The 72,089-nt window shown below is 43.5% G+C and overlaps 1 protein-coding gene across 1 annotated transcript; it reads right to left on the reverse strand.

Moving 5' to 3' along the window:
* Positions 1-1,817: 1,817 nt before the first annotated feature.
* Cttnbp2nl (CTTNBP2 N-terminal like) lies at positions 1,818-49,251 on the reverse strand. The gene is made up of 6 exons (XM_051199406.1): positions 49,120-49,251; positions 35,032-35,152; positions 29,588-29,695; positions 10,867-11,097; positions 7,347-7,454; positions 1,818-6,068 (listed from the first exon to the last, which is right to left on the reverse strand). The coding sequence occupies exons 3-6, from the start codon at positions 29,684-29,686 to the stop codon at positions 4,593-4,595; spliced, it is 1,914 nt and encodes a 637-aa protein (XP_051055363.1). The 5' UTR covers positions 29,687-29,695; positions 35,032-35,152; positions 49,120-49,251; the 3' UTR covers positions 1,818-4,592.
* Between the last annotated feature and the right edge of the window lie 22,838 nt (positions 49,252-72,089).

The raw sequence follows: 72,089 nt of genomic DNA on the forward strand, positions 1-72,089 counted from the left end.
GCCTCCACAATCCCACCCGTAGCCCAACCCCCCTATTCTAAAGTCAGCATCTCAAGACGATGGAAGTTGTGTTAAGGCCCACCTAAATTCCACCCCCCTCACACACACACACACACACACACACACAACACACACACACACACACACACACACACACACACACACACACACACACGGCAGCAGTCATGGGAAACTGGATATAGCTAGTGTTTGTTGAATGGATCACTAATGAGCTTACTTAAGATATGTAAACATCCACACTGTTTAACATCTTTTGTACATCAAAGGATTCTCAAGTACTTTTGTCTGGCTACAACTTACAATTGCAAACACAGAGCAGCAGCAAAGGCATGGACTAGTAAACTTTAAGCATTAGTCATTTGTGAAATGAGAGAGTAGAACAAGATCAGGCATTAAAGCTGGAATACATGAGTCACTGGTGGCTTTTGGTCTGGTTCCAGTGAAGCCATCAACCAAATTTTGCACATAGGCATATCTATCTTTCTGGGAATACAACATATAGTTTTCTAAGCTTTCTGAAAGGTTCCGAGCCCTAAAATGGTTGAAAAGTTGTTAGTAACTAACTGGTCTGGCAAGATATGCCCATGGGTACAATAGTGGCAAAAATACCATAGCAGTTTTAACTATTGCTTTCTGATTGATTTAAGGCCTGCCTCATAGGAAGAAATGCATGCAAGGTACCGTAAATCTGGCCAAGAACCCATGGCCTGGGAGCTCACAGGCTGAAGGGGTGAAATTCCCATTGTTTTGCTAAGTGGACAGAAGAGCAACCTGCTGTCTAATCTCGTATCTTTATACACAGATTAGTGCAGCTCAGTCTGTATTGGGGAAGTTTCTTTCTGTAGGGCTCAGTGGTTATCACAGCAATTCACAAGTGGTTAAAGTGCAGAGAATAAATCCAAGCAGAGAATTACCCACTAACAGAGCAAGTGTAGCATACCGTCTCACAAGGCTCAGGGGACATCACACAAGAGGAAAGATTCTAAGAGCCAGAGGAGGGGAAGATGGGGGACAAGTGTCTTCCAGACATGGCATGCCCAATGCACTCATAAAGTCACAGTAGCCATGGCTGCCTGCACAACATCAAGCCAATCCACTATGGGCTCTCATGTTCCCACCTCAGCTGAGTAGTTACTGGGGCTGATGGCTACCAGAGGGGGAGTAACAGTTTTTCTTAGAGGTGTGGCCTCTGGCAGGTAGACCATGCTCCAGTGGATGGCCCTATACGCCTGCATATTTATGGATAGCATAAATTCAAACCTAAAAACAAGATAATGACAGGGGTGGGGTGGATCTGGGAGTAATTAGGGGAATGGCTGAGGGCAAAGATACCAAAATACATTGTATGTATGTATGTATGTACTTCTCAATGATTAAAAATGTTATAATAAAAATTATTAAAGATTAGATAACTGGAAAATTATTTTCCCCGGCTCTATGCTTCACAAGAGAACTAATGTCTAATCTTTTGAGTTCTGTTTTTTTTTTCCTTTCTTTCTTTTTTTGGAGACAGGGTTTCTCTGTTACAGCTCTGGCTATCCCAGAACTTACTTTGTAGACCAGGCTGGATTTGAACTCAGAGAGCTCCACCTGCCTCTGTGCTGGAATTAAGGGCATGTGCCACCACGTTGGGCAATTTTTCATGAGTTCTGACATGGATGCATCCATTGAGTCCTTTGGTTTTTCAAATACATGCTCATGTGTTTCTTACAACATCCACCCCCTTCCTAATAAAACAGGCCCGGACTGCACAACACTCTTCATTTTGTAGACAAGACTTTTCTCCCCAGATAGTAGATTTAATTTGTTTTAATGTAGTAGTCTGCTATAAAAAATGAAGACTTCTGCATGGTACATTTGGCTTTACAAATGTTAATAACTAGTTAATGCTTATGTTACACCTTGCACATCATTAGAATCTGTTGACCAGTAACAGTTTTTCTGACATGGGCTAATACCCAAATTGTGAATCCTAGAACTTTTACACACACACACACACACACACACACACACACACACACACACACACACCCTACTGCAAACTTAAATACTAATCTATAACATCTAACTGCATTACTGGATCCATTTCAGGATTGTGCTTATTATCTCAGAAGATAGGCAACTAGCAAAAATACACATTTCTTTTGCATATCCCCACCCCCATGTTACACTGTAAAAGAAATATTGTTCAGTGCACCTCCTAAGAAACAAACTTCCTTATAGCATTTCTCTCTATATATATCTCTATCTTCACACAGAGGAAGAGTACAATGCAATTTTTAAGATTACCGTTTAAAGCAAGAGAGGTAAAGACATTCTGGCATTGGAGTCTCATGTTTTGACCATCACTGCTCCGTTTTGGCTCCGCAATAGGAATAAATTCAACGCTGGATTGCTTGGGGAAGTTTCACGTGCCTCCATCGTTTTGGCAGACACCCTAGGGCTTCAGCAGCACTCTCGCTTGTCATGCATTTACCTTAATCATTCAAAAGATAAGCTGAAGTCAACAGTATACGCCACTGTTGACTTGTCCGCTGATTTTCACCACTTGCCTCTCGCCCATTAACTCAATGGGTTAATAAAAATAGAATTAAAAGCTATCAACAACTACATTTCTGGGAAGACTTTTCCCAGCTATGTGCTTTTCAAGAAAACCAATGTCTAATTCCTTGTGCAATATCTAACCTGGATGGGTCCACTGAATCCTTTGGCTTTTCAAACACATAGATCACGTGTTCCCTATATCACTCATTCCCCTTTCCAGTAAAAGGTTACAGCAGGTCAGGGGCTTCTGGATAGATGCTGGCTTGGAGAATGTATGTAAAGACACCAAGGCCTTCCTCTCTCCCACTCTGGATACAAAACTGTATAACTGGTGTCTAGAGTTCTGCTTGCCAAGAGGGAGTCTGTTCTGTTCTGTGGACTTGGTCAGATGTAGTGGACAGCAGAGAAGCCTGGAGGGAGGCTTCTGTCTATACAAAATCACTACGAAGGAAACAGCACAAGTTCTAGGATGAAAGAGGTTGCAGCTTGGTAGCTGACAAGCTAAAGTCAGCGACAGCCAAGTTTGTATAATCAGCAGTGTTGAAAAACATTTCAAATCAGTTTCTGGTATTTAAAAAATGGAAATATTTTGAGTGAAATCTTCTTGTGGAAATCTGAATTCCACTAAAGTTTGGAGAACTGGTAATTTTGATGTGAATTTTTGCATGCCAGCAGCTGGGGCTCAAAGCAGTGGCTTTATTACATGGGGCTGTGACACTGTGGTTTGCTACATCTCCCTCTACTCCAAGCAAGTGGTTTCACTCATTTACATGACCAGTTGAGGGCTAGTTAGTTTAGTTGTGCCTTTCTATGATGCTGACGATTTGGGCTTCAGTTGGGACTGTCCCACATGAAGGAATTCCTCTGTTGACTGACTGGCTCCAAGCCACATGTAGTTGCTTTGGTAGGTAATCTTAACATGCAATTCTACTTGTCCTTTACACTATACTGCAAACTCCAAAGATACAATCACACTAATATTTATGTGCTTAAGTGTGTGAGTACGGAACATGTGAAGGGGCATGTAACTATTCAGATATATGTATACTTCCATTTGGGCAGAAGTTAGTTTGCTTCCACAGTTACACGTGCTGGCAGCATGGAGAATAAATGTAACAATTTGGTAAAACCTATATAATTCTGACTTACAGTATTACAAAGAGTGACGTTTAAGTTATTGCTTTTTGATTACAGAATAAAGAGCTCATTATGTCATTTCCTATTCAAGTAAAAGCAACCAGAATCAGAAGTTCCCAACAGTCAATGCTTGAAGGTGGTTTGGAATGGAGATGTGATTTCACGCTATTCAAGAAATGATGCAGGAAACTGAGAATGACTTAAGTTTTCAAGAGTACAAGAAAATCAGCACCCTAACTGCTTAGTGCTCGGGAGGGTTTCTCAAAGGCTTAATGAAGCGCAAGGCTCAGCCGGGCAGAGATCATGCCCCGTTAGGAGGATTTCCACTCCACTTATGCAAACCTCGTTTCGGAACACAAAGCTGGTATTGAACGGTCGTAGAGGGTTAAAAGCAGTGTTGGCTTTTGACATTCAGATTCAGAGGATCTCATTTTCTGCAATAAATGCTCTGTCTTTCGGCTCTGCCGCAGAATCACATTCATGTGGCAGTCTTATTTCAGGCACTTTTAAAGCATGTTCATCTGGGATAAAAATCTGCACGAGTCGCTTCTGCATAATTTGAAATGAGTGCTGAGTAATTCTAGCTCCCAAATTGACAGCAGATCACCGCCAATTAGCTTTCTCCACCACAACATGCTGGTGACTGCTGAGCTTGAGATGTCTATGGGGTCCCCTTCTAGCTAGTACAAAGAGGTGAGTCATAAAATCCCAAAGGACTCAGTTTCTACTAAAAAAAAAAAAAAATACAAAAAGGTAAACACACTGAATGTATTATACAGATGGCTGTAGCTACTATCAAAATAAATAATATGATCTGACTCCAAGGTTTAACTCTGAGCTCTTGGATGACATCTGATGGAATGTCAAGTGTGGAGACTCAGTCCTAGGGACTAGCTGCTGGTAGGCAAAAGTATCTCAACGTCCTTGCCGTTGGCCACCACAGCACCAGGAGAGCAGTTGCTGGCAAGATCTTCTGTGCTGGTCAAGGATGATGCCTGGGAATGAGTTTTGGTCACTGGAGTGGTAGATTGGGATGGGGTGAGGCCAGGTTTTTTGGGTGGGATTGGTGGAGGGTTTCCTCTCTCAGCTCTGGGTATGGTTGGGGACTTGATTCCTGGAGATAGGGGGCTCAGAGGGCTGGACACTTTCCCAGGAGTAGGTGAATGACTGGTGTCACCTCTTGGGTTGGCAGTGCTGGCCAGATTTCGGTAGTCTGTACCGAAGGGAGAGCTGTTGGGAGAGACTGGCTTGATTGGCCCTTGGTTAGTGAATCTGGAGAGCACCTGTGTGACTGTATTACGGGCCAGCTGCTTGGCAGCGGAGTTGTCTAAAAGGGTAGGGGACAGGTCCCTGGACGGAGGGCTCTGGAGACCACTGGCTTGCTGGTCTTGATCAGCTTGGGACTGAAATTTGTGCCGAGCCGCGTGGAAGCGCTGGTTGATCCCTACTTGGTAGGAGGACTGGTAGCCGGGGCTGCTGACTGATGACCCCAAGAGACGCTTGGTTAGAACTGGTGAAGAGCAGGGAGATGACGTCAGAGAGGAGGAGGCAGTGCTGCTGGGAGACAGTGAACTGCCACTGGAAGGGAGGTGACTTGGCATTGTAACTGGAGTCTCAGTTCCTACAGGACACCCACCATTCTCCATTGCTTTCTCCTGGGCCGATGCCACAGGTTTCTCTCGTGGAGACCCTTGGTTTTCTGTGCCGCTGCCCGAGGCCAGCTCTCTGGCTGTCGGGATTTCTGGGTCACAGTGGCCATTGGCTTTTGCATATGAGGAAGCAGGAGTGGTAGGACAGGGAAGAGCAGTGTCTGTCAGCTTGGTTACGATGCTCCCGTGGCCTCTTTCCATCTGGACACTCTCTGTTTGGCAGAGCACGGACACTAGCTCGGGGGGCTCTGTGGCTGTGCCTCTGGATGTGGTCGCTGGCTCTCTGCGCTGCTCACCAGCGCCGCTGGGCCGCTGGGCAGCCTCCAGGTCTCTGACAAACTTCTTCAGGGTTTCCATCTCCTCCTTCAGGGCTCTAGTCCGGTTCTCCTCGCGGTTCAGTTTGGCTCTCAGCTGTTCCCTCTCGATATCAAACTCAGACAACTGCTTCTCCACCTGGGCCTCTGTCTGCAGGCCTCGCTTCCTCTCAGCGGCCAACTCCTCCTCCAGTTTACTCACCCGGCCCTTCTCCTTCTCCAGCTTCAGGCTCAGCTCTCCGGCCTTCTGGCCCTCCTCGGCTGCCTTGCTGGTGGCCTTCTTGCACTCAAGCACCAGCATGGACGAGAGCTGCTTGTGGCGGGAGCGCTCCTCTTCCAACTGACTGGACAGTTTCTTCTGTTCTTTCTCAAACTTTTTCACTTGGGACTTTTCAAATTCCAACTAGAAAAAAAAAAAAAAAAAAAAAAAAAAAAAATGCCACCACACATCTTGATTAGAGGAGGAAAACAAAAGGATGCACTGAAAATTTTATGGTCATGTGGAGTGTCTCTGGTGCACGGTATTAGCAGGAATGCCACGGTGCCCAGGTTAATTAGTATTTTTGAAGTATGAAAACATCCCACACAGAACCCCCACATACTATGATTTAATCTTTTCTTGATGACTTGGGAGGCATTTGAGTTCCTAACTGCCTCGGGGTGAACAGCAGGAATATGATGCACCACTGTGTTTTAGGTATGTGGAAAAAACATAGAATAAGCCAAAACAAATAACAGAACACTATGTAAGCTAGATCTGGGGATGGATGCCGCTGAAAATCAAACTTTAAGTTCCAGCAATCATTTTCTCTGATCTAAAAAAAAATAACAAAAAAAGAACAAACTTAAGTAGCTGCACTTAAATCTTCCATTTGTTGCTGTTTTCATTAGACGTGGTCTTACTCTGAGACATGCTTTGGATGCTAGGATTAGGGAAATGCACCACCATCCTTGGATCTACACAAACTTAGTTTATCTTACTGTTTAACATTATCACACAGACTCGGAATGAGAGGGAACAGGGTGAACTGAACCTTTCTAATCAGAGATTTCCAAAATGAGATATATTAATGGATGGGGAAATCAATTTGGTAAGCCATAATCATACTTAAAAAAAAAAAAAGTGTGAGTTCAAGGCTAGCCTGATCTACATAGTAAGTCCTTGTCTAAGAGACTGAAAACACCAGGAATATAGGAATAAAGGGTTGTTGTGTTTCCTGCTTCAGGCCAATTGGATTGTGACAGGCCACACTGTACTGTAGATTGTGAAAAAACAACAAAAAATCTTGAAAATCAGAGACCTCTAAAGTATGTGCTATAAATGATGGAGTGATCTACGTTTGTTTTATCTTTAAAATTTATGTATTTGTGGGTGTATGTAGGGAGCTAAGTGTATGTGAGTGCATGTGTCACTGAGACTAGAGGAGGCAATAGGGAGTGGTAAGTCATCTGATGTGGACGTGGGGAACCAAACTTGGGTCCTCTACAAAAGCATCGTGTATCCTTAACCACTAAGCCATCTCCCCGACCCCCAAGAAATTAAAAAGAAGGCTTTGGAAATAGACATGGAACATTCTATTTTTTTTTTTTTTAAGACTGATAATGTAACTTGGCACACTGACAATGAACCTAAGAATGTCACTCTAGGCAAGTGCCATCACGGTCTTTCTTCCTGAATTACCTGCTGCGTCAGTCTCTCCCTCTCCTTCTCCAACATGTAGGTGACATCATCTCCTTCAGCGGTGTCCTGTGCATGCCTCTGTCTTTCTTCTTCAAGGTCAAGGATTACCTGTAAAGGATTTTAAAACATTCACTTCAAATGCCAAGTAATCACAATTATACCACTCAACACTTGAGGGTTCCAGATTAAATAAACAAATGAAATCCAGCCAGGGCTGTCAAGGAGCATGCTGTCTAGCAGGGTGAAAGACATGTAAGCTATGTGCTAGCAAACAAGATATTTACTTTGCTAAAGTATGTGCAGAAGAATGCAAACAGAGACAAGAGAGCAACTAATTAGCTATGGTGGTTGACAAGGTTTTGAGAACTAGCAGAAGTCTGGGAAATCATATGCAGTTTGGTATGACTAGGGACCTACTGGTGTATGTGTGTGTGTGTGTGTTTCTGTACAAGGCTGAGGTGTTCCTCTCAATACTATCATTGAAATCTCAAGTGGGCTGTCCTGTTCCTTACTTAACTAATAATACCTATGTTTGTATATCTAGAAAAAACAGGGAAGACTCCTGCTTTATCCTATGTGCAGAAGACTCAATTATTGGGATCCTAACTGGTGATTTTTTTTCCACAAAACTTTTAATGGTTTGGCATTTATCCTGGTGCTAAAGGATCTAAACCAGTTTCAAGGAAAATACAAGCATAAAGGGACACTTCCCATGTAATTTTGCCCAAACTCACAATATTCTAGATGGGAATGTATTACTCAGTAGCTTCTTCAGAGGCGGCTCAGCTCTGTCAGCTACCTTAACAGCCATTTCTCATGATTTCCTCTCACCAAAATGTTTAGGAATGGGCCAGGTGCTTGTGGCACACTCCTTTAATCCCAGCACTTGGGAGGCAGAAGCAGGTGGATCTTCAAGTTCGAGGCTAGCCTAGTCTACCTAGTGAGTTCCAGGATAGCCAGAGTTAAGCTACACAGTGAAACCCTGTCTTGAAAAACAAACAACAACAAAACATTTTGTTTTTTGAATGAAGAAAAATTCCTATGACATAGATCCCATTTTAAAATGGAAAAAAAAAAAAAAAAAAAACCAAGCATAGTGGCACATGACCATAATCTCACTATTTATTCAGAAAGCAGAGGCAGGAGGATCTCTACGACTGTGAAGCCAGTCTGGTCTATACAGTGAGTCCCAAGCCAGCCAGAGCTATACAGTGAGATCTGGCTTCAAAAATAAATACTTTAAAATGAAAATGAAACACATTAGCTTCTGAACTTTAAAAAACAACAACTAGTTTTAAAATTTAATAGAAGGGCTTTTGGTTAAACCTTTTTAGGTAGCCATGTTTTACCTACCTTCTCTTTTGAGAGCCCTTTAAAATTACAAAAAGGAATGGAAGAAACTACAAAGTCTCAGAGACAGGAGAGGTTTTAGTAGGGGAGCGAGATATTTAGATTTACTTATTTATGTGGGAGTGTGCACCCCATGAGCGTGGCTGTCTGATGTGGGTGTGTTAGTGACTGAACCTGGGCCCTTTGGAAGAGCAGCAGCGTTCTTCACTCTCCAGGCTCGGACAAGTAGGTTTAATAACACTCTGAAGTGGGAAAGAGTTTGAGGAGAGGCTGTCTTCAGTAAGGTGGAGGGAGCCATTTTACCCTCAGGGGCCTACAGAGCAGGAACCTGGAAGCAGCAGGAAGGAGCTTGTGGCAGGCTGGCTCAGAGTGAGTTTTCAGAAGATCAGATAAAGACTCTTCCTTAAACTGGGGAATCTCAGTGCTTGGGAGGTACAGTTGAAAGGTCATCTTTACCTACACAGTGAGTTCAAGTCTAACAGGAGCTCCATGAATCCACAAATCCATGTTTCAAAACAAAGATAAAGCTATCTTTGCGTGCTGGGGGCTGGGCAAGGGGAAGATGTGACTAGGAAGTCTCTTTCCATCACAAGCAGTGTGACCCCATGCATCCATCACCTGTTGTTCAGATCCTAATCTTTCCCAGAGGTGAAGGGGTTAGTTAATAGCCACACCACAGTGAAAGGTAGACAGACACTGGGAATCTTCAGCAAATTCAGACTGGACTATAAGCTTACTCTAATTACAGACCTCTAAGTACTAACTGACTTCTGACAAATTTAGTGCCCTACTTAGGTAACACACCCAAGAGCGGACAGATAACTTTGTTGGGCATGGTGATATAACCTTCATTTTACATTTGAAACAGTATACCAAGGAATTTTCAATTGTTTTTAACTTTTTCTTTTCAGTCAGGCAAACCAGCGAACTATACTATACCTTTCACAACCCCTACACCATTCAGCACAGCTCAATTACTTCCTGTATGGAGTGGGAATAAGGCCTGCCTACCACTCAAGGATCCGGTAAAGATTTTTTTGGTTCACGTGAAAGCCCATACTTAGGCTACATTTCAACACACTTCCACGAATATTCTATATGATGCGTTCTTGGTTGGACTCTTTGAGGTCTTAGGCATCTTTTGGAATTTGACTAAAAGTAAAAAAAAAAAAAAAAAAACTTCCAAAAAATGCACATGCTTCTGACATTTTATGTATTTCAGGGACCTTGTCAGACATCTGTGGCCTACCCATGACTAAGGACCCATCCTTTGTACTCAATGAAGAGAAACAAAGGCTGACAGCCAAGAAGACCCAGCCTACAGACAACTCACCAGATGTGGCTTTAGCATAGAGCTCTCGTGGAGATAACCATGGGAACAAACTAATGTCTACTAAGTTTAGAGCTGCTGACCTCATTATTTTGGTTAAAATGTCTCCTACAAAAAGCTCTTGATGCCTATCTTATAGGTCCAAATCTAAACTGGAAGTTTTTTTTAAAATGCAGATTCTTGCCAAACGTCGTCTGCAGCCCAAAACTGAGCAGTAAATGACAAGCTGAGAAACGACTGTTCACACACAAGAATTCGCAGGGAGCACAGGCTTGCCCTTTTTCCTTAGGAGCTATCAGACAGAACCAGAAAGCCTGGCTCCCACCCCCACTCCACTATAGGAAAAACTTAAAAGCAAGCCATCCTAGGACTGTTTATGGCTTCATAAGCATGTAATAAAACACAAAATTTGCATGAATGGAGACAATCTACATGCAATCAGGTAGATTTATACTTTCTCTTCCCTAAATACCTGTTAATCTCTTTATTTATCACTTACGTAAGCAAACAGAGAACGCTCTGTTCAGCTACAGGCTTGGTTAAACACTCGCTTGTTGCCAACGTTAGGAAGATTGGGATCTGGAAAAATGAAATGCACCAAGTGTCCTGGAATGACATACCAAGAAGGAATGTTTGGCCTGATCCCTCAACTGAACCTGTGCAATAATCTGTACTGCCTTTGTGTTCTCTTGGCTCCTGTGTAACTAAAGGACTTTTGATACCCACGAGGTCCTCTGCCCCATCAGAGTCCCATGAACACTGGTGGCTGACAGAACAGGAAGCATTATTTACTGAGCTCTCTGAGGATTTCCGGAAGTACCTGCCTCTGGGTGAGCCTACCTTTCGGTGCCTGCTCTCGGCGGCAGCCAGCTGGGACAGCATTCGCTCCTGCATATCCCTGCATTGCTTCATCACCACCTTAAGGATGGAGAGGGGGTTCGTGCACACCGGCTGCTTCTCGCTATCATTTTTTTCCTTTAGTGTTTCGAAATCTCTCTGAAGAGCCATTAGAGGATCACTGATGTTATATTTTCCATAGCGTTCTTCAATGAACGTATCTCTGTGTTGGGCCTGAGAATAAGAAAACAAAACAAAACCATTAATGTGAGGAATATGCTACAAGCAGTACCTACATATCAAGTGTGGTAGCATTGGTGTAAATCTCACTACAAATCAGGTGGATCCACAAAAAGCAGGCAACTTCAGAAGATGGAACAGTGTGTGATGGTTACAGAGAGCTGGCCCAGTATTAGACATTATCCAGAGCAGGTACGGCCATATTAACTTGGGTACTTTTACAGCCCTATAAAGTAACACTAATCATCTCCATTTTGTCGATGAGAAAACCATTACAAAGAGGCTAGTTACTCAGCTAGCCAACTGTCAGGTCAGGATCGGGACTTAAACCCCGCCAGCCTGCCTCCCAAGTCCCTGTCTTGAAGTGGCAGGCTCACTGCCCCCGAATATGTCTGTCTGTGTTACCTTCAGGTTTATCTTATCTTTCTTCTGTTAAAGTATTAAGCATCATGACTTTATGGGTTTATATACTTAGAGGCAAACAAGGTACCAGCAGGTATGCAAAAGATGCAAGTATGAACACAGGAGAATCCAGGACCCCTTGTGACCTGTTCAGATAGAACTTGACTCCACTGTTGATGGGTCAAGAGAGGGAAGGCTTGCATAACAGCCGAAGACAGAAATCCCTTCTGCCTGCCATCAAATTCTACCCGCTTTTCAACTCTGATCAGTCTCTACCTTCCTTAGTCTTTTCTGTTCCCCTTGGCGAACAGACATCTAAGGATCAACAAATGTTGGAAAGATACTTTCCTTCTTGTGTTACCTCTGTTCAGGACAGCTTTAAGAATTACATGATATCAGCAACAAGTACTACATGTAGGTAAACAGGGTGGCATTAACAGTTTTTATGGAGGCTAGGCATGGTGGCACACACTTTTAAACCCAGCTCTCAGGAGGCCAAGACAGGCCAACTCTCTGTGAGTTTGAGGCCAGCATGAGCAACATTTTGCGACCCTGTCTCAAAAACAACAAAAAGCAAAAGCAACAACAAGCAAACTATTAAGAAAACCCAGAGGCTGGATGTGGTGTCACATCCTACAACCCTGATCTGAGGCTGAGATGGGGAGACCCTGAATTGGAGGTCAGTTTGGGCCATACCGCAAGATCCTGTCCAAAACAAACAAGCCATCTGTCACCACTGACTGGAGTTGTTCGATGATATTTTCACAGTAGAAACAGAAATTTACTTAAATTGAAAATGCCCTTTCTTTTCAAACATCCCCATGTGTACTGCTATATGGAAGTCCTTAGCTGGAGAGGAAGCTGGCTTGAATTCTGGCTGGGTTTACAGGCATGAGACATCACATGGCCTTCCCTTTTTCTTTCTTCTTTCTCTTTCCTCTCACCCTGAGGATTTAAACTTAACCTAGAGTCTCCTACAGCTCCTGCCCTGGTCACACTTCCTATAGTGACTATGGTTACATCATTAGTGTGGTAAATGGACGACTATAGTCACTGACTGGTTTCGTATGGCAAAAGAAATAGGATAAGCTGGAGGTTTTTTAAAAATTTATTTTAATGGTCTTTTCCAAACACCGTGGAGAAAATGGGCTGGGAGAAGCTCCAGTGTCTCCTCTGGCCAGGGAAACAACTGGTGACCTTGACATCAGTTCTGCTGAGAGGCTGTCTGTCAGGTTTGAGTATAGAGTTAACTAATCCTAAAAACACGACTTTTAAAAACCCACACAGTGATTATCCCATATAATTAATAAGCATCAGAGTCCTGAGTAATAAAAGCTTCTCTGCTAAGGCCTCAGACAGAAAGCAGCTGTTAGGCTGTCTGCTTTCTCCCCGAGTCCTTGGGAGTAATTCCATAGTCACCTGCACAGTAATTACAATCCACACAGATGGCTTCACCTGTAAATGACAAGGAGCCATGGCTGCACTTCTAAAAGGCTCTAGTCACACAGCAATTCCACCACAGGGCCAAACACAGAAAAGGTCAACATGAAGGCTGTATTTATGATCCCAAACACCTAGAAAATGGGCTACACATTTGCTGTAAATAGCAGTAAGAAGCAAACCAAACGCTAAAACTTAAATAATGAAAATAGCTTTTAGGGGGACATGTCCTGGTTATCTGTTGCTGCATAACAAACAGCCCCCCCCAGCCCTGCGCAAATCCGCAGGGTAGATAATACTCATTTTTATCTCACATGGCATCTGATGGTTAGGAATCTAGGGTGAGGGTTTAGCTGGGTGGCTCTAGATAGATCCGGATCTAATCGCCTGAAGCCGTGGCTTGAGTGCCAGCTTCCCACAGTGAACAGCATGCAGGTGATAAGACCAATGTCTCAGGTGTGCAGCCCAGCCTTGAACATTCCAGATGGGACCACACATGGTATGAGTATCAGCAGGCAGCACTCACTCCTTAGCAAGCTGTGACCCTTCAAGCTGGCCACAGACAGGGGACGAGATATGCTGTCATTAACATTACATATCAGGGTAAAATAGGAAGACCCACACCGCCAACACTTGAGTTTTAATGATACTTCAACTATTAAGAATGTACAGAGGGGGTGGGTGTGACCTTGGGTTTGAGCTTTGGAGAAATTTAGTAATTAAGTTGAAATAATCAATTTCCTGTTTCAACATTTTTGCTTTGCTTTAAGTGACAATATAAACTTTGGGTGAACAGAAATTCCTACACTGTCAGAAAATACACTGGCCTTTAATTTCAGAGAAAAGGAAAATAACTGGCTTGCTAGACAGACTCGACGACAGGCGCGTTATAACAGACAGAACACACTAGCCATCTATTAGTCATTTATTTTCACTTTACAGGCTGGAGGAAAACACATCACTAGAGAAAGCTTAAAATAACATCACAGAACAGCCCTGGAGACTGCCATACTTAGTCTCCAAAGTCCCAGCTGTGTTATCACTGACTTCAAAGAGAAAGAGCCAGGCACTCAGACGAAAGCAGGAGAGCTGAGAGTTTCAAGCCAGCCGGAGCCACAAAGGAAGGTTTTGTTTCAAGCACCCCCAGTCCCAAGAAAAACAGTAGTCTCCTTTTCTACCTTCCTAGTATAATGTGTGCAATGACACAGGAGTATGCACAGTCCAGCCTCAGGCAGGAAGTCAGCCCCTATACTCTTTGGACAAGGAGTGGCTCCAAATCTAAAGGTAAAGAATTAGTCTGGGACAGCTCAATTGGCAGAGTGCTTGCCTAGCAGGCATGAAGTCCTGGGTTCCATCCCCAGCACAGCACGAAACTGGGTGTGGTGGTGCATGTCTGCATTCTCAGTGCTTAGGAAGTGAAGGTGGGGGTCAGAAGTTCAAAGTCACTAAATATCAAATTTGGGGCCAGCCTGGGCTACCTGAGACCCTGCCTCCAAGCAAAACAAACTAACAACTTGGCAGGCAAGATGGCTGGCTTAGCTGGAAAAGGCACTCACTGCCAAGTTTAGTGACCTCAACTTGATCCTTAGGACCTACATGGAAAGAGAGCCAACTCCTCTAAGTCATCCTGTGGCCTCTACACTAGTACTGTGGCATGTGCCACCGCCCACGCTCCCCCCCCCACCAAAAAAAGTATACCAACTGCCTTTGAAGTAGGATGGACTTCAAACATCCCCTCAAAGTAATCTTCAGGCACAGATATTTACAAAAGTAATTATTTACATAAGGATAGACAGCGGTTTATTATTATTTGACTAAAGTGCTCTAAATTCTATTCAGGACTGAGGGTGGATTTAATCCAAGTAGCTGTAAGTGGGGTTGCAAGGAGGTGCCACCCAAATTCCAAAGTCTAAAACACTTTGATGAAACCAAAGGAAATGTAGAGAAAGTCTGTCTTTCTAGTGTCTGTCCTTCCCTGCAGGAACGAGGCTGACATGAGTTATATGGCCTGGGCCCATGTGCTCACCTTTTTGCTGCGGGAAAGGAAATGTGTATGGGAATTCAACAGAAAAGAACAGAGTAAGGGCAAATACTCCTGAACATAAATAAAGGATTTCAAGGTACGTTAAAAAAAACATTTTACCTTTCCCAAAAGTTTTATGTTCTCTAGCTAAGCAAGTTAGAGATGTCTCATTTATTCCTGCTGCCGCGTGCCCAAAGCCTCTCCCCTGGCCACCACCTCTCATTAGAATGGGACACAGGGCTGCTCCTGGAACCCAGGATCTCCTAGACTACAACTCCAGCTCTTCATCTTTTTGCCAAGTGATCACACATCCCTTAAAACACGACAAAATTCAATGGCTGCTTAATACCACATATTAAAAACACACTGGCCACAGACCCAAAGAAAAAATCCAAATGGCCAAGAAACTCGAGTTAGGGCTCAGTGCAGGGTTGGAGAGATGGCTTAATGGTTGATAGTATTTCCTGTGTAAGCATGAAGAGCAGCTGGGAGTGGCCTCCCATGGCCTGTAACCCCTGAGTGGGTGGAGACAGGGGCCTCTGAAGCTTGCTGACTGCCTGCAACTCTAGGTTCAGAGAGAGATCCTGTCCTGAGAAATGAGGTAGGGTGCCAGGCAAGACACCTGGTACACCCACTCCCCAGTCTCCACATGTGTGCAGACACCACAAAACATACACATCCTGTTACCACATCCCTGGTAAATCACAGAAGGTTCTTAATCTCAACAGAAAGTTCTTCTGGGCCCCTTTCAGCCAGAAGTCTCCTTCCGTCCAGGGACAACTCCTGTTCTGAATTCCTTTGCCTGTTCCAGTGTCATCTAGACAGTTGTACACCCTATAGTCTTTAACATCTGGCCTTTTCTGCTCTCAGCAGAATGAGGTTCACTCTCATCAGTGCATGTCAGTAATCTGTCCTTTTTTACTCACGTGTAGTATGCTGTGTGAATATACTGCATTTATTCTCTTGACTGACATTTGATTCTACCAATTTGGGTTTTGCTATGGGCAATCGAGTAAGAGCTATTTGTAGATGCAATGCTTTGTTCCTTTTGTAATTATTGCTAGTTACTTGTCTAAGTCTATGACAATTTCCTAACCAATTTCCAGAGTGGGTCTACCACATTATCACCCTCATCAGCACCAAGGAAGCATTCAGGTCTCACCCTTCCCAGCATCTGCTCTGCTATGGTCAGGCCATGTTTCAACAGCAGCTACAGTAGGATCTCACTGACCTGACTGGAATCTATTGTGTTTAGCAGCCCGGTTCCTTGTGTTATATGTATGAGAGAACATGCGTACATGCACATGTGTGTGCGGCCATTCATATGCCGCACAGCTTGCATTAAGGTCAGAGGACAACCTGAAGGCAGTTTTTTTTTTTTTTTCTATATTTCTACTACGTGGGTCTAAGGATTTTAACAGTGACAGCAGAAACAACAGGGATGCCAACATCCAAATGCTTATGACCTGAAAATGGTGTGCTGAGTTTTCGTATTTCCAGCCTAATCCTAACAACATTTCTCTTTTTTTGTGTGCTTGAGCCAGTCTAGCAATGTGGCTCAGGCTGGTCTAGAAATGAGATCCTCCTGCCTTGGCCTCCTGAGTGCTGGCTGGAACTACAGGCGTGCACCACCATGTCCAGCACAATATTCCTCTTCAATTAGACATCACTATTGCCTCCATTTCTTTTAGGAGGGGAAGTTAAATAGCATACAACAGTCTCAGAGTTAGGACACTAATTTGCAGTGAGTAAGAGGAGGAAGTGGTACTGACCATGTCTGGTGGGTAAGCTCATGTTCCCCAGAATCTAGCTTCAATTGATTAGGCCTTAACTGGTGAATTCCAGGGAGCACAGAATAAAGATTGGGGTCATCTCCACCCCTCCTCCCTTCCTAAAAACCAGAAGAGAAACCACTGCAGAGCACTGAAAGGAGTGAGGGTTATTTCAAGGACCTTTCCTCCCATGTTAGACGAGAAGTGTGTGTCCCCCATGCCACAATGCAAAATCTGTTTGTACTATGTCTCAGTCCTTAATGACACTGGAACAGAATGAAGACTCCAAAGTCTGACTCCCGACTCTGCTTTTTAACAATTTAAGGTAAAACAAATATACACATTCTAATAGAAAATTTATCAGCATTACTATTTTATTTTATTTTAATTTATTTTAGACTATGTTACAAAAGTCTACAAATTAAAAGAGATTTGATTGTAGATCAAATCTATAATATTCAAAAGATACACAAAAGAAAGAAACAAAAACCAGATAGCCAAAATATTCTGGAGTCTGGGGACAGTTTCCAGAACACATGCATTTAGTGAGTACTTCACCTTTGCTGGGCAGCGCACATGCAAATGGGTAGCGAGAGAGGAAGACAGATTTGGCCATGAGAGACCCAGCTCTCAGTGTTCAAGGAGATGAGATCTGCTAGATTTTAAGCACAGACTCAACATCAGCAGGGGACAGCAGCCTCCGCTTGTTTAATGTTTTCTAAACAGCACCACCCATGTTTAGAGGAACACCAACTACGGTTTATTTGATGAGAATTTTCTAAGACCCAGACTTTAAAAGCATAAGGAGTAGGAAGGAAAAGGCCAACCCTGGAAGTGGGTGGGTTCTGGAAGAGAAATGGGACAATCAGTGACTTCATGAATCACAGGAAATATGTAAGGTGGAGGTGCATGACCCCAAACTCCCTCTGGAGTGCTACACAGACTGTGACACCCTAAGTTAATCCTACAAACCTGAAAACCTTTCTACTAGAAATGTAGTAAGGCTCTTTTGCTCGCTGTGTATTGAAAGTACAGGGCTCAGTGAGTATAATAGGTACTTACAGCCAAGACCAACACTGACAACCTGAGTTTGAGACTTGGGGCCTACACAGTGGAAAAGAACCATTTCCCAGACCTCACACCTGTGCTTCGAGTACACGTGCATGAATAGGAGTCTTAGCTCATCCTCTGACCACCTCACACCCATGCTGGCCAGACCGTGTGAGTACACATATGGGATTAGGAGTATTAGTTCAGACTAATTACATTAAAGCCAGGTGTGGTGGCACACACCTTTAATCCCAGCACTCAGGGGCTGGTGGTTTTCTATGAGTTCCACACCAGTCAATGCTATACAGTGAGACCCTGATTCAAAATAAATAAATAAAAACCACACCCCACTCAAGACCCATCTTACATTGGACAGCTTCAGTCTCCCAACCAAGAGGAAGCCAGCTGAAGAAGATTCCTCCTCGTTCACATTGGTGAGCCTCTTTTCCAGTGCTGGTGGCTAAGTGTGCTGAGCTTACGCTACCACTGACAAGCCACTACGTGTGAGCTCCTTTTAAACATTTAACTCCGAGGCTAAGGCTTTTAAAAATGATTTATTTTATTTTTGATTATGGATTTGTGTCTTGCTATGCACACACACATGCATGCATGTTCCACGAGGCATATGATCCTTTGGAGCTGGAGTTAGAGAGGCGGCTGTGAGCTGCCTGCTGTGGGTGTTGGGCACTGAACTTGAGTCCTCTGGAGAAGCATGTGAGCGCTCTTAGCTGCTGAGCTATCCCTCCAGCCTAAAGTTAGTTTGTACTCATTTTTGTTTTAGATTTGTGTGTGTATGTGTACATAAACTAAAAATATGTTTAGTAAAAAAATTAAAGGAGCATTAATTTGGAAAACAGAGAAAAGGAAGATGAACATTTTTCTAAAAGCCACAAAGACAAAACAACAAAAAACCCCAAACTCAAAAACCTTGAGAAACAAATCTACAGTTGGTCATGGTAGTGCACATTTCTAATCCCAACACTGGGGAGGCAGACACAGGCAGATCTCTGGGAGTTTGAGGCTAGCCTGGTCTACAAACTGAGTTCCAGGACAGCCAGAGCTACAAAGTGAGACCCTGTCTCAAATCACTCCTACCCCACCAAAAAATAAAATAAAACAAATCCCCAATGAAAATAGAACCTGCAGAAGAAGTAGGGTAAAGAAATGCATTCCAAAAGAGAGTATCTGTAATTCAGATAGATGCTCATAAAAGCCCTTATGGGGACAGTCTGAGAGAGACTTTTTATTAAGTATCTAGAGGGAGAGGACCAGCCTAGCATTTGTGAGATCTTGGGTTCGAGCTCACTGTGGGGTGAGGGTGGAGGGGAAGAACCTGCAGGCTTTTATTTTTCTTCTGATAAAAAGCTCTCACTATTATCCAGCTGTGGAATGCAGATGATTACACCTTGAATTGACTAGAAAGGATACCAAGGCAAAATATTCATTGAAAATTAAAACAGGGCAGGGGCTCAGCCATGAGGTCACTGGCTACTCTTCAGGAGTGCCTGAGTTCTAACTTTAGCACCTGAATGGTGGCTGTTTGTAACCCCAGGTCCAGGGGAGTTACACCTTCTTCTGGCCTCTCTGCCCTTGCATATATGTGGTGTACAGACATACATGGAGGCAAAACACCCATACACATAAAATAAAAATAAATTTTTATTTTAAAAATTAAAACATAAAACTGTGTTTTATTATATTATTACAACCAGTGGACAGAGGTACACAGCCCGTCCTCTGGTATCCTTTACACAAATATGAAAGCAAATACAAAGCATAGCTTCCTGTCTGAAGAACAAGCTGTTCTCATAGATGTAAATAATGTGACTGGATGGGAATTGTTAACAGCGAGTTATAAAACTACTTTATTAGCGTTAAACGTCTCCTAAAAACACATTATTAAATGGCATCTATTTTTGAGAACTGACAATATTCAAGTAAGACTTAACGGATCTGAAGTCATTCTTCATGTGACAAATATTTGTGAGTACTTTAGAAGTTCTGGAACTGGTCTGCAAGGCTGGAAGAGATTAAATCCCAGTTCTCCATGGAAATGACACTTCATGGGGGAGAGGGGGGTCCAACATAAAACAGAAGTGCTTATCAGAATTAACAAATATTTCCATTACCATAATACTCAGTGAGGACAACCAGAAAAATCACATTAAGTGATTTTTATTTATTTATTTTAAAGACAGGGTTTCTCTGTAGTTTTGGAGCCTGTCCTGGAATTAGCTCTTGTAGACCAGGCTGGTCTCCAACTCACAGAGATCTGCCTGCTTCTGCCTCCCGAGTGCTGGGATTAAAGGTGTGTGCCACCACCACCACCAAGCTATTAAGTGATTTTTTTTTTTTTTAAATCAGCTTTTTAAAAAATGTACTGGCGTGCTGAGGGTTAAGAGTGTGTGCTGTCGGTTCCCAGCACACACAACCATGCAACTTACTTTCAACTCCAGTTCCAAGACAAAGACATACACAGACACTATAAATAAATGTAATTTTATAAAATAAACAAACACCCACCCTCAGACACAGCCAACCAACAGAACAAACCGAAACCACTCCCATAAAGTCTAAGGGGCAAAAGCAATACTATTACAACATAGTCACGAAATGCCCTACAACAGATTCAGAACATATACCACAAGAATCACAGAAAATGATATCTAAACAGCCATGGAGGGCATTTAATTTAAGAGGCATGTGGAGGGAAAAAAAAAAAAATGATGTTGTGCTGAGCAGGATTAAGACAAGATTGTCAATGAGGGGCTGGAGAGATGGTTTAGTGGTTAAGAGTCCTGGCTGCTCTTCCAGTGGCCCAACATGGCAGATCAAAACTGTCTAGAGAATATAATGCTCTCTTCCGGCCTACTCTGGCACCAGGAATGCATACATGACATTAGTGCATGCAAAACACCCATATATATGAAAAAAAAAAAAAAAAGGTCTACAGTCCTAGGAACTGGGCAGCTGAAGTAGGTGGTTAGTTGGTTGGCTGTGTGATGCCTGCCAGTTATTCACAGCAACACCCTACCTCAAGAAATTACTAGCTGGCGGTGCTGGCACACTCCTTTAACTCCAGCACTCGGGAGGCAGAGGCAGAGGCAGAGGCAGAGGCAGGAGGATCCCTGTAAGTTTGAGGCCTGCCTGGTCTACAAAGTGAGTTCTAGGATGGCCAGGGCTGTTATACAGAGGAAACCCTGTCTTGAAGCACCCCCCTCCATCATCAACACCCACCACCACCACCCCTACTAAAAGTAAGACACTTAAGTAATCTAATTAGAAGAAGTCATTAGGGGCTGGAGGTTCAGAGGTTAGACTGCTTGCCTTATGTATTAGCTAGGTTCTGAGTCCAATCCCCAGCACAGAGAGGGGAAGAAATTAGAAGTTACATATACTTTCAGTAGACGGAATTTAAGTCAGTCGAAAGAGGTAAAAGGGAAATGGGAGATGCAAGAAATGGGAAGCAGAAGACAAATGACACTGAAATACCTGAGTGTACCAAAGAAGATGGAGGACGGCAGGTGGCTCAGAATGATGACAGTTGCAAAGAGCCTTGCTTTAAAAAAGAACATGATGCACAAATTGGTTCAAATGGGCCTTGAGCCTGGGTCAAGAAGTAATGTAGGGGAAGAAATTGGAGAGAAGGAAGTAAGGGATGAGTAGGCCATGAAGGAAGGGAAGAAAAGGGCTGGGGCAAAGATTCCACTCAGTGGAGCGCATGCCCAGTACGCACGGAGCCCTGAGCTAAAGCCCCAGCATCATTACCTGGTATGGTAGTGCACCTACATATCCCAGCAATCATAAAATTTTACCTGCACAGATAAACTGAAGTGCTTGTTGACTGCAACCCCATCTACCGTTCTCCAAGTCTCCTCCTGAGCCATCTCATCTAGCTTTCCTCTCTGAAAGCCTTCCTGAATTCTCCTCCTGGATCACTTCAAAGCAATCACAATGTTTAGGTGTGGATGTTTAAAACCTAATGACACAGATAATCTGCAAGGCCCTTCTGTCTTTCCAATCTCTGGCTTAAGAGATCTAATCAGTGCACAACAGTTTTTCCCTTCTTAAAAATACTAACAAGTTAGGCATGTGGGCACAAGCCTAAAATACCAGCACTAGAGAGGCTGAGGCAGGGATATTGCTATGAGCCAAAGCCAGAGTGGAGTATGGGCTACACAATGGATTCAAGGCCAGCTTGGCATGCACAGTGAAAATCCTACCCCACCCCCCCCACCACCCGCCCCCCCCCGGAATAATCCATAGTGAGCTTTACTTAACCGGTTTACTAGTGCTGTGTTAAACAGTGGTGTAATGAACATCCTTGGGAAGAACAGCCACCCCAACCCCCATCACCCAGATACAACAAAGCCCTGGATATCCTGGAACTCAAGAAGAGATCCACTGCCTCAACTTCCTGAGTGCTGGGATTAAAGGTGTGGGCCATCATCCATCCAAAGAACAGGAGAGATTTCTTCTTTTTAAAAAAGATTGTAATGTTTCTATTCATGTGTACATGTGTGCTTCTGCATGAGTATATGTCACTCCTGGATGGGTGCCTGGTGTGTCTAGAAGAAGGCACTGCATCTCTGGAGCTGAGTTATACGTGGTTGTGAGCTGCCTAATGTGGGTGCTGGGAACCTATCTCAGGACCTCCGGAAGCACTGCACAGACTCTTGACCACTGAGCTATCTCCTTAGGCCCCTATGAAAAAAGTACTAGCTTTCCCTCGTAAGAATATTTATTTACTGATTGATTGGTTGCTGTGTGTATGTGTGTGAGGGTGAAGATCAGAACAACTTTGTGGGGTTGGTTTATTCCTTCTACCTGTACATGGATTCCGAGACTTGCACTCAGGTCAGGAGAGGCTGTCATTGGGTAGCAAGCACCTTTACCTGCTGAGAGCCACCTCTGGCCCTGGTTTTCCATTTAATAAAATTCCCAATGCATTCTGTGTCTCCTTTCCATACAGACTGCCAGCAGGCAGATAATATGGCTTCCTCCTGCCCTAATTATTTCCACAACACTGCATGACAGACCACAGTTTTTATTCTAAAACTAAAACTTTCATAGTTTCCCTTGCTTCTCTCTATAGGAGCAGCTAGAAATAACCTCTGTTTAAACCTGAATCACGAGGCCAACACATGCCAGGAGACACAATGACAGGAAGTCAAAATAACAGGAATAAGCCACTTCCTTTTTTATCTGTTCCCATCTGCCGGGAGAGGAGAACTGTTCTGGAAGGAAGTGACACTTGACAAGCAGAACTTCCCTTTCTCCAGGGCATAGCAGCTGTCCTCCTCATACACAGACCCACAGTCACAGGAGGATGTGAGCTGCATGAGGACAGTCGCTGTTTTTCTGGCACCTGCAATTACTGCTCAAACAATTCACAGCGTCAATGACAGAAAGCCATCTAGCTAACAGCTGACACCACATAATTACTCTGAAGAGCTAGCTGTTATAGAACAGGTTTAATGTTTTCATGAATAAAATTCAGATGTCTTCTCATTTAAGAACACAAGCTTCTTGTTATAAACACCAGTTTCTGAACAATCATCTGTACCAACGAACGGCCTTTCCCCTTCTTTTGGCTCTTTTTGCCAAGACACCCCGTTGGTGCTTCCCTGTCACTGACTCCCCCTCCCCAAGGTGGATGGTGGAGGACTTCCTACCACCTTCAGGGAAGCCAGCCAAGGGAGAATGGAGAGGCTTGGGAGTTTTCACCAGTTATAACTTAGTATTGTTCTATGTCCAGGGTTCTATGTTTTCATATGCTGCACTGTGGACAGGATTCCATATGACACACAAAGACCATTTTCCTTATAGACTAGGCGGTACTCCACTCTGATTATACCATAATTTTCTTGACCCCCCCCCCCATGAGATGCTAGGCTGTTTCTAACACTTCCATTGCACTGAATTATGCTCTAGGAACAACCTTACTTGAAACTTTACACAGGAGGCTGAGATGAGAGGAGGATAAACATTAGACAAATCTGGGCTATGTAGTATCTCAAACAAACACACAAACAAACTAAGGAAGAAAATACTGATGGCATGTAAATACTCAAGGTCATTGGTCAGAAAGAAGCGAAAATTAAAACTGAAACCAGAGCATAGTGTGGGTGCTGGAACTTGCAGCCAAAGCAGGACTTCACTGAGTTCCAAGTCAACCTGAGCTACACTGTGTGTTCCAGGTCAGCCGGGGTTATAAGTTCTCATACAATAACAATGAAATTGAAATGACTTATGACATACCTGTTAGAATGGCTAAGATAAAAAAGGGGGCTTCACCAAGTACGGCAAAACTGTGGAGTCACCAGAACTCTTAACACAGATAGGGCATGAATGGAAAATGGTTTGTCACATCAGAAAACTACTTGGATAGTTTCTTAAAAATAAACATGATACTTAGCATGGCGGCCAAGGAAATCCAAGCACTTACAATGTGCATGCGTGCTCTCTCTCTCTCTCTCTGAAGTAAATATAAACCTATTATTTAATACAGTCATTCCATTCCTGGGTATTTAACCAAAAGAACTAATAGCACATGTCCCCACAAAGCCTTGTATAGGTAAATGTTCACAATAGCTTTATTTATAATGACACAGAGCTAGAAATAATGTAGATACTAAGATGAATAGAGAAAACAAGTTATGTATCTATATGGATAGTGGAACACCAGCCATAAAAGAAATCAACTATCAATACTTAACAGTATAGATAATAAATAATCATATGTATAGTAGTAGGCTGTGCCTAACTCACCTCTGTACCTATGGGTTAGGTCATCTCTCAACTGTCATCATAGAAGCTTCTTTTTGCAGTATGTGGCAGTTAGTACAGAGACTAAGACTGTGAAATGCTCAGCTAAATGGGACATCTGTAGCACACTCCCTTCCTGCAAGGCTCAGAGAGCAATAAAAAAAGAGGGGCTGGAATGTCTGTAAGAGTCCGGAGCAGTGGACGTATGCAGAGAAACAGTAGCTGCTGGACATGACAGGGCACCTGTTGCATGCAAGAACTCACAGCGGCAGAGGCTGCATGACTAAGACCCACACAAGACTAAGCCAGCTAAAACCCAAGGCAGGGTGGGCGAGATGCTCTTGAAGTCCCACTTTTAGCTGAGAAGCTATAGGCAACTGATGGCTATTGCGGGATATGGGGGAAGTCTGGTTTTTCCAGGGATGTGGCCTAGGCTCCAGGTGATGGGCCTGGGCTGCGCACATACAGGAAGCACTATTCGGATTCAGTGGGTTTAAAAACTAAGCACACGAAGCTAGGCAGTGGTGGTGCACACCTTTGATCCCAACACAAGGGAGGCAGAGGCAGGTGGATCTCTGTGAGCTCAAGGCCAGCCTGGTCTACAGAGCGAGTTCCAAGACAGCCTCTAAAACTATAGAGAAAACTCTGTCTCAACAAAACAAAACAAAACAAAACAAAAACAACCCAAAACCAAAGCACATGGAGTGGAGAGGAAAAAGGGGGAGGGGGCAGATAAGGAGAGAATTGGAGGGAAGGGAATCAGGTAGATTTGCTCAAAACACACCATTTGCATATATACAACTCTCAAATAATAAAAAAAAATCATGTAGGGACAAATAAGTTCACTCTTCCACAACTAAGAGAATACTTTCTGGATGCTTCCATAAAACCATAATGTAACTAACATCTGGGGACAGAAATCAGATTAGGGATTCAAGAGCAGGGGTGGGAAGGTTAGGCAGGTGGATTAAAAAGGGCACAAGGAAGATTTTTGGGGGGGGGGGATGGACATGTCCTTGTGACTGTGGAAATAGTCCCCGGAGCACACCTTGTGACTGCAGCACTCTGGCAGAGAGAGAGGGATGGTGAGCCCAAGGCCAGCTTGGGTGGAAAGGCAAGATTGTCTCACACAAACACGTGGAGGGTTTTGGGTGGGGGAAGCTATAATGTAGCATCTATTCTAAGCCACAAAGTCAACCCTCGCCCTTGTCAGCTGTTTCAAAAGATATACCTTTGGTTATCAGGGTGGGGATGGAGTAATTGCAAACACCGGAAAGTCAAAGCTCTTATCTTCCTCAAAGAGGGCAGCATCCCATCAGCACTGTTTGCTTTATGAACATAATTCTGTCCTAAACCGATGAACTTTGAAGCTTAGATTGTAATACAGTAACTACCGGTAAAGTAGTACATATCCTGCTACCCTGTTTGGTCTCTGTCTCTCTCAATTCATTCAGATGAGAGCCATAATACTTGTGCTTGTGTGCTAAAGGCTGATGGAAGATATCTTCCTTTATTATTTTCCTTTTTTTTTTTGGAGACACAGTCTCCATGGTTACAGCTAATTGTGGCTCTGCATCTGAGGAAGAAGTGTGTAGAACAGCCCGGCATGGAAGAGTGAAAGCAAAGCATAGGCTCTAGATTTGATTAGCGGTCAATTCTGTTTTCCAGGTTTTTAAATGGCTACTGATTGCAGTCCCTTGTCCTCCTCAGCACTTTCTTTCTGCATGGAATTACTGCACTGCGCTTTGCTGCTGAATTGTACAGCTCCTCCACTGGCTTCTGAGCACTGTAATTTTCCTTTTACTATTGAGGGGATTCCTACAGTGTTCTCACTCAGGAAAATAAAAGTTTATGTGACTTTCATGAAGATTGTTTTTCTCTGACACATGCTTCTGAACAGAAAATCACATTTCTGTAAGATTCATCTGGGACCAAATACAGTGTAAATAGTCTCTTTAACAACTAAAGTTCACATTCGGAAGACTGGTATTACATCACAGAAACACTGCCTTTCATGGTCTTATGGTGGCAACGGAGAAGGGCAAGGTGGCTTTTCTATGGGTAGGAGACCCACACTACCTGAAGATTATAGGAGCTGCAGTGCAATCTTGCGTGCAGCAACAATTCCAGAGAGTAAATAAAGCTTTTTACAATCCCAGCTCTATAGTGGGATTCGTTTTTTACAAACTGTAGGACATTTATAATCTTTCCCTAAAGAAACAAAACCTGCCAGTGTGACCTGATATTCACTGAGAAGCAAGAGGTAGCCATATGGTTTTGTATAGTGAACAAAACCTTAAAAAGAAAAAGAGATTGTCCTTCTCCTCTGAAAGCAAACAGAACTTTATTCCCAGTACTCAAGAGGTAGAAAGATCTTTTTGAGGCCTGAGGTCCAGGTGAGCCAGGCTACACAGTGACATCATGGGTCAAAAAGTGGGGGTGGGGGGAAGTGGCCTGGAGAGGTAAGAGATGACTCAGTGGTTAATGGGGCATACTGCTCTTGCAGAGGACTGGAGTTTGGTTCCCAGAACACACTTTAAACAGCTCACAACAACCTATTAAATGAAGCGAGAAGGGACCCAATGCCTCTGGCCCCCCAGAGAACCCACACTTGTGTGTATGTGCTCATGTGTGTGCGTGAGTTCTTGTGCGTGCACACACACTTACTTAAAAATAAAATAGATCACCCCCAAAACATCAAACCATCAACACTGCCCCCAAATAAACAGACCAAAGCCTTTCAACTCATGGAGCATGAATTAGGAACTAATAATAAAATCAGTCCAAAAATTCTATCAGGTACTTACTAAGCAAAAGAGCTGTAAGAAAAATTTGGTATTGTTACAGAATACAAACAAATGAACAGAAACTACCCCATAAATTAAATGAGATTTCACTTTAATGTAAAGATCTGGAGAGATGGCTAGGTGGTTACAAGGATGGTGGCTCACAACTGTCTGTAACTCCAGTTTCAGGGAACCTGGTTTCCTCCTTTCACTTCCCAGGCACCAGACACACACACAGTGCACATACATACATGAAGGCAAAACACTCATACACATTAATAAAAGCAAACTCAAAACGACAACAAAGAGTCTTGGTGAGGACTGTGACCCTGACTCAGTAGATGTCCAAAGATGCCTGTCTTGTGGAGCAACGAAACTGGATGGAGGCTGAGCTCAGTTATAACATCTATAGGCCACACGCAGATGCAGCCTAACACTTGGCTCAACTCTGAATGCCATTGGCTATCAAAACAACTCCCTTACAGAGAGCTCCTGCTTCTCTGGTTTCTTTCAACTTTTCAGACTATTCTTACAATAAACAGAACTAGACACAATTAGAAAAGTCGTTAGGAAACATGTACAACAAACAGCCAAGGCAGTCTGTGGCAGAGAACAGGGAAGAGTTTTTACTAGCTCCAAACACTTGCCTTGAAGTACTGTGGCAGTCTAAAGGCAACCATCGACCGCACAGTCACTTTATTTGTTCAACAAATATTTGGTGCTAGGGATGTGGCTTCAGTGACTGATCATGTCCCTGAGTTAATATTCAACAACAAAAATTACTACAGTAAATATTTACCACGTATCTACATCAGGCTCTGCCAGGCTTAGGGGAGAAGGAACATCGAAGTGACACATTGCAGCAGGTGCCACTGTCACCCTCTCAGGCTGGGGGAACGGTACAAGCAAAACTCAGAGCACGCTCTGATACTTTCTATTACAGGTGTCCTCTCCTGCCCCATCTAGTTCCGATGGGGTGAAGGCAGATGATGCAGGCAGGAACACAGAGCATCAACAGGTACTAGCAGGGTTAAGAAGGCTCAAGCCTTCCTTAGTACTTTTTCTGTTCTCCCCATTAGCAGATAAGGACACAGAATGGGAAGGTGTTCTGAGGCCAATCTAACTAGTAAAGTCAGCCTTTTTAGTCAGCATTGAAAGAAGTAAACTAGCATCACTCGAAACATAACAATTACAGAAACCTGAGTTTAGATGTTTTATTTAACTTCACTTTCTAGAGATTCCTCTGTCTTCGGCAGGCTCACCTTTCACCTGCTTTGGTTATTGCCCTTTGGCTTTGGGAGTATCATCTGCCTAGATTCAACAGCTACTCCAAAAAGTCTCTTCTCCTCTTATCTAAGTATGTTGAGACAGAAGGGAAAACTCTCCGTGTATGTGAACTTGAAAGGAGGGGCATCTACCTCTGCTTGGATATTTTTTTTAAGGCTCCACAGTATTTCCATAGGTCAACTGTCCTCACTAACACACCTCTCCCAACCTTCGCATTTTAACAGATAACAAGTTAAGTAACAAAATAATTTTCTTTATTTTTGAGACAGGGTTTCTCTGTGTAGCCCCAGCTGTCTTAGAACTCACTCTTTAGACCAGGCTGGCCTCAAACTCTGAGATCTGCCTGCCTCTGATTCAAGTGGAGGTGTGTACCACCACATCACCACATCTGGCCAAACAAAAGAATTATTAATTGTGTTGGTGGCATAGAGAGTTTATGGACACCTTGATGTCCTGGACATTATACCTTAAGCTTTGGTACATGAATATGTATGTATACATGCATATATATGTGTGTGTTTCTTGTTAAGTAGATTTCAGCAAATTTTCAAGGAGGTGAGCACTTGAAAACAGCTAAAATACACTAAAAGTACAAGGTTCAAGGTTTAACCCAGTAAAGACTAAGGGAACAATTTTAAGGGCAGGGCCTCCCCCCTTTCCCGATTTATTTCTTGAGACAGGGTCTATGTAGCCTTGGCTGATCTATAAATTGCTATGTAGACCAGGCTGGCCTTAAACTCAGAGAGATTCCTTCCACCTCTGCCTTCCAAGCACTGAAATCAAGGGTGTGCATCACCACCCTTGACTGAAAAAATCTTAGGTGAGTGCCTAAAGCAACTTCCTGTCAGTATGTTCCCCTGCCACTTCAATAACTATACCAATATCCACTTTGATAAACACACCAGAGAAATACTCACAGGACTCGGTAACCAGTCAACCAATCTCTCTCTACATACCTTTAAAGCTTCTATAACAAGGTCCCTTGCTTCAAGTTCTCCTTCAAGAATACTGAACAGTGTCAGGAGTTCAGGCTTGCTGAGTTTTTCCAGATTCATCCTGAAATTCTTAAATACAGACAACAATCAGTCTCCAGGAGAGGAGGGAGCTTGACAGAAGGGAAGGAAAAGAAGTGGAGATGGAAGGTACAGTAGGTGCCCTTAGGAGCTGCAACCCAAAACAAACTGAGCAGGAGAAAAATAAAATCCACTGTAAATTATTGATTTCATCGCCAAGATCAATTATTCATCACCTTTTCCAGGCTGGTTTGCAACCTGGGTCTAAGAAAGATTCAGGAACTAATTTTGTCTGCTAGGAACTGAGGTAGAACTGGGTTCCAATGGGTACCATTTCATTAAAGATCCTTATTTTAGATAACCAAACTTGAAAACTGCAAACAGATCATCCTGGCATCTCTCTTCATTTGGTTGAAGCCAAGTTTAAGCAAAGGTAATGCTTACTGAGAGCACAGAAGTAGCGATTACAATTTTTACCAATTCTTCAGAAAAACAAGCCTAAACATAAGCATGTGCAAATAAACACCTCTCTGTCTTCATATTTTAAAAAGGTTTTTGTTTTTCTTTTTAATTATGTATCTGTGTGCAGGTTTGTGCATGAGGACAATGCCCATGGAGGCCTGAAGAGTACACTCAATGCCTCTGGAGCTGGAGTCACGGGAGGCTGGGAACCATCTGATGTGGGTAATTGGAACAGACCGTAGGCCCCTGCAAGAGCAGCAAGTGCTTTTAACCACGGAGCTATCTCTCAGCCTCTTAGTTTATTTCTTTTCTTGAGACAGAGTCTTCTATGTAGTTCGGGCTGGCCTTGAAGTCTCGATCCTGCTACCTTAGCCTCCAGAGTGCCAGGATTAGAGTCATGAGTTTATTTAGACATCTTAATGAGCTAGGCTACTACAGATTTAACTTTTTATGACCATTATTTTGTTTCCTTGAGATACAGTCTCAATATATAATGCCGCTCAGCCTAATTTCCTATGTAATCAGGCTGGCCTTCAGCTTGTACCATTCCTTGGCTTTATTTCTCAAGTGCCAGGATTACAAACAGTATTCCTTAGACATAGTGATGGTTTTCATAAAGATATTTTCATTTAATTATATCACCTACTTAGGCCATATTCACCTCCTCAAACATTCTCCTTTCTCCTCATACACACCAGTCCAATCTTGCTTCTGCTTCTATGTTGTGTGTGTGTGTGTGTGGGCGCGCGCGATCTTAGGTATGTATAGAAAAATCTACAAGTGGGAAAAAATTTGCAATTTTGACTTATTTCACTTGATATGATGATCTCTAGTTGTGTCCAGTCTTCTGCAAATGGAGTGACTTAATCTTTATGGCTAGATAAAATGCCCCTGTGCGGATACACATTTTCTTTACTCCTCATCTGTTAGCAGAGACATCTCAACTCATTCTTATTTGGCTACAATAAACATGGGTGTGCAGCATCTCAGAGCCCTTTGGGTGTTTACCTGGGTGTATAGGAGCGTCCTACAGTAGTTCTACTTTTAGTTTTCGGAGGAAGTACTACTGATTTCCCCGGTGACCATACCACCCGCCCTGCCTCATAAGCACTCATTTCTCTTCTCTTTTAGGCTAACTTTCTTAGGGTCATCTCCTTCTCCCTGCTGCCCTCTTCCTTCAGTGTCTTCATGCATAGGCATGGCTGGCCCTGAATTTGCACAATCTTCCTGCTGCTGCTTCCCACTCCCTGGAATGGCAGGAATGGAATTACATCACACTTGGTCCTATCATCGTCTTGATAGGTGAGATGAAATCTCAAATGCATTTAGCTTCTGGCTAAGAAAGTCAAACGTTTTAATTTTCATGTTTTTTTGGCCATTTGCACTTCTTTTGAAAAGTGTTTGTTTCATTAGCTCATTTATTGATAGGGTCCTCTGTTATTTATATTTATTTTACATGTGTTTTAGGCATAGATAGTATGGAGGTTAGAGAACAACCCGTGAGGGCTGGGTCTCTCATTCTACCATGTGGGGTCCAGTGACCCAACTCCTGTTGCCAGGCTTACCCACCGAGCTATCTTGCCAGCCCAAGTTCTTGTATTTAATTAAACATTACTCCTCGGTCATGTGTAATGTGTAGCTGGTGACATTTTCCTCCCATTCTGTAGCTTTCTCTTTTGCCTGTTTCCTGTACAGAAACTTTACTTCACCCCATCCCATTTGTCAGTTTTTTGTTTTATTTCTGGAGCCAGCTGGAGTCTTTTTCAGAACCACCTGTATCTTGAAATGCTTCCCCTAATAGTTCCAGGTCTTATATTGAGGTCTTTGATCCACTACGTTCAATTAAATGTTGTACAGGGATGTCGTTTACTCAGCACCATTTGTTGAGGAGGATGTCTTTTCTACAATGTATGTCTTGGGCATCACATGGCCACAACTGTGGGTCTATATCCAGGACCTATATTCCGCCCCATTGATCCACACAATTGTTTCTGAGCTAGTAGCATGCTATTTTTGTTACTGTATAGTAACAAAACAGTGGCTGTATAGTATATGTAAGCACAGTATAGTAACTCAAGGTATTGTGACACCTTTGACATCACTCTTTTCACTCAGGATAGCTTTGGCTGTTCCAAGCTTTTTGTGACTCCATATATTTTTGGGTTGTTTTCCCTATATACATATAGTGAAGAATGTTGTTGGAATTTTTGAAGGAGATTACATTGAATCTGTAGATTGCTTCTGCTAAGAGTCATTTTCATGGTATCAACTCTACTGACCCATGAACATAGAAGATCTTTCCATCTTATCTTCCTGAGTCTTCTCCAATTACCCTTCAATGTTCCAACACTTTCCCTGTGGAAATAGTTTACTTGCCCTTCCAGAGGACCTGGGTTCAATTCCCAGCACCCACATGGTGACTCACAACCATCTGTGGCTCCAGTCCTAAAGAATCTGACACTCGCCGGGTGGTGGTGGCGCATGCCTTTAGTATCAGCACTGGGGAGGCAAAGGCAGGCGGATCTCTGTGAGTTCAAGGCCAGCCTTGTCTACAAAAGCTAGTTCCAGGACAGGTTCCAAAGCCACAGAAAAACCCTGTCTCGAAAAACCAAAAACAATGACAACAACAAAAAACAAAACAAAACACCAAGATTCTGACACTCTCCTCTGTAGGCACTTGGCACAAATGGTGCACAGACATACAGGCAGGCAAAACACCCATACACATAAAAAATAAAATAAACATTAAAAAAAAAAAAAAAAGAATAGTTTACTTCCTGGTTAGGTCTATTCCTAGGCATTTTAGTTTGTTACTTACTATTGTGAACAGGCTGCTTTCTGGAGTCCTTTCTCATGGTGATTATCACTGGCATACAGGAAAGGTGCTGATGTTTCTATTGACTTTGTATTCTACCACTTTGCTCACAGTGTTTATCAGTTCTAAGAGGTGTTTTTAGTCAATTTAACAAGTTCACATTTCTACAAGGATCTGTTAAACAGTGTGGAACTAGCACACTCTACTATGTTAGAACACATGCAGGCAGAAGATAGCTGGTTACGTCACCTACAAAGGGTCTCCCACCAGTGAACACTGTAAAAGATTTTGCAGTTTCCATGGGAATGCAAATTTTTTATTCCTAAACTGTAACAGTCATAGTGTTTCTTCAGAGTGAAGGCAACATGGTGAATTCATATACTTTCCAGCAATTCCTCATTCTTCAATTTAAATCTGAGGGCCACTCAAGCCACAGACTCCTTCAGTGCTACTGTACTACAGTGAAAGAGAACACGCACAGATGTGTACTTCAATGTACATTCTAGCATGTAATCTGAAAATCTTTTTCCACATAGTAAAATGTCTTTAACGTAACCTCAGCTCTAAATGCTAACTTCTGGTTGGTGGATTCCAGCCTCTAGCGTGTCTCCCAATAGCATTAAAGATCATGTGCTGTAGTTATTGTGAAAACGAAAAACAAAGATAACAATCCCAATTAGAATACCCCCAACAATCTTAATAAAGCCGTCTGTCAGTCCTGCTGTAAGCTACATAGGGCAAAGCAAAGGACAAAAGCTTTTGCCAGGTCTGCATCTTCCTATTTGAATGACTGGGTGACTTCCTCTCACAGACGCATTCAGGAAGATGGGGCTCTAGGAAGCTTTACTTGAAGACATGCAGAGCTGTTTCAAGAACTGACTTCCTCCTTGTTTTTTGTTTTTTTCTGAGACAAATCACTGTTCACATTACTCTTTTCTTCAATATCTTTAGTCTTTAAACAGTTTTGTTTAGGGTTCCAAAATGATGACTAAAAGCAGTGCCGTCCCAGTATAACACAGTGGTTACTTGAGAATACAGAAGGCCAGTCCTGGCTTGGACAGGAACAGCTAGATGGCCCCGAGGAACACAGATACTTAGTCAACCTTTGTTTCTTAACAGGTAAAACAATGAAATCAGGCTGGGTGGTGGTGGTGCATGCCTTTAATCCCAGCACTCAGGAGACAGAGGCAAGTGGATCTGAGTTCCAGGACAGCCTGGTCTAGAGTGAGTCCAGTACTAAAGTCCAAAAAAAATTAGCGCTCTCCAAAGTCCTTCTTAGTTCCACTCTAGCCTAAAGACTGGAGGTGAAGCTCAGTGGTGGACTGAGGTCGTGGATTTTACCCCTACTACCATGAAAACAAGCACACACACACTAAATCAGACTGTACCCAAATCAAAGTCTCTGATCTGCAATGGTAACATACATCTCCACGAAAGACAAAAAATTGCTGCCTGGTGGTAGTGGCACACGGCTTTAATACCAGCACTCTGGAGGCAGAGGCAGGAAGATCTCAGTGAGGCCAGCCTGGTCTACAAAGTGAGTTCTAAGAAAGCCAGGACTGTTGTTACACAGAGAAACCCTGCCTTGAAACAAACAAACAAAAAACCAAAAAAAGAAAAACAAAACAAAAACAAAAAAAACCCAACCCCTCCAAAGTAAAGAACAAGACATTCCAATCTATCCTTTGGTCTCTGCACAGGCATGCACAGGAGCATGTGTTCCCACACACTTGCATACACAACACACATATACCGTATGTAGTCTTACGTGTGTCTATAAATCACTTCTACACACAAATTTTAATATCTGGAACATTTTATTAACACATATAAACTCATTTGGCTTATTGTTTATAATGCAACACAAACAGTATACAAAGCAGGGGAAAGCCGCAGGTGTGTAAGTCAAGACCAACACAGTCTAGTGACCTTTCTTCATAGACACTAAACTTAGCAATTCTTTGCTATTCTGTACATCGGGATTTATTTCCAATACACGTTATAATACTTCTTACAATAAAATCTTGTCTGAATTACAGCGACATCCAAAGTGCATTATGATTTAGTGTGGCAGTGGTGTATCTGTGGGTGGGTTGGAGATGACACTGACCTGGTAATTGGTGGCTGCACTTTGTCCTCCGGTATAAAGTCTTAGAGGTTTCCTTCAGTTAAAATTTTAGAAAATTGACAGATATTAAAATGTTGTCAGCATGGTGGAAGAGTGTCCAACACTGCAAAATAAGAAGAAATTCATTGTCTTTGCAACCGTACTATGAACAACGTGGTGAGCCCATTAGTGTCAACTAGGACCACAGCTGGTAAGGCCTGACAGCCCTAGGTTGTTAATGACAAGAGGGTAGGTCCCTCAGGCTGAAGCTGAGTGACATCTGAAACACAAGGCTCTGACTTCCCTCTTGCAAGGGTCTCAGGGAAGGTGGGTGCTGCTCAGTCCCTCCTCCCCCACTTTTCTTTTAGGACAGGGGCTTGCTACAGAGCCCAGGGTGGCCTCCAATGCTGATGTTCTTGCCTCTGAGATCCTAAACTTTCTTCTCATGTCAGGTACCATTTCAGGGACTAACTTCTCAAGGGCACTGGGCATTCACTTTCCCTGGACTGACAAAAGTCTGTCAGCATCAGACAACTCATGCACAATGCACACAGAACGTAATCACAGCCAAACTGTTCCACCTGCCAAGTCTGTAAGGAAGTGCATCATCTCACTTCCAATAACCACAAAGAAAGAAACAAGTCAGTCTGTGACCATTTCCACTGTTTACAGGGATGACCAAATACCGCAACTTGTATTTTCCCATCATGTCTACACATTACATGTTAACAAATGCTTTTGCTCGTTTTTCCCCAATAGTATTAAGCTATAGTTAAAAGTGTGTGTGTGTGCGCGCACCCGCGCGCGCATGCACGCGCGCACACACGCGCGCGCACACACACACACACACACACACACACACACACACACACGAAGTGAACTGACAAGGGGTTGGGGGCACACTGGGAAAGGAGTGGGGAAGCAAAAGGGAGGGTAGGAGGGCTCAGGGGATGGAGTGGGAGAGTCAGGCTCAACATACAATATATACATGTATGAAAACTTGAAGAAATTAGCTAAAAAAGAAAAAAAAAAGGAAGGGGGGGGCTTTAACTTATTCAATTTATTTCCCCAGTCAACAGTTAAACTCCGAAACTCCCAGCTAAGGAGAGGAAGTGTGGGTCCATCACAAAGTCAAGAGTAGAGGACCAAAGCATGTAGGCAAACCACTAAATAAGCTACTCCAGCAATTCCTGCCAGCATTCGGGCAGAATTAGACAGCCCAAGGTCTAGAGCTGCTCTCAACCCACACTCCAGAACCACGGCTGCCAGGTCTCAGGGGTGTATGCCAGGCTATGTTGCAGGCTATGGACTCGGTTTTCTAAGTGAGCTGTTACTTGTCACTGACACCATTTCTTAAGTGACTTTGAAAGACAGAATCATTCCAACCAGATGCCCAGATTACTCTTTCCAGTAGAACCCTCCAAGACCCAGTCTGCCTCAGAGTTTACACCCAGACACTCTGTCTAAGGAATGCCACAGTCTATAAATCTGAAAGAAAAACCACTTGTGGACAAGTTTTCTGGATATATTCCAGTGCCAGCTGACAGTGTATTAAACTTCAGAGTTTTCTTAATAAAAAATACATATAAACACATACAATAAAAATGTTACAAGTATTTCAATGCCCTGGAAAAATAAGCCCATTTAGAGATTAAGCATGAGATGTTTTTTACATTATAGTATGTATTTCAAACAAGCTTGATCAGCAAGGGGTCTGTCACAGGCCCCCTTCCCACTTCTCCAGAGCTAACAGCAAGAACTTGTGAATCTTCACTAAATGAACTTCTTCCTTTTGTCTGTTTTTTGAGGCAGTCTTACTATGTAGCCCTGACTGGCCTGGAACTCACTTTGTAGAGCAGGCAACAAATCTACCTGCCTCTACCTCCTGAGTGCATGCAACCCTCTTTTCTTCTTGACAGAGTCTTGTTATGTATGGAGCCCAGGCTGGCTTTGAATTTCCCCTTTTGCTTCAACCCCTCAAGCAATGAGCTCAAAGGTGTGTCTTACCATGCCTGGCCTAAAAGTGACATCAATCAGAAGAGTTACTGGTGTCGGGAGGTGGGAGGCATATGCACACATGGGCTACACCCGCCTGGCTCACACACCCATACAGTACCTCCTTACCTGCCTCGCTGACCTGCCTCGCTGACTGCCTGCGAAGTAAGTTGCTGTGATCTGCTGCTCCCTTTGTTCCCAACCTTCCCTTCTCCGAGGAACACCCAAGTAACACCCAAGCTCCATTCACTCTGCTTCTCACTGCGCTTCCTGTTTCTTGAGAAGCTTGTGCCCTGGAACTGAACCAATTTTGTAGGACAACAGGCACAACTGCCCTTTCACCGGAGACAAGGTGGCAGAAAAAGAAAACACCCCAAACAGCTTCTACAGCCATCTAAGTAATAGGGCAGGGCGGGGCAGAGCAGGGCAGGGCAGGGCAGGGCAGGCCAGGGCGGAGCACAGGTAAAATGTTTGTGTCTAGTATCTGGGTGTACATGCAGGGGAAGGGTCACTTTCTATGCAGTTAGTAATAAGGAACATGGTTAAACAAAAATCAACATTTTACATGAGTCTTAGTTCTTGACAGGGTAACCTCAAACACACAAAAATTAAAAAAAAAAAATCAACTCAAATTTTTACAAAATCAGTTATTTTACTAGGAGATCATTTTGTTATACACCCAGACACCCAACTTAAATAACTCACACTTGGGCTAAAACTGGCTCATAGGCCATTCACTGTGACTTTAGCATCAATAATTAGATATGGCCAGAAATATATATTGAATTTGTTCTAATCATATAGCCTTAGATATATTTGTAAAACCAAAATATGGGTCAGTTACTTCTTAAAACTCAAAGAGATAAAACACAAAATAGGGGTCCTGACATCTATCCACTAAATAGTGTATTATCCTAAAAACCCAGTATATACCTGGGCATGCTTGTACAAATCTATTATCCCAGCACTTAGGAGGTGGGAGGCAGGAGCATAAAAAGTTCAAGGCCAGCCTGGACATAAATGCTTAGTGGAATCAGGGCCTGCCTGGGTTATGAGATCTTTTCTAAAAACAAAACCAAATCAAACCAAACCAAATGGAAGAAAACCAGTATACATGAGGTAGTAAGAAAACAAACACGAACCTAAATATGGACACAGATGCCCTGTTACAAAGTGAGTCCAGAGGCTGCTTCCTAGAGGTGGAAAGTACTGACATGCCAGACTACCTCAAAAGATTACAAACTCTCCAAGCATTAGTGTGTCTGGGTTCAGAAGAGCTAGTGTCCATCTGCGGGAAGACAGTGACAATGCTCTAAATGGTCTGACCTTTTATCTTTTTTTTTTTTTAAGGATCTAGCCAGGGAAGAACACCATGCAGCATGCTTTAACAAAACGATATTCTGATTTATTTTAAAAAGTGGTTTTTAGCCAAGTGGGTGAGTACAGACCTGTGACCCCAACATTTGGGAGACGAAAGCAGAGGAAGTTCAGGAGAGGCTGACTGCACAACACAGTAATACTTGGGGGAGTCTCTTTTTGTTACTACTATTTCTTTAAAAAAAATCCTAAAGTCAAGGTACAAAACACAATTTCATTTTATAATATTAAGTAATATAAACTTAATTAACCATACTTTCAATCAAGCCTTTCTCAGCTGAAGATAAAACTATTTCATTCCTACAACATATGCTAATGAGCTGAGCCTTTACCCCAAATTCCTGTTGAAGACACAAAGGAGTGCCCCCTCCCCAGCCTTCTTTTTTGGCAGTACTGGTAACTGAATCCAGGGCCTTGAACTTGTTAGGCAAGGGCTCTACCACTGAGCTAACTCCCAGCCCCAGGGACTTTAAAGAAGCAATTAACTTAAAATGAGGTCAACACAAACGTGCACAGAGAGAGAGAGACTCTGGAGTACTCAGTCCTAAAAGAGATGTCTATCAAACCTCTTCGCACAGGACTCAGGGATCTCTGCGAAAGAGGAGGTAGAATGACTATAGGAGCCAGAGGTGGTGAATGACTGTGAAGAAAGTCATCCGCATCCAACAGGACTGGTAAGCGTAAGAAGTCACAAAGACTACCAGAGCACCCCCAGACTCGCACAGCTTCAAACAGGACATTTCAGCATGGAGAAGGGAAATGGACACAAGGTCCTGTCCCTAACCTTTTTGGCTATGTGCAATTGACACCACAGGGGGGAAAAGAAAATCAGCCTTCTCTGAAGGAGTGTCACTGGCTCTGACAGCCATACTTCAGGGCAGATCCTGGAGTAGGCGGCCAATACAAAATGGACTCCATGTTTTTGTGTATGCGTGTTTTATTTTTGTTTTGATTTTCAGGGTTGTTTGCTTAGAAAAGATAATAAACATGAAATTACATGGTAGGGAGGTGGAAAGGAGAGAAAACTGTATGATTAAAATATAGTGTATGAAAAAACTTAATTAAAAGAAGGTCAATATAATCCTTAATCCAGTAAGGCTGGTATCCTTATGATAGAAAACTGGATAATAGACCAGTCAGGGAAAAGGCCAGAATGCACCCTAACCAGAACATGAACTAAACTTTTAGCCAATATGTGAGAAAAAACATTTTTAAAAAAGCTTAAACCAACCAGTCTGCGGTGACACAAGACACAATTAAACAATTTACTAACCACTTTCTGTTTGTTCCCTATGTCCTGCTTGGTCTGGAACCTGTTTTGTGCCACTGGGCCTGGCTCACTTTCTACTCTAAAAGTGCATAGGAACATCTGGATTCGAGCTGTCCCCCTACCATGTGGGCACACACCATAACATACCCTTTCTCAGACAGCTTTACAATTTTTTTCTGGCCATGCAATAAACAGCATTACAATAAAAAGAATGCTCTGGGAAAATGATTTAGAGATTGTACATTTCAGGACCCTCTGAATTATCCTGAAAGACACCCGAATAACACACTTAGGGAGATGTTATAGTGCTCGAGGATCAAGACATTTATTTACTTATCTAACACCGAGGACATCTCTAGAGACGAGCTCTGCAGTCATGCTAAAACTCCTCAAGGTCAGCAAGCATTAAGACACTGGTGTACTCAGTTAGGGCAAATTCAAGGACACCAGACTTTCAAGGCTTCTGCTTATAAAAATGCTCACTACGAACAATGAAAACATTAATGACAGCATTCTACATACAGCATAACTTTTGAAGAATTCAAGTGAAAAATAATGGCTACACACAAATGTGCACCAGGCATTTCCAAGTACTTGACATATACTATCTGTAGCGTGGATAAATAAGAATCTGGGAAAATGATAGGCCGATAGATGTTTATTTGGGGAGAAAACACATCAAAAACAGATGACCACCAGCAGGTTCCCATCCCAAGAATGCCTCGGAATGCTCTCTGTCTATGACCAGCAAGCAAGAGAGCATGCTGGGGTCCTGGATCCCAGACCTAGTTCCCCCAGGTCACGACAGCACCTGTCCCCACGCCTCAATGGGTGTGATCAGTGCAACAGGTGTGTGTGGGGTGGATATCTCACTATAATTCCTCTTTTAGTCTAAAGAAAAGATTTAGACTTGAAACAAAACTATATATAAAGGCAGTAAATATCAAGTATGCTCTAGGAAAAGGAAAATTAAGAACATACAAACTTAAGACCTACAAGTATCACATCTTGGGTGACAGATGTCATACCCCTCAACAATAGACTACTGCAATCCTAGTTAAGAAAAAAAAAAAAAAAAAAAAGCCAGGCTGAGGCACAGTGGCTGAAGAACTTGCTGAGTCTTGTAGTTAGCATGTGAAGAAACGGGGACTGAACCCAGTAAATTTGACTGGAGAGGTGTTCTTGAAAATCACTGTTCATGGCTAGTCTTACTTTATCAGTCTTAGGTGACGGGACCTCAGAAATAATTCCATTCAGCCCCCCCCCCCCATTTCACAAATGAGGACTGAGCATACCGCTGAGCACTTAAAAATCTGTATTCTGTCTGTCTCTGTGGTGTGTGCGTGTCTGTGTGTGTGTGGCATCTGTGTGAAATTCAGAAGGCAACCTGCCAGAGTGGGTCCCAGGACTGAATTCATATCATCCGGTCTGGCAGCAAACATCCTTACCCACTGAGACGTCCTGCTGACCCCACGTACTCATTTCCAAAAATCTGCTCTAACTTGCTGTTTCGGACACCACAATAAAGCTTTGGTTTGTTCCTTGGGATCTTCTGTGTGTATCTGTGCTTCTGTCTCTTTCATATTTCTCTTACATGTGTACTGAAGAACAGCTGCCCATAAACAAATATCTCTTCCCCCCTCCCCAGGACACCAAGACAAAGCTATTAAAAACAGGTCTGCTAACCAAGCATGGTGGTGCACATCTATAATCCCAGCACTCAGAAGGCTGAGGCAAGAGGGCTTCTTCAAGTTCAAGGCAAGCCAGGATGACACAAACCTAGTTTCAAAAACAGAACAAAACAAAACAAAAAAACCAGGTCTCTCTACCTGGACATCTCTTCACACACTTTCACTATTTTCACTGACATAAGACCACACCAGGGAATGGGTGTGAATGAAAATTAGTAATTTTCACTGAAATTTTAAGAAACATATCTTTAAACATCAGATTATCAGAATTTGATTTTTTTGTACTTGCTATTTAGTTTAAATGAAATTATAACAAGATTTCTGCCTAACATGTCTATTTTAAGCAGAGTTCCCCCAAACTCTGCTCTTCTGACAAAGCCAGAACAAGGGAACAATGGTTGTGTAGGTTGATTTCATTTTCAGTAAATATTTTATGGGTCACAATTCTTGAGGTCACCTGGGTGGAAAAACCCTTCAGTTGATGCAGTAGATGAAGTCACGGGCTCCACAGAGATTACAAAGACACACCACCAGTCTGGAGGACTAACCACCACAGTCAAGGTGTTTGTGTCTTAACTATGCTCACTACCTCTTTCCCCAAACTGCAAAAACCTCCACACAAGCCTCTAAAGAAGTATAGTTTTAGCACCTGAATATTATCAGCAAACAGCAACTTCTGCTCTAGGCCCTTCAAGGGAAATCATTCTCCAGGGAGACAGTATGTTATTGGAAAGTGCATGGACTCTGGAGCCTGATAACTGGGTTTTCAAGCTGCCTCTGGCTCATTTACCATCTGAGCCATAGATCTTCATATAGAAAATAGGATGGCATAAATTCTACACACAGCAGGAGGCTGTGTGGACTCAATGAGCTGGTGTCTGTGACTGGCCGGTTCTGTCTCTGATTCACTGAAGAGCTTCCATTCCAGTCTACCTACAAGGATGGAACATTATCATCACCCCCCAACGAAGCATCACTGCCTGTCATTCACATGTCTAGTTTACAGATCAAAATAAATGTATTTCTTCTTTAACCCAACATAGAAGGTTGACCTGATCCAAGGAGGAGATGGCATCTCCAGTTCTGAAAACTGTCCGTTTAAGGTTAAGTCCCACACGTGTCCAAGCCACTTATGATGGCTGCAAACCACTTGGGAACAGAGACGACACTTTTCTGCCTCCATCAGTCCTTTGTGACTTTGGCAATGTAAACGAGAGCAAAAGTGTGTCTCTGCTTCTAGTGAAAATGTACATCTTTTAATCAGGGTTACATCTTTTAACTTGTAATGACTGAGAAATGGGACTGCTAAAAATAGCACAGCTAATTTTGACATTAGACTTATAACAGACATGAACCAGCTCTGAACTCAGGAGAGATTATCCCATTCTATTTCATTAATTCATCCATTTACATAGCTGCTTAGTGTTTCACAAGATTCTGAACTCTGTGGACAGCTGTTCTGTCTGGTAGAAAAAGGAGGAGGAAGTAGGAAAGATTTACTTACAGTAACTTGGAGACTGATTCCATTTAGGGAGGTTAATGGGGAAATAATCCAAACCCAGCAGAGGTTTAAGAGACTCGGTGACGAATGGCAGTGCAGTCAATAGGGACAGGGATGTTAGAATGGGAACTGGTTTTAGTGGGGAAATGATGACTGTGATATGAGACATGCTGAGGAAGAACCAAGCAGCCCACCAAGAGGAACCTGTGGGAGTCAATAGGGTGCTGAGGGGCAAGGGCTTAGGAGATGGGCTCTTAAAGAAATCTGTTTTGGTGTCTTTAATCTAAAGACAAGGGGTAAGGTGGACAATACAGGACCAGATTTGTATCCTCACATACTAAGCCAGTTAAAAACAGACTATAGCCTGGCCTGGTGGCACAGACCATGATTCTAGCTACCCAGGAGTCTGAGACATTAGAGACAGTAGGTTCTCAATGTCAAGGACTGTCTGGACTACAGAATGAGTTCAAGCTTGGGCAATTACCTAGTGAGATCCAGTCTCAATTGAAAAAATAAAAAATAAAAAGGAAGAAAAAAGAGGGGTGGGGACACAGCTCAGGAGCAGAATGTTTGCCTAGCATGTACAAGGCCATGTACAAGGCCCTTTGCCTAGGTTGGGGTAAAGAAGAACTAGCCTGGCTCTGCTTACACTCCCACTCCTGGGGCAGCGGCAAACACCAAGGGCTAGCTAGCTAGGAGAATCTAACAGAGCACAGCATCACCCACAACCTCCTTAGCACTCTTTCCTACCACCTTTTCTGTATCCTTTCCTTTGTATCTGCAATCCCTATTGATTCTCATCCCCGGAGCGCACGCATTGTGTGTGTGTGTGTGTGTGTGTGTGTGTGTGTGTGTGTGTGTTGTGTGATGTTTGGATGTGTGAAGATGTGCATGTATGTGGAGGTCACAGGTCAGGTATCTCCTAAATTCCTCTCCAGCTTATTTTTTGAGACATTCTGTCACTGAACCTGGAACTTCCCGATTGGCTGGTCACAAGCCCCAGGGACTCCCTGGCCTCTGGTTCCCAGTGTTGAGATCACAGGCTTGCAGCTGCTCTGGCTGTTTGTGAGGGTGCTGCAGATCAGAATTCCAGCCTTCAAGCAGATGCAATCAAGCACCTAACTGACCGAGACAACTCCTCCGCCCCGTATGCCTTGTTAAAGCAATTTACCCTCCCTTTTCTTTCTGCCCCCTTCCCCCATCTTCTGGGCTCCATACGAGGTCCCATGGTGCTTTTAAATGCCCACTAGGCTCAGAGTCAGGAGTCTTACTTTTTTGTCTGTAAACTCCATCATCTTGTGCTCCCTAACTTTCCTTTCTAGTTTCTATTACATTTACTAACAATTATGAGTGTATTCTTTGTGGCTCTAACAAGTCTGACTACCGTTACCAGCAAAGGCACATCAGGACCACAAGCTCTGGCTTTGCACTTGGCACACTAAGTGTGGATATACTTTTCAAGGAGGGATCACAGTATTTCATTCTTTACTTTAAGGATGTCTGAAGTACTGTCTTCAATCCTCAAACCTTTGCCATTCCCCACACCCATGCTCAAGTCCCCTATCCCTATTTCCTTCCCATTCATCCCGAATTTTTTTTTTGGATTAATAGGTGAGGCAGTCTTCAAAAATAAGGGGAAAAATGCTTTATCACTGAAAAATCCCTTAAAACTTACATAAGATACAACCCATTCAATAAGCACAGCACCCACAAAAGCATTCCTAAAAGATGCAGGATGGTAGCATATAAAAGAAGAGCTCAGAGCGAACGATTGGAGACTAGATGTCGGCATGACACAATGACAAGCCCTCAAAAAAAAAAAAAAAAAAATCACTGGCTTAGATTATAACCTGTGTAAACTCTGTTTTCCTTAATTTAGGAATCGTAGCTATTTAATTTTATTTTATTATGTGTATGAGTGTTTTGCCTGCAAATACCTTGTGTGTCTGGTGCCAGCAGAGATCAGAAGAGGGTGTCAGGTTCTCCGGGACTGGAGCTAAGGATGGCTGTGAGCCTCCATGTGGGTGCTGGGGCTGAACCTGGGTTTTCTGCAAGAGCAACAAGTGCTCTTAACCACTGATCATCTCTCTAGCCCAAAACATAGGTATTTACAAATCAAAACGAAACCCACTGACAAACACCATTTCACTTCTGCTTAAGTAGACTAGAGCCTTTTTCCTTCTATCTTTTTGAACTAAGGTGGCCTCATAGAGGAGCATCTGCCTCAGCCTCCAGAGAGCAGAATGGGGTGTGCATATTAACTGCTCTAATGCACATGCTAAGTGCTAATGACAACAGTAGTGTCTCTCAATGACTATTTTCTCCATGAGGCACTGTAGGAGGTTCACAAACTCTTACAATCTGAAGTGTGACCCTCCTAAGGTGCCTCATAGAGGAAACAGTCACTGAGAGGGGTTTGAACTAAAAGTTGGAACTTGATTTTTCAGTTATCAACTGAAAGCATTCAGTAATTAAAAACAGCCTTTAAAAGCAGGTTGGCAAGCCACTCCAGGGCATCAACCCCACAGACCACTATCACAAACAATCTTCCTATATAGAAGTAATGTCTCTCCCCTCGTACCACTAAATCAGTTCAATGGCAACCTCTAAGACACACCACAGGAAGCCAAGAATTCAAGTTCTGGTTAGCAAACTAACCTGCAGCACCGTAAATGTAACTCTGACTTGGCATAAATCCTTAATAGACTAGGGATATGGTGTTCACCCATGACAGGGCAGAATGGTGGTGGCGCACATCTTTAATCCCAGTGCTCAGGAGGCAGAGGCAGGTGGATCTCTGTGAGTTCGAGACCAGCTTGGTCTACAAAGTGAGTTCCAGGATATGCCCCAAAGCTACACAGAGAAACCCTGTCTAGAAAAACAAAAAGCAAAACAAAACAAGAAGCCCATGATGGCCTGGGCCCAGTTAATACATTTAGTGGTAAGTTAAAGCACAAAAACTGAGGTAGGAGATGTAGCTCAGGTGGAAGGTTTGAGGTTCAAGTCCCAGCATAGGGTTAAGAGAAAAGCACAAAAATCAATTTTAAAAAAATCTCACAAACAAAACAAAACAACAACAACAAAAACAAAAACACTTAAAGGAGACCAGTTATCTTAGTTTGCATTTCTATTGACATGATAGAACACTACAAACAAAAACAACCTGGGGAGGAAAGGGTTTCTGTCATCTTATAATTCTCAGATTACACTCCATCCCTGAGGAAAGTCAGGGCAGGAACTCAAGGCAGGAACCTGGACGGAGGTACTGAAGCGAAGACCATAGAGGAAGGTTACTTACTGACTAGCTCTGCCTTCTTTCTGACATCATGAAGGTCCCAGCCCAGAGTTGGCACCACCCACAGTGAGCTGGGCCCTCTTACAGCCATCACCATCAATCAAGAAAACGCCCCATACATAGGCTGTCCCTCATGCCAGTCTGGTGGGAGCATTTCTCAACTGAGGTACCCTCTTCCCAGATGGCTCTTAGTTTTGTGAAGCTGGCATAAAACTAGCCAGCATTAGTACTTATAAACTAAAATACAAAATAACCAGCAGTTCCTAATATGTTATCTAGAGCTCACTTCATCTCCATTAAGTTGGATTCTTATACATATGTAATTTTAAAATGACTATAACTGATCATCTTCTTGTCTGGCTCAAATGTCATGACAGAAAAATAAATAACACCTAACCAGAGATATTTTCTCACAGAAAAGTCAGTATTTTAGTCACTTCAGATATTGCAATTTCCTATCATATCAGATAAGGAAAAATACATTACACGAAGACAGAAGGCAGATTGTTTTAAACTAACAAGATGTGCTGTATGTTATCAGTCTGTTATCTGTCTAGTTTGATCCTTAGGTAACAGTGTTCCTATTAGGCACTGTGGAAGCTACAAAGAGCAGACTTTATGCCCTCAAAGAATAATTTAATGAAATCCACTAAACACACACTCACAAACTATACACAACACTTTTCTCCATCTAATATGTCCAAAGACATTGAAAAGGTTAGAGGAAAGAGTTCCACTAGAATTGAACATAGTAGTACATGCCATAATTCCAACACATGAGATGGAAGCCACCCTGGGCTACACACACACACACACACACACACACACACACACACACACACACACGCACGCACGCACGCACCCTTTTCAGAACATGGTGAGACCCAATGCCCCACACTCAATTTAAAAGAACAAAAAGCAAAACCAAAGCAAAACCAAAATACCCTCAAGACCCATAGGTATATTAAACAGATCTCTCTTATTGTGCCAAAACAACAGACATTATTTTCTTTCCCTCTCTATTAGCCAAGATCTGGGTAATCGGCACTCTTTTGGTTTCCTGAAGTCTTACCTTAGTTTATTTTCTGTTCTCTACTCAAGTAATAAGATATATCTTTTGGGGATTTCCTGTTCTGCCTCAAGATTTTTTCTTTTTTTCTTTTTTTTTTTTTTTTTTTTCCTGCTATTGCTGGGATAATGTATCTTTTCCTCCTATGGCAATAAACTATGTTTGCTGGAGAGACGGTGAATACAGTTTCTTTGTGCTTCCTTTTACTAGGTATCTGGAAACAATCATGGAGCAGATCTGTAAGCCCCCAGAGTGGCTCAGAAACCTTGGAGCCTGACTATTCAAAAGTAATTACCTTCAGGAAGTCTACTCGGGAAGGTTAGAGACAACAGCCACTCCAATCACCCTCTGGGACTGCAGCTCTGTAGCTCAGTTACCAGCTATAAATAACCAGTAGTCAAGTGAACTTGAGATTAAAATTGTGAAATGCTAAAAATATGGGAAAAATTAAAGGAGGTACTGCTAGCTACAGATGATTACTGGAGATTGGACGACATTAATGTGGAGCCAAAGTCATTTGTACTTTACAATTGATGGCTTGAGGAAATCTTCACAGCTACAGAGACATTTGGGTAGCTTTACATGAGAACAGAAATTAATAGGCCTTTATTTACCCAAACTGCCTTTTATTTTAATGCTCTAAATTTTGGTCGATGCTGGCATGGTAGAAACAATCACATCACATGTATATTCATTTCCTTTGGGGGTAAAAATCCCACTATGAAAGAAGGGCTAGAGAATGCAAAGGCCACAGGACCAGATTAATCATAAACCTAGCCAACTGAACCTGAATTTTGTTCAAATACTTCCTGTCTTTTGTTTCAACCTGCTGTATACCTTCAAGGTTAACTGCAGTCTCCCTGAGCAACGGACCAGCCCACTCCAAACTGAGATGGGGATTCTTCGTGCAAAGCCATTTATTGACTCCTTGACACCGTTTCATTTGAAAATATGTTATTATTCACTGAATGTCAAACAATATACACTGCATTTCTATACACACAAGGCCAACTCCGCTGATAGCTAACACACCCACCTTGCTATAAAATATGCGGATGCTTTCCTATCAAGTTCTCAGGGAAGAAACCGGGTAGAATAAAAAGCAAAACCAAAAGGCAACTCAAACCTAAAAAGCCCCTAAAAGCTGGCTTCTCCCACAAGAACTAGGAGGGTGAAGAAGGTACAAAGGGAGATGTGAAGGAGGCAATGTATGATTTCTCCTGCCACATTCTAAAAACGTCCCAAAGCCGAGCAGCACTCAACACTCAGCTAGAGAACACAGGATCCGAGGGGCTGCAGGAGCAGTGTTGAGCATCAGAGGCTGGGGGATGGGAAGGACTAAAGAGGAAGGAAGGCCGCTTTGGCTGTTGTAAATGTCTTTCTAGGTCCAGTCTTTTTTTTTTTTTTTTTTTTTTTTTTTTTTTTTTTTCCCTTCGCCCATCCCTCACAGGGAAAACGCAGTTTTTTGATTTTATGTAGAACACTAGTTCAGGTCCCACCCTTGCGAGGAAGGACAGGTGTGAGAAGGGATGTCTGGACTGGTGGGGGTCCAATATAGGTGTGGGGGCTGCAGCCTCGAAGATTGCACTCACCAGTCCCCCTCGGAGACTGGGACTGGGTACGAGGCACCGTGGCGTGAACCGTGTCAGGAGGGGATCTCTGCTGAGGGGTGGATGCTAGCGAGAGACAATGAACAGCCCCGAGGACCCCTGAGGATGCCGCGACGCCTCCTCGGGGAATCCCGGGAGCTGGAGGCGGCGGCCCCGCCCCCTAGGGGGACCATCCCTACCGCGGCAGGGGCCGCTGCTGGAACCCACCCGCGCTCCAGGCCTGGAGGCTTTCTCGGGGACCCGGCCCCCCAACACCGCCGAGCCCCGAGCCCGCGCTCCGTACCTGGTCTCAGCGCTCCGGGATCCTTCCCCGCCGCCGCCTCCGCCGCCCGCTCCCCATCCCCAGCCTCCCAGGACCCGCCCCCTCATCCGCCGGCGGCAGCGACTGGCAGATGCTTCGGCCAATCGAAGCTTCGCCTTCGCGATCCTGCTACCAATTCGCGCCGGCCGGAGGTGGGGATTATCCAAAATCATCCCATCTCCTCCCGGGGCCCCAAGATCCCTTTTGTTTGGGAGAGCCAGGCTGGGATTGAGCTCGCGTCACTTCCTGGAGGAAGTACCCTCCTCAGACCCGCTGGAGTGTGGGCTCGCTCTCTTCCCGGCCAAGGTTCAGCAACTTTCCACCTTCTGGGAGCCTGAGGCACAGGGCCCTTTGAACACCTTGTGGTGTCCTAATTGGGATTTTATTCACAATGTGAATAAACCAAATGAGTTTTAGCGTCTGCTTTAGAATGAATTAGTGAAAACCTGGTAACGTGGCTTCTTTGCTCTGTTTTTCCTCCTGCACTGGCCTTTGGGTGTGGTGTTGGAAGCAAGGGCGCAAAGATAAAAGTAAAACGCCCGGAGAGCACCTTCTTAATCACATCACAATAGGTGCACAAAAGACTTCTAGCTATGGGGATCCTAGGGTGGAACAAACCAGATAGCACTCGATAGACGATGGCATGAGCCCGGCCGACCTCCCTTTCGGGCCGAAGTTAGATAATTGCAAACGTGTGTTTTCCCACGCTATGCTCGCCTTGTGGGTGTATGGAACACTCTTTGTACGTTTGGGCCCCGTCATACCGTGGGCAATGGTGTGTGTAACGAAGCTGAAATAAAGAGCAGTTAGATGAGAGGGAATGGCTTTCCTTGTGAACACAGGAATGCAGATCTTAGTGATAGCAAACCCTAGAAACAGGACCAAATAACCTGCCTGGAAGAGAATGCACTCTACCTGAGATCAGAGTTTTTAGTTTTCTATTCCAAAGGCTGCACTTCAGTTCACAAGTGATTGAGCTGAATTAATAATCAAGTTGTTTTAAAGGACGTGCAACAAGTACACACAAGAAGCCAAGTATTTGCGGGCGGTGCTGGTGCATGCCTTTAAGTCCAGCACTGGGGAGGCAGAGACAAGCTGATCTGGTTTGAGGCCAGTCTGGTCTACAAAGCAAGTCCCATGACAGGCTCCAAAGTTACACAGAGAAACCCAGTCTCGAAAAACCAAACCAAACAAACAAAAAGAGAAGCCTAGCATTTAAATGCACAACAAGTAATGTATTACTCTGAATACATTATTCCTAATCTTTATAATTAATTATTAGCAAGAGGGATATTAGAGACAGTACACCCTAGCTAGTCAGTGATTATCAATCTGTGGGACTCAACCCCTAGGGCAAATCTCTATCTTCAAAAATATTCACGGTATGATTCATATCAGTAGCAAAATTACAGTTATGAAGTATCTAGGAAAATAATTTTATGGTTTGGAGGGGTCGAATTAGGAGGGTTGAGAACCACTGCCTTAGGCAAACACAGTCCTCAAGACAGGTGCAGTTTACAGTCTGATAGAGATATGCCAGCCTGTGTAACCGTGGTTTAGAGGAAATAAAAGGGTGTTTCTCATCATCACAGCTACGCTCATCCATTTGTGTCAGTGAAAAGTTATAGAGTTAGTAAATGAGAAAGAAAAACTACAAGAATAAGTAACTCCAAACCTGTGCTATATCCTGTTAACCACCAATTCTCACACAGGTGGACCTGTCCTGGGGCATGGATAGTGTTTAAGACAGCAGAGCAAAGGCAACAACTCCAAATGTCCCTTAGCCATTACAGGTGTGAGAAGGTCAGGGAGGCAACTTGTGGAGATGCTCTAGTACAGCCCAGGTGCTTTTGGAGCAGTGAGTGATGTAGGGCACGGAGAAGTTCACAAAGACCTCATGCTCTGGGTTCAGAAAGACAATCAGCTGGATAGGGCAGTGCACACCTGTAATCCGGGAGGTGGAAACATGAGAATCGGGAATTCGGGATCCTTCTTGGCTCCACAGTGAGCTGTAGCCCACCCTGGGCTATAGGAGACCTCTCTGAACAGGACACAATGTTGGAGGTGGTTTAAAGACACAGTATTAGGTACAGGAATCGTGCCACAAGCTTGAAAAGTCTTCATTTCCTCCTCCTTCCTTTTGCTTTGCCTGTGGGTATGCATGGAGGAAGTGTCTCATTGCCAGACAATGAGGCATATGTAGGACAACAGGCTATTTTTCTGCTTGATTCTGACTCACTGTAAGATTTGCTCCAATGAATCAGCTCTCCCAGCCTCCCTCTCCCTCCCTTTGTAGCTATTAATCCACCACCACCCATTCTACTCCAAAGCTGACCTAATGGAAACTACCATGTGACCCCACATCCTTTACAGCAATGAGCAACTCCTCTGGCTCGACAGATTGCTTTAAGCCCATTCCTGAGTAAGTGTAGAAGGGTTCAGTACGGATGAGATCACCCCTGCCTTGTAAGATTCAGAGTCCTGAGAGTGTTAAGATGGCTTTCAATTTGTCACTCCCAAGGTGGTGAACAGTCAGGGCTTCTGAGCCTCAGGTGACCTTCAGCCTTCAACAATGGCAGTGAGTTCTGTTGGGATCTTGTGATTGCACATACAATCTTTTAAACAAATTTAGGGTCTTAGTATGTAGAGGAAGAAAATAGGCTCATGATGTCTTGAATAGGCATAACACAATATATGATGCTTTGGTCTAATGTTTTATCAGCTTGTTGATAAATATTTATTAAATGGGTCCTGTGTGTCTGGCAACAACTTTATGTTGTTTACATGCAAAAACATTGCAGTTTGGAGCCGGGTAGTGGTGGTCCACACCTTTAATCCCAACACCAGGGAAGCAGAGGCAGGCAGATCTCTGTGAGTTCAAGGCCAGCCTGGTCTACAAATCTAGTTCCAGGACAGACTCCAAAGCTGGACAGAAAAAGCCTGTCTTATAAAACAAAAGAAAAAAGAAAAAAAAATCAGTTTGGGTCAAGTTTTTTTTCTGCAATGGCAAACTTTGTAGGTAGATGTTCTAAGTGTTTGTTGCTGGCTTGGGAGGCAATGATAGAGTAAAAGAGGGTAGACTGGAAATACAAAAACCAGGGTCTGATAGCTGCTCTGCAACAAGCTGTTGAAACAAATCAACAGGGAGTAGGGGCTTAGGACAGCAGAACACAGTCTCTCCCTGTCTGCAGGCTGGAGGTCTGCAAGCAAGCTTTGACAGGTTGTGTTCTTCTGGGGGCTGTGAAGACAATCCCTCCTATGACTACTTTGTGGCTCCAGGCAGTCCTTGGCACTCCTTAGCTACAGTTGCATCATTCCAGCGTCTGATTCCATCATCACCTGGTGCCATCCCTTTGTCTCACGTTTCTACATAGAAACTTTAGTATCTTTCATAAAGGTACTAAATGTGGGATTGAGAGACTTCCCCACTGTGACTTGTTTTTCTCCCTATATAGATCATGCTGGCTTAGAAATCATGAATAGGTGGATTTATAAGCATGTACCACTATGCTTTGCTTGTCTTCATCTTAATTCATGATATTTGCAAAGACCCTGTTTCCCAACTAGTCCACATTCTGAGATTTGGGTAGATAGTAATTTTTAGAGGACCAACTCAGTACACATCTAGTTGACAAAGTAATCTCCCCACTTAAATTCTAACTTCACTTTGGTAAATAGCACAAAAGAAATAGATGGATTATTAAATATCATTACAGGCTGTGATTGTAAAACCATTATATATAGCCTGCATTGATTAACTATTAAACTGTGTGCCAGGCACTGTGGAGTTACTTCCCATAAAGCATCTGTGTCAGTACCCTCGGTAGAATATTAACATTCCCATTTTGCAGGTTTGGAAATTGAGCACAAATAAGTCCACAATTGAGGAATCTTGCACCCTCTTATTTACTATGTTGCATCATATCTCCACCATGCTCAGTGGGTTAGGAAAATAGAGAGGGCAACAATGTCCTTTTGATTTATGGGGCCGGCAAGATAGTCAAGGGCAAAGTCACCTGCTGCCAAGCCTGATGACCCGAGTTCCATTCTTGGAACTCACGTGGTAGAAGGAAAGAAGGAACACCCACAGATTGTCTCTCAACTTCTATACCCAAATCATGGCAATGCACCCATGCACACACACAAATAAATGAATAAATGCAATCACAGTTTGTTTGTTTGTTTTTGTTTTTTGATTTATGGGGCCTGGAGAGAGAGCTCAGCAGTTAAGAACACTAACTACTTTTCCAGAGGACCAGGATTCCACTTCCAGCACCCACAACTCCAGTTCCAGAGAAACTGACATCCTCTTCTGGTCTCCCAGGACACCAGGCATACACATGGTACACAGACATCCATACAGGTAAAATATTCAAACACATAAAAAGTAAACTAAAATAAAAAAAATTAATGATTTATGGTATACTTGGAGCTGAGTTGTTTTCTTGCAGTTATGTGTGTAGATTGAACTAATTTTAAAACAAGGGAGGGAGTTGGATTATAGCTCAGTGATAGAACACCTACCTGGCACAGGCAGGGGTCTGGGTCAGATCCCCAGACCACATAAAAACAAAAACGGGGGCAACAGGAGAGGAGCAAATAGTGAGTGGCGATGGAGCATAGTAACCAAAGTGTGGGCGGTTACCCGAACCTCAGTTTCTTTAAACGAGACGTTCACCTCTGCCCCAAACACCAGCCTGTGAATATCCAGTAAGATGATACACGAAAGTAGCCCATCATTTCCACGTGGGATTTTGTAAACCACCTGGAGATTTTTCTGAAGCTCCTTCTCCTTGTGGGTCTCAGCTCTCCAACTAAACACCCGGGACTCTACAATATTCTGTAATAGTCTTTTAGCTATGACCCAGAGCACGTGGGGGCGTTGGCGGGTGAGCTAGATCAAGAAGCTGGAGTGACTACGAGGAGTTATGCGTCCTACCCACGCTCAAAGACCAGGCATACCGGGCCGAAGCAGAAGGGATGGTGTTTTATCCCTGCTCCCGCACTCCCCTCGCTCCTTTTGTCCTCATGAAGGTCTTTCTGGGCAACTGTTAATTCTTTTCTTGGACCAGAGCTGCCGGGAACCAGGAGAGTGCGGAGATTTTTGGGTGTGGCCCTCAACGCTTTCCTGAGCTTATTGCTCCCCCTAGTGTTGACCGCTGAGTCCCTCAACTGTGCTTCTTTCCCGGAGGTCTCCATGATGCTCTGACAGCTTTTCCTTTTATGGGTAGGCAGAAAGCCCCTCAGGTAGGGGATTCTAAAGACCTGCAGGCAGCTTAAAAAGCCACCCCCAGGGACAGATTATTTGTTCTGTAGCTGAACGTGGGGCCAATGTGGTTATGATAGAGGTGCAAACCCTTAACCTGGATTGCAGTGCAGGTAAGTTTCAAAGGAGGAAGGAAAAACAACAAAACAAAACAAAAACAGAAACTAGGTCAGGCATATTGCATATACACCTTGTAATCTTCACAAATATAATCCTTATAGCCACCCTGAGAGGTAATTATTACTACTTCCAGCTTTTTGAGAGAAGCCAGTTCAGAGAGGCTGATCGGCTCAAGGTCACATGGTAACAATGCAACACCATATGCCTGTTACTAAGTGTCTATTTCACACCAGGTACATTGTGTTGGTTATTATCACAGCAAAGCTTTAAAGTCCATTTTGCTGAACTGTTGAGTGATAGCAGTAGGTCATTAGGCTGGGTCAGTGTGTCTTGGAGGATTTTTCCTCTTTTATGAGGACCAGATAGCAGGGTCATGTGTTCCCTCAGATCTCCAGACCTGAGGAAGGATGACAATGAAAAAGTTAAGGCTAAGTCCCTGGGACCCATCAGGAGGAGCACCTGGAGGGTTCTGTTGCAACCCACGTCTTCACCCAGTTGATGTACCAGGGTGCAGAATTCAGAGCTCACCCGGCTTGAAAGAAACATTAGAGGAGACATTCCTGGAAACAGAGAAATTACAGGGTTCCCGAATCACCCATCGAGGTTCCCAAGAATCTGTATTATATTTAGCCCCTCCTCTCACCCTCCAAACACTCATTAGTCATAATGCTTCATGTCTCTGAGTCACACATTTCCCTTTTCACTGTTATCTTTTAAATTGTTAAACAACTATTGTCATCATACATTCTGAGCAATGAGCTGGTAAACTGTGATTTTTTTATTTTTATTTTTTTGGGGGGGGTTCATTTCTTTTTACAGGGTTTCACCTTAGCCTTAGCTGACCTAAGACTTGCTGTGTAGACCAGGCTGGTCTTAGACTCACAGAGACCAGCCTGCTTCTGCCTCCTAAGTACCGAGATTAAAAGGATGCACAACCCCCATTTATTATCTCTAAATGTAACTTCTGTACAGTCAGATAGGTGGGAGAAGTTACTAGTTGACTATATATATATATATATATATACACATATATATATATATATATATTTTTTTTTTTTTTTGAAAGTCTATCTACATAGCTCTGGCTGTCTTGAAACTCACTATGTAGACCAGGTGGCTTCAAATCCAACAGACATCCTCCTGTGTCTGCCTCCTGATGGTAAGTGTGTGTGTGTGTGTGTGTGTGTGTGTGTAGGACAAAGGATAACCTTAGGTGTTGTCCTCTGGTACATTGTCTGCCTCTCTTACTGACACGGAACTTATCAGTTAGTCTAGCCTAGTTGGCTGGGGAGGCCCAGTGAGCCTTTGGTTTCTATGTCCTCAGCAGAGGAATTCATTATAAACTGCCCCATTTGAACTCAGATTCTCATGCTGGCAAGGCAGGCACTTTCCCAACAAAGCTGTCTTCCTATCCCATTCTTGCCTTTCTGCCTTTGCTTTTCTTCTTCCCATGCCTAAGCTGAATCCCTTTCTGTCGCTTCTGGGCTATGGCCTCACAAAGAGGTCAAAGGTGGTCCAATGGCTGGTCTTCCTTTGCCTTTTCTCTTTATTTCCCTCTTCTCCTCCACACCTGGCCTGACATTAAGCAGAAAATAATTTCCACACTAGAACCAGAGCCAGAGCTGCCCCACGGTTTTGATTTGTTGAAAGCCAATTAGGCATTTCCTCCTGTTGTTATTTCAGCTGAAGTACCACACAGTTGGCTGAATGGGTCCTTGTTGCTCACAGAAGGGAGACATATTTGTAGGGAAAGTAATGGGCCATTATGGCTGTTGGCTGTACCGTCATTTCTAGGCAATTTCCTGGTAAGTGCCCTTTGGAGCCAGCACATGCTGGAAGCATCTATGGCCTTAGTTCCTGCTCCCCGTAATGTTGAGCATTACGGGGCTCCATCTGTCCTGCACAAAGTGACCAGGATTTCTGTTTCTTTGTAAAGAGTTTGTATATTACATGTCCCCTTTTCTTCTGGACATTGTGCCCCCCTCTTCTCCCCCCTTTCACTTGGAAGTGATTATTTAATGCCTATTCCCATTACAGCAATAACCACCCCTTCTCAGTTTGAGACCTGGAACACCCAGGACCCTGAGTTAGACTTGTGTAACTTGCTGACCCCAAGAAGTCATGCTTGCTTGCAGTCGCACGTTCCAAATAAAATAACTCAAACCACTATCTTACACCATAATCGGGACTGGAGCTTCCCAAAGAAAATAACTGAAATCATTATCTTACATCACGATCAGACCTCCTCCAGATGGAGGGGACAGAAAGCTCCAGCCAAACTGGCCAAAAGGAAAAAAGGTTTTTATTGGCTCATGTGATGGAAAAGTCTGTGAAATCTGACTTCAGATGTGGCTTGATCTAGCTTCTCAAAAATTTACCAAGGTCAAGTTTCTCTTTGTGTAGTTTGCAACTCTGTCTCCTGTGTGTTGGTTCTGTTCTCGGGCATACTTTCTTCCTCCACAGGCGCCAGGCACCTTGGGTCCCATTTCGTGACCTGCCACATTCAGTGGGAGGGATCACCCACTTTTCCCCAGGAGACTGAAAAAAATCTCACTGTGCCTTTGGCAGGGCTTAGCCCATGTGTTCATTCTTTTTGTTTGTTTATTTGTTTCAGATAGAGTTTCACTATGTAGCTCAGGCTGGCCTGAAACTTGTTTGTAGCCCAGTTTATCTTTAACTCACAATTCTCCTGCTTTCGTTTCCTAAGTGTTGGGCTTACAGGCATACCTTGTGCCTAACATCTATATTCATGCTTGTGCTGGTGATTATGACCAGGGGGTGGGCAGTGTTCATGGCATGGTATTTGTCACAGCTTCCACCGGGAGATGTGGATCAAGAGTGGTGAAAAGCTACAACCTCAAATGAAAATAAAGATAACTATAATCACAGTTGTCTATTGTCTATGTCTCTATATACCTACTCATTGCCTGCCTATCTACCTATCTATCATCTCATCTCTGTCTATTTGTCACTAGAAAAGGTGGGACTGGATGCTTTGAAAAGCAAATTATAAGTGTCTGCCATACATCTGAGGGTTTGCTTTGCATCTGTTCTTGTATCATTTGAGGAACTCAAGAGTCACCCAACTTCTCACTTTATCTTGACTTGGCCTCGGCTGGGATTTTCCTTGTTGCAGATCATATTTAGACCCCCTGTCCTTGGCCTTTTTGTTCAGAAACCCATTAACAAGAGACTTGTCTATAGCTGACTTTTATGGAGGTTTTGGGACCCAAAATGGAACAGGAATGTTGGATCTCCGATCCTCTGTGAGTGGCTGTTGTTATTAAAAGACCCGGTTATCTAAAAGATGTTTTAAGGACTAGAGGTTCTTTAAGTTGAGGGTGTATATTAGTTTTTTTCCTCCTACTCGACACAAACAACTAAAGGGAGGAAGGCTTGGTTTCGGTTCACTGAGGATGCAATGCATCATGCTGGGGAAGGCATGTGGGCTGCATCATGTCAGGGTGGTTACATACAGTTAGGAAATGGAGAATGCTGGTAGTCTTTTTTCTTTCCTCCTTTTATTCAGTCCAGACCCCTAGCCTATGGCTGTTGCCACCTACATTCAGAATGAGTTTTCCCTCTTAACACCCTTGGAAAGCACTTTAAAAGTCACACATAGCTGGGCTGTGGTGGCACACACCTTTAATCCCAGCACTTGGGAGGCAGAGGTAGGCAGATCTCTGTGAGTTTGAGACCAGCCTGGTCTACAAGAGCTAGTTCCAGGACAGGCTCCAAGGCTACAGGGAAACCCTGTCTCGAAAACACAAAAAAACAAAACAAAACAAAACAAAAAATTACACCTAGAACTGTGTCTCCTAGGTAATTCCAAATTCAGCCAAGTTGACAATGAAGGTCAATCACCACAATTCTACCCCTGGTCAGCTTCACACCCAAATACAAAACTTTTACCAGTGTCATTCCAACCTAATCCCGATACAGTCACAGCTACCTCAATGCAAGTGGATTTAGTACATTAAAAGGGTCTGCCAAAATCTTAACAGTTTTAACATTGTTCAAGAAGCCTCCAACTCCGTCTCTTCCGGGACTAAAGGCGTTCTCACTGTTGTAAGCTCCCAAGAAATAAAATCAAAACAAACCAAAGCATAGACTTCCCATTTACCATAGCAAAGAAATAAATATTCCTGTCCCAAAAGGATAGAATAGTGACACAGCAAGGAAAGGCCAAAGAAAGACCAAAGCCAAGCAGGGCAAACACCAAATCTTACAGCTCCATGTTTGGCATCTGAGTCTCATGATGGAATCATTTGAACCCCAATGGCCTTGATTATCCTGTTTTCCAGCTCTGCCACCTACAGTACTCCTAGGCCCGTTCTACTCCATGTCTGAAGCTTTCCTTGGTGGTCATCTCATTGTCCTGGCAGCTCCAATATTCCGGGGTTTCCATTGAAACTTAGGCTTCACTTTCATAGCTTTGTGCAATGGCTTGTCAGGGTACCCTTGCAGGGAATCTGATCTGCCACACATTGCCTGGCCTCACCAACTTTCTTAGACCTTGCCTTGGTTTAAGCTTTCATAATCCTCTAATTATTGCATTTTGCATGCCTATGAAACCACATGGACAATGCTGCTACATTCTGCTGCCAGATCCTGATCAAGTCTGACTCCTTTCTGGTACTGCCTTATATGAACATCGATATCTAACCCCGAGAAAACACTCCCCTCTTCGTTGGCATTCTTAGTCCTTTGGGATGAATTTGTATTTTCACAAGGGTGGGGACTTCCCTTTCTCATTATTCTGATGAACAGTGTGTGTGTGTGTGGGGGGTTCTCTTAACCTTTCCCACACAAGCCTGTCTGCAACTTTTAACTTGCTCAAGTGTTTTTTTCTCATGTATATCAATCTGTACACTTTTCTTTCTTTTTAAATTTTTATTAGTTATTCTTATGTGTATAGGTGTTTTGTCTACTTGTATGTCTGTGTACCACATGTGTGTCTGGTGCCATTGGAGGCTAGAAAAGGGCATCAGATCCCCAAGACTTGAGTTACTGAGAGTTGGGGACTGCCACATGGGTGCTGGGAATGGAACCTGGATCCATTAGAAGAGCCACCAATTCTCTTCACTGCCCAGAGTCTCTCTAGCCCACAAACTGTATGCTTTTTTTTTTTTTTTTATATATTTCTGCTCTCTTATTGTAAATCTCATTAAGAGTTGTAAGCAATAATCATGCCCCTGCCTGGATGCTATGCCATCTTGAAGTTTCTTCTATCAAACAATTGAGTCCATTAACTTTCAGTTGAGACTTACACAGATTTTCAGTACACAGGCTGAAGGCAGCCAGACTCTGTCCCCATATATAACACAGGTAGTCTTTAGCCCACCTCTCAACAGTCTTTATTCCCCTCTGAAGCCTTGTGGGTACCAACTTTGCTGCATGCTCCTGTGAGCATTCTGGTCTCCCAAATCCCTGCCAGAACAGCCATTAAGTCCTGCCTACAGCATCCTAGGGCTTCTCTAGACCAAAGCTCCAAACTTTCCCACCCTCTTTTCATAAACTATTTCTAAAGGCCTGCGAACCACGTGGTCAGATTTATCACCGTGACAACTGCACTCCATGTCACTACTTTCCTGTGTTGATTACTTTTATCATTGATGGCACAAAATATCTAATAAGAACGACATAAGCAAGGAATGACATTTAAGAAATATTTTGATTTTGGGTGTCTATTGCCTGCATGCATGTATTGTGTATGTATGTACGTATGAATGCATGTTTGTATGCGTGTATACCATGTGAATATTGGTACCCATGGAGGTCAGAAGAGGGCATCAGATTCCATGGAACTGGAATTATCAGCAGTTGTGAGGTACCATGTGGCTGCTGGAAACTGAACCCTAGTCCTTTAGAAGAGCAGCCAATACTCTTAACCATTGAGCCATCTCTCGAGCTCCCTCTCTCCTTTTCTCCTTTTTTATTCAGTATGGGTCCCTAGCCCACATTTAGGATGTGCATTCCCTTCTCAGTTAAGCTTTCTGGGAAACATTCTCACAGACACATCCAGGGGTGATTCTAAATCCAGACAAGTTGACATCACCTTCAGAAGTGCAGAGCACTGAAGCCAGTCTGCCTCAGTTCAAACCCTGGCTCAGACACTGACTAGACATCAGGGAGGCCTGGGCAAGCTACTAAAAACATCTCCATACTTGACTTTGTTATTTTAAAAATATTTCCTACCTCATGGGATTGCTTTGGGGATTAAGTAGGTTTGTGCTTTTCATCTTGGAATAAGCAAGTGCTATATGAATAAAATAACTTGTTCTACTTTATGACTATAATGAATACTTTGGAGAGTGAAGGGATGCTGTTAACAATATGTCAGGAGAACAGGTGTAAGTCAGGGCTGCCCTTGGAAAAGAGGGACATTTGGTCATGCACATATAAAGGGTCATTAGGTAAATAAGTATCTTCATCATTGTTGGTCCTATTCCCCAATTTACTTGTGTGATTAGCAGTAAACTCTGCCAACCATAAAAGCCTGTGTATTTATCATTAGGGGTAATGGAGGAAGAAAGAAGGAACTGGGCAAGGAAGTCCAATGGAATGGAGTACTAGGGCATCCAACCGGGAACTGAAATGAAGATGCATGCTGAAGTGCTGGTCAGAGGGAAAGTCCCACAGGGCCACAGTAGCCGTGAGCTTGACAATGGAAGGCATATGGCATGCTGTTGGGTGGTTGGGTTTCTAGGATTTCGGACCTCATCTGGAGAGAATTCCTGAGGGATTCTGTGCTGATCCTGTTTGACATGCATTTGCTGTCTGCTCCCCAGGCTTGCTGCTTTCTCTCAAACTGTTCTGAGCCATGTGGTTCCATTCGCTTTCCCAACAGGGAGTGGTTTTTCATTACTTTCAAATAGTTGTTTTTATGAACTGGGATAAACACCTGGTGGGCAGAGGTTTTATCACATGGTCATTCCAATTTGAATTCCATTATTTCTCCTGCTTACCCGGAGAGGGAGAAAATATACCTCCTAAACACAGTTTTCCTTTTTCTGGTTTCCCAGAGAGATGCGCCATCAGGTAACAGCATCTCTGCAGCTGGACACATCTGCCTGAAATACCAATTGCCAGCAGATATGGTGGGAGCCATGTTACCAGAGGGAAAGGGGAGAGAGAAAGCTGCGTATGCGCCATTCAGAGGTGTGCCAACTTCATTCTCATCGCTTCTCCTGGAAAGGGCTAGGGGTGGCAGTGGGGAGCGGGAGGGAACAAGATGACATTTCTTTTTTCATTGTGAGGGTCGAACTCAGAGCCTGGAGTGTGCCTAGCAAGTGCTCTGGCATGGAGCCATAGGCCAGTTTAATAACACCATGTGCAATGAAACAGATTTGTCTCCTTACCACTTTAAAAAAAATGTATTCTCAAACTGGAGAGATGGCCCAGTAGTTAAGAGCAGGAAACTGCTCTTCCAGAGGACCCTGGTTCAATTCCCAGCACCCACATAGCAGCTCACAATGGTCTGTAACACCAGTCCAGGGCACCTGATGCCCTCCTCTTGCTTCTGTGGGCTCTGGGCTTTCACATATACATACACATAGACAATAAAAACAACACAACCTTCATGGTTTTAGTTAATGTGTTTGATTCTTCCTGTTATTTCTTGAATATATGGAATGCAGTTTTGATGTCTATTTTAATATCTCTGTCTACTAATTCTATCCCTTGTATCCATTTTAGACCAGTTTTCTATTTTTGGTTTTTCGAGACAGAGTTTCTCTTTAGCTTTGGAGGCTGTCTTGGCACTCACTCAGTAGACCAAGCTGGCCTTAAACTCACAGAGACCTCTTGCTCTGCCTCCCGAGTGTTGAACTTAAGTCATGTACCACCACTGCCCTGCTAGACCAAGCAGTTTTCATTGCTCTTTATCTCTATTACATTTTCCTGTTTATTTGTGTGTATTATAATCCTTGTGTCTTAGTTACTGTTCTACTGCTATGGAGAGACACCATAACCAAAGGCAGCTTATAAAAGAAAGAGTTTGGGGCTGGAAAGATGGCTCAGAGGTTAAGAGCATTGGCTGCTCTTCTAGAGGTCCAGAGTTCAATTCCCAACAATGGCAAGGTAGCTTACAATCATCAGTAATGAGATATGGCACCCTCTTCTGGCCTGCTGGGAGACATGCAGGCAGAACACTATACATAATAAACACATAAATCTTAAAAAAAAAAAAAAAAGATGGGAAACAGACATTCAAATATATGAGCTGATGAGGACCCTCCTTGTTAAAAGCATATTTGGGTTGAATTCCAAATACTGTGCATTTTGACTTGTTGTGTTGCATATTTTGTACTTTTATGAATGCTCTTGGGCCTGCATCTGTAATATAACTAACTAGGCTTCTGGAAATGACTTGATCTTTTGAGTTTGATTTGCTTAGGTACAATCAGAGTGATTTTTGGTCTCTGCTTTCTATTGCTCCACCACTAAGGTAATGACTAGCTAAAGAAAAGTGATGACTTGTGGATTTTGAGGTTTTTCATGAAGGTTAGCGGGCCAGCAGGCAAACCCTGAGAATTTCCTCCTCTCCTCCTTTCAAATATAATTTTATTCTAACCTTTAATGCTTTTGAGACAAACCAAGAGACTTTCCCTTAGGTATTTGACTAGGAGTTATAAATACTGTTAGAATGTTAATGTCATTGTAGATCTTTATTGTAAACACTTTAATTTTGTTTTGCTTTAAAAATGTTATTTCAACACTTTTATTATAATTAAAATATTATTATATTACTTCTCCCTTCCCTTTCCACTCTCCCACCTCTCCCATGTCTCCTGCCCTCTCCTTCCTCTCCTCAAAATTTTAACCTCTTTTTCTATAATTTTTATTGTCACACACACACACACACACACACACACACCCTGCTGCATCCATTTATTACTGCTTACATGTATACAGTTTTAGGGTTGACCCCTTGGTATTGGGTAACCAATTAATTAAATATCTCGTATCTGGGGTAGCTCATCTCCTGCTCACAGCATTCCTTAGTTTCCAGTGGTTTTTCCTCTAGATACAGCATGCGGGGAGATTTCCCCCTTCCATGTCTGTTGGTATTGTCCTTGGTCTAGGTAGCCATGTTATTGAGGCTTCCCTGACATTCCCAGGAGACACAGTCTCACAGCAGACTTCCTGGTCCTCTGGCTGTTACAATCTTCCCACCCCTTCTTCTTCCCAAATTTCCTTGAGCTGTAGGTGTAGACGCAGCTTTTGGAGGTCGGCACTCCATGATCAGTTGTTCTCTCTGCGTTCTGGTCAATTGTGTTTTTTGGTAACCGTCTCCATCTGTTGTTAAGGAAAGCTTCTTTAGTGGGGGTGGGAGCTACACTTACTGGGCAAAGCTGGTTTATGAGGAGAAGGTCTGGAGGTAGGCCTGTGGGCAGAGGGGTGGTGGTAGGAGAATTAGCATTCATACGTTTGTTTTGTTTTGTTTTTGAGGCAGGGATTTTCTTCATAACCCAGTAGTCCAGGAACTCACTCTGTAGCTCAGGCCGACCTCAAACTCACAGAGGTTCACCTGCCTCTGGCTCCTGAGTGCTGGGATTAAAGGTGTGTGCCATCACTGCTACCTGGCTTAAATTTTTTATTTTTAATATTAGATCTACATATTTTATGTGTGAGCATTGTCCCTACATTTATGTATGTACCAGGTATGTGCTTGGTGTTCACTGAAATCATCTGATCCCCTGGAAATGGAGTTGGGTTGATTGTGAATCACATGGGTGCTAGGCAAGAGGTGCTCTTAATCACTTTTTAATGTTTGTATTCATACGAGAAACCCTGTTTGAGGGCACTTGTTTTGGTGCTGTGTTTGGCAGCTGGCAGATCCTTCCTGGCTGCCATGAGTGAGGAGGAGCAACCGGAATGGCTATTTGTCACTGTAGCTGCAAAGGATCACTGCAGTGGTGATTCCTGCTTCGGTACTTCAGTCTGGACCACCCCCGGCAGTTTGCACCAAATTCGGTGGGCCTCATTCCAAACAAGGCAGTCCTGGATAGACACTAGGTGACCTGTTCCACCTGGCAGCAATTCAACTCAGAATGGGTGAGGGGGACGGCCTTCCCCAGAGCCTCAGCAAAAGCGGTTGATTGGTGCAGCATAAGGCTTCTGATCGGCTCACAAGCCAGGTTTGTGTCTAATCCATGCGGAAGGCTTGTGATTGGCGGAGTTAGAAACTATGCTGGGTGTGGCTGTGAATGATGAAATGAGGGTCTGCACAGGCGTGCCATGTCCGTCTCCAAGCAGAGCAGCTTCCTTGTGTTCTAGCTTTTTCCGGGAGGTTTCTCTCCTGGACACCAACACCCCCCCCCCCCAAGTGGCATCCCCTGCGCCCCATGCTGCAGTGTTAGGTCTCAGAAAAAGGCTTCTTCTGAATGGTCTTTTGGCAAGTTTTGGGTAAAACAGGCTAAGCATGAAAGATAGACAAAAGCCTGGACTTTCCTAGTAGCAGCAGCAGAGGCCCCTGAAGAATTCCAGAGTCACCATGAGCTAAAGGGTTTGATAACAAAAGTTCAAAGACACAACACAGCGAGGAAGCTAAGAGTCCCAGAGAGCTAGCATGAGCTAAGTGCTCAGAGCATTAGGAGGTTGCAGGCTCTGAAAACCCTAAGACTGAGAAGGACTTTGGAAGTACTGAGAAGCAAAGAGATGATGGAGACGCTAAGATTGCAGAAGATGAGGGGGCTGTGCAGAGCTGAAGGAAGGAGTCTCTATGAGGGTTGTAAGCTCCAGATGCCAGAAGAGTTTGAGAGCGCCTCCGACAGCTGACGATCTGGGAGTCCCCTATACCTAAAGCTCAGGGGTCTACCAATTGCTGTCAAGTGTTAGCACTCTAAGCAGTAAGCCTGTGCCTCGAGCACCTGGAGCAATAAGCCTCCATCTTAGAAACGGTGGAGCTGTAAACCTCTCATCTTTGAGGCTTAGCGCTTTAAGCCCCTGGATTTGGAAGCTTAGATGAGAGACTCTGGAACTCAGGCCCTTCCATATCTAGGGAGCTGCTGCCCCTCGGCTGTCTTTGATACCTATCAGGATTGGGCGAAAGAATGGCCAGCCAGCCAGCCACATATAAATGTGGGTCAGCCTTGATGGAGACCTTCCCCAGATTCCTTGCTAACTCTTTATATTCATCTTTGACCTGGCCTGCGTGATATCTTGAATGGAGAGAGCTTTGGTGATCTCCATCTCAGATTAACACCTGGGAACTTGTTCCTGTCATAGCCCGAAGAAGCTGCAGAGCCCACCCCGACTGCCTGTCTCTTAGGATTCACACCCCTGCTGCTTTACTGCTAAAGTATGAAATTTTCTTCATGCATTTTGTCTGGAGTTTTAGCTATTTCATATCGGAGTGGACATCTAATCTCTGTTACTCCATCTTGGTCAGGATTAGAAGTCCTGGTACTGTTTTAAATGGTATTAAAGTTTAAAACTTACAATTATTCATTTATGGTAAAAAACAAGTGTTAGCGTGTTCACATGTTCTGCTTTCTCCCCAGGCGGATCTTCATGACACTAAGTGACCAACCTGACAGAGAGCCCAGGGACCCAGCCTTCCATGTCTGTATAGCCTTTTTTAGGGACCCAGGAGTAAGTGGTTCAATTTAACACTCCTTAAAGTTAAAAAAATATGCTAATATACTTCAGAAAAAAAAAAAAAAGAGTGATATTGGGGCTGGAGAGATGACTCAGAGATTAAGAGCCCTGGCTGTTCTTCAAGAGATCCTGAGTTCAATTCCCAGCAACCACATGGTGGCTCACAACCATCTATAATGAGATCTGGTGCCCTCTTCTGACCTGCAGGTATACATGCAGGCAGAACACTGTATACATAATAAATAAATACATCTTAAAAAGAAAAAGACTGATGTTGACATTTGACCTTGTATTGTGCAGTCTCACAGATAGATGCCTTAGAAGTCCCTACAAGCACAATCTTGCTGTGAGTGCAGAAAGTTCCAGGTCTTGCAGTCTCTTTGGGGGTCTGCCACCCACTCTGCTCTGTCTCTTTGGCTCTACTGTCTTAGGAACTCTACACAGTGTGAAATAGAGGTGTGAAGAGAGGACTTTCTTGTCTTGTTCTTGCTGCTAACACGGAGAGTATTCAGTGCCCAACCAGCATATGTGATGTGACCACTAGGCTTTCTGCTTTATTGGGATAAGAAATTCTTTTCTATCTTGTTTGTTGAGAGTCTTAACCATGAATGGTTGCCAAGTTTTTATCCAATGCATTTTCTGCATAGGTGGAGATAATCATATGATTTGTCTCCTTTATTCTCTTGATGTAGCGAACCATGATGATTATTTGACTAAATATTGCGCTCTTGAGAAACTCTATTTAATCATAACAGATTCTTTCAAAACTCATTTTTACATATTGCTTCTTCTAGTTATTAATGTTTTGTTAGGGAAGTGTATCCATATTCCTGAGAGGTACTGATCCAGTTTTACTTTCTTGTTTTGTGTTTGTTAGGTTCTAATAGCAGTGTAAGACTACTAACAAATTAAATTGCCTCTTCCTCTGATGTGAGAGGTAGAATTCATCAGTGAAGCTATTTGGCTTAGGGATTTCATGTGGAAATTTTTGTTTTGAGGGGCTATGGATTGAACCAAGGGCTTTGTATCTTAAGTATGTGCTTACCCCAGCCTTGTATAACTTTTTTAAAATAAAAATTCAATATACTTGGTAGATAAAGGGCTCTTCATATTGTCTATTTCTACTGTGTCAGCTTTGGTAATTTGTCTTTCATGGGATCATTTTAAGCATCATTTTAAGATCTACTGGTTCTTCCCTTCATATTTATATCCCCCTCCATTAAAAAATTATTTATCCCATGGCCCTACCTCAGTCAGGGTCTGTGTTGATGTCTGTGGCTCCTGTTACCACCAAGGCCATGCAGATGCCCAGGAAATGGGCTGCTACCTGAGGCCATGTTTGTGTCCAAGGGCCATGCTGCTGATATGAGTGGCTTGTGCTGCTATCCAGGTCCATAGTGTCATCCAGGCTGAGATGCTGCTGAATACCATGTCTGGGTTCATGGTCTAGCTATATGATAGTTGTATGTGTTGATGTCCATGGTCTGTATTATCACTGGGTGAGTGTTGACATTCCAGGACCATGCTGATCTAGCCCTGCCCTTTGCTGGCCCTGGGAGATCTGGTCCTGTTCCTGGAGAGCTGGTCCCACTCCACACTATGGACAAAGGAGAGCCAGTTCTGCCCCTTACCTGAGGGGAGTGGTCCCAGGAGGTCCAGATTGACAAACTCAACTACCACCCAGGCCCACATCCTATGCTCTGAGTTGTCCCAACCTAACATCTACCCGCTCTATGACTGCTGGAGGATGCGAAGGAGCTGGTCTTGGAGAACCAGAGCTGCAGGGTCTCTGTGACTCAGGCAATAGCAGGGTACCCAAGAGGATTTTTGGTGAGGGTTCAGCATTGCGGGTGAGCCAGACCTACAACTTGTTACAACCAACAGCTGCAGGTAAAGCTGGTTGGATAAAAAGGAATAGTGTGTGACACACCACAGCTTCCGGTGCCACCAAGACAAATGAAGAGGTGACGGAGAGTGGGAAAGATGGAGGAGCAAAGTGTTTTTTAAAATTAATATTTTTACTTGTTATTTTATTTTGGGGGGCACTGCAAGGGTGAAGGGCAGATATGGAGGGACTGGAAAATAAGTGGGAATGGGTGAATGATGTGAAATTTCATGTGAAAGAATCAATAAAAAATAAAGTTTTAAAAATAGTTTATGTAGCTGTGGGTCTCTTAGTTTTCTGGGCCTTACAGAATCCACTGTCTTGATGACAAGCAGTGAAAACCAGCTTTGTGTTTGTGGTGGGTGGTTTGGTGCTGGTGGCTCTGGCTGGCCCTAGGTTTGTTTAGATTTCATTCTGTATGCCTCACTCTGGACTTGGGCCTTGAAGAGAAGCAGCTACATGACCATTTGCTTTCTGCTGTTGAGGGCTGGGGTGCAAGGAGTTGAATAGAACTTTGGAATTGTCTTACAGCCTCTTTTTTGGGATTATATCCTTCAAAAGAATCAAATGAAGAAAGATAAGGGTAAAAATTACTGGGCCTGGAGAGATGGCTCAGAGATTAAGAATATTGGCTGCTCTTCCAGAGGTCCCTAGAGCCTGCTTGGTGGCTCACAACTGTCTGTAACTCCAGTTCCAGGGAATCTGATGCCCTCTTCTGGCCTCTGCAGGTAACAGGCATCCGTGTGGCACACAGATATGTATGCAGGTAAAATACCTGCATATATGAAATAAAAAATAAAAATAAAGCATTCAAAGTTAAAAAAAATATGCTTCGAATTTCATTGGAAAGCTTTACCATGGAAATTCCCTTGGATAGTGGTGGTTAGAGCATTAAAATGGATGGCAACATAGTAAGACTTTGAACACGCTAAGCAAGCATTCTATCACTGAGTTGAATGTCTGGCATGGGAGAGGAGGATTTAGGTCTAGGCTGAACAGGTTGCCTCTGAACAGAGAGAGGGTCATCTTGAGAGTGTAGAGACAGGGGAGGGACAGGAACAAAAGAGATGTTATGTTGAGGGAGTTCTTGGCTTTAAGAGCATCACCATCATGCACACCATCAAAGTTACTATCATTGTTTTATGTGTACTAGTGTTTTGCTTGCATGTATGTCTGTGTATCATGGGCATCCTGGAACTGGAGTTACAGATGGTTGTGAACTGCTATGAGCGTGTTGGGAACTGGACGTTGGTTCTCTGCTCTTAACTACTGAGTCACCATTGACTTTAATTCTACTCAGCAAGGAAAAGGCCAGGCATCCTGGGGAGAGACAGGAGCATCAGGTAGATTTGTAATGCCCTTTTGAGAAACTTATCAGTGACTGATTTGTACAAGAGTATAGGTTCTTTTCTGTCAGGAAAACTCGGAGGTCAGAGTTTTCTATGGCTTGTGATTGGAAGAAAAAGGGAGTGAGAGAACGAGGAATCATTCAAGATACTGCTAAGAGGCTTAGGTTCTTTTGTTTGAGAGTGGTTCTCACTAGGTAGACTGGGCTGGCCTTGAACTCCCAGAAAGTCTGACTTTGCCTCCTGAGAACTGGGATTAAAGGCATGTGCCACCACGCCTGGCTTTAGAGTGAGTTTGGAAAGACTGACCTGGGAGTGGGTGTGGGATGAGAGGGAGATAAACTTGGAGATGGGGAAAGGACTGAGGTGTAGAGCTCAGGGAGGTCAGGAGTGGGAAAGTGGGAGGAAGAGGGGTGTGGCTGTTGTTGTCAAAGTTGAGATGTGTATGGTGACTATTTGAAAGGTACATGTTGTTGATGGCCGGTAGAGGAGGAGCCGGGAGGAAAGCAGAAGGCTACTGGAAAGAGAGGAGGGTATGAGAGAAGACTAGGTGTCAGGCGTCAGCAGTTTGTCTCTGGATGATGGTGACATTTAACACCCAGTGATCAACCAGAAGAGGCTGAGGCCAATCAGCGCACCATTCAGCACACAGAGTGCTTTTGTTAAGAGAGACAGTGTGGGTCTGGTAGAGGTGGGAGGGTGCTGACCCCAGGCACACCCTTTCTGTCAGAGAAGCAGAACTCGTGTGGGAGAAAGAACAGCTCCCTGAAGAGGGCTTTGAGGACACTGGTGACCTTGGATGAGGAGGCCAGGACTTAACAATGCGAAAGAGAGGAGGGAAGGAACGTTCTTGAAGGGTGCTGTTTTCTTTTCTATTAGAATGAGGTTGTCAAGGCCACAGAAGAGTGTATTCAGAAGCCAAATGGATAAGAAGATGGGCAGGACAGTGGGTGACTTTGCAAAGGTTCCTAAAGTACAGAGGGTGAGCTTTGTCTGTGGTTGTCCATATCAGCCCACAGTGGGAGCTGTGTCAACAGGTCTGGGGGAAGAATAGACAAAACTAAGTCCCTTCCCTATGGTGCTTACATTGATTTTCTAGGTCTTCCCTTCTCCATCTGTTTACTGGGGATGTATCTGCTGTTATACACCTAGTTATGAAGCTTACAGCAGTTCCCTGATCAACAACTCAGTTCTTTCCATCTGGCCTAGTGGGCAGTTGGTCATTCTATTCCCTTTACCCAGGCAGGCCAGAGCAGGGCAAGCCAGGGCTGTGTCCCCCTGGTTACACGTTGGGAGAATCTAAAGCTCCAAGTGTGCAATGTTCACAAAACAGCATAGATGGAGACTCAAGTGAGATTAAGAAAGCCATTCTAGCCTGTGTGCCGAGGTTCCCAAAGCAGTCCCTTCATGCAGAATGACTTTTGGGGAGCTGCAGTCAGAGCAGGCTGTGGATGGCCCAGCTGTGCAAGCCAGCTTCCAGCAGGTGGGAGTGTGGAGTTGTGGAAGGCTGGCAATCTTGAACATTGCTGGGACAATGTAGAGCCAAGCTTAGGAGACCAACTGCAGCCACCCCACACTCTTCAACTGTTACTTCAGAACCCTAGTGGCTCAGGGCAGGAGAGGAAGCAACAGGGCAGTGTGGCCTCTGCCTCTCTCTCCTCTGTCCTCAAGCTTGGAGTCCTAAGTCCTGATGCTAGAGACTGCTTCCTAATAGACTGTGCACACTGTGCACTAACATTCTCACAGTGAGAGATCAGGGGCTTTGTTCTGACACCTCCTTAAGCTTCAGTTCTGAAACAACATAGTCAAAAACTCTGGTAGAGTGAGGTCTCCAAAGATATATGGATTTACTATTAATGATTAATAGTAGTTAAGAGCAAAATGTGTCACCTGGTCTACTCTAGAGGGCAAAGAGGAGCTCTAGGGAAGGGATTGGAGAGTGTTTTCTAGGGCAGAATAGGTTTTTTGGATTATGTTTTCACCTCTGTGATGCCATTAGGTAGGTGTGTGTGTGTGTGTGAGAGAGAGAGAGAGAGAGAGAGAAAGAGAGAGAGAGAGAAAGTGGCATCACACACATAGAGATAATTTTATAGAGATTTTTAAGCACTCAGAAAACACAGAGGCTATAAAAACTAGTAATAATGGACTGGCAAAATGGCTCAGCAGGTGAATGTGTTTGCTGCACAAACAACCTGAATTTAACCCCCCCAGAACCCACATAAAGTTGGAGGAGAGAAATGACTCCACATACAAACTATAATAAATAATATAAACAATAATAACAAATTGCCATTATAAAGTACTATTTTATAAGTACTGTTTATACTTATTTAACCATCTCAGCATCCTAATGAGATATGCATAGCTTTCTACTTTACTAGAAATGGACGCCCAAGATCTCAGGAATAATTAATAACAGGATGATACATATATAATGACATCAGGATTTGAACCCAGGCCTGTTTGGCTGTAATAACTCATGTCTTTCCCATTTTAATGTGTAGCCTCACACTTCACTAAAATGCTAAGATCCTTTCCAAGACTCTTCTTAAGCTGGTAGTAAAAACTGCCTGGCTGGGAGATGGTAGCACACACCTTTAATCCCAGCATTCAGGAGGCAAAGGCAGATGGATCTGTGAGTTCAAGGCCAGCCTGGTCTACAAAGTGAGTTCCAGGGCAGTCAGATCTGTTACACAGAGAAATCCTGTCTTGAAAAACCACACACACGCAC

The sequence above is a fragment of the Phodopus roborovskii genome, unplaced genomic scaffold (genome assembly GCF_943737965.1).
Source record: "Phodopus roborovskii unplaced genomic scaffold, PHOROB, whole genome shotgun sequence".
Taxonomy (NCBI): domain Eukaryota; kingdom Metazoa; phylum Chordata; class Mammalia; order Rodentia; family Cricetidae; genus Phodopus; species Phodopus roborovskii.

Coding starts and splice junctions, on each gene's coding strand:
- Cttnbp2nl (XM_051199406.1), bottom strand. CDS start 29,686: ATGAATCTGGAAAAACTCAGCAAGCCTGAACTCCTGACACTGTTCAGT. Junction 11,098..29,587: donor TTGTTATAGAAGCTTTAAAG/GTATGTAGAGAG, acceptor TCTTATTCTCAG/GCCCAACACAGAGATACGTT. Junction 6,069..7,346: donor GGGAGAGACTGACGCAGCAG/GTAATTCAGGAA, acceptor TTTTTTTTCTAG/TTGGAATTTGAAAAGTCCCA.